General features: G+C 39.3%; 2 protein-coding genes across 3 annotated transcripts; one reads left to right on the top strand and one right to left on the bottom strand.

Moving 5' to 3' along the window:
- The first annotated feature begins 17,861 nt into the window (after positions 1 to 17,861).
- LOC149821569 (ALG6, ALG8 glycosyltransferase family) lies at positions 17,862 to 37,666 on the top strand. Its single transcript, XM_089980747.1, has 4 exons — positions 17,862 to 18,674; positions 35,938 to 36,141; positions 36,217 to 36,454; positions 36,947 to 37,666. The coding sequence occupies exons 1-4, from the start codon at positions 17,946 to 17,948 to the stop codon at positions 37,315 to 37,317; spliced, it is 1,542 nt and encodes a 513-aa protein (XP_089836873.1). The 5' UTR covers positions 17,862 to 17,945; the 3' UTR covers positions 37,318 to 37,666.
- Positions 37,667 to 39,360: 1,694 nt separating this feature from the next.
- On the bottom strand, positions 39,361 to 50,467 carry LOC149821568 (histone acetyltransferase subunit NuA4-domain protein). Of its 2 annotated transcripts, XM_089980908.1 has the most exons (8): positions 50,392 to 50,467; positions 50,193 to 50,287; positions 49,745 to 49,873; positions 49,303 to 49,403; positions 42,367 to 42,436; positions 40,771 to 40,798; positions 40,616 to 40,670; positions 39,361 to 39,943 (listed from the first exon to the last, which is right to left on the bottom strand). In XM_089980908.1, the coding sequence occupies exons 1-8, from the start codon at positions 50,402 to 50,404 to the stop codon at positions 39,838 to 39,840; spliced, it is 597 nt and encodes a 198-aa protein (XP_089837034.1). In that variant the 5' UTR covers positions 50,405 to 50,467; the 3' UTR covers positions 39,361 to 39,837. The 2 variants fall into 2 exon arrangements, with proteins under 2 accessions (XP_089837034.1, XP_089837035.1); XM_089980909.1 differs by lacking the exon at positions 49,745 to 49,873.
- Positions 50,468 to 72,089: the final 21,622 nt, after the last annotated feature.

Raw genomic sequence — 72,089 nt, 5'->3', positions numbered from 1 at the left:
CCCAAAGAGGAAAAGAAAAAATCCCTTTCACCGGTGTTTTGAATCTGCCGTCGTTGACACAAGATTGTGATATAAAGCTCTCTCTCTCTCTCTCTCTCTCTCTCTCTCTCTCTATATATATATATATATATATATATATATATATATATATATATATATATATATATATATATAATACCCACTAAAAAATATGCTATTAGATTTTCATGAATTTCTTGTGTTTTTTTTAAATTATGACGGCCACACATGTGATCTACATGATAGTTTTTATAGGAATCACTTCCTGGAACATTTGATTCTGATGCATGGATAGGTTTTTATAAGATTTCAAAAATCAGCAGCATATAATTTTTTATAATTTTTTATAATTTTTTTTTAAGCTCCAAATACTATTTTTTCATTCCAAAATTCATCATCCAAGTGTTGATTTCTAGTAAATCAATAGTGTTGAACACATCTATTGGGTCAGAATTTCAAAAAAAAAGATCAAAAATCCACTATCATGTTTCATTTAGTAGCTTTTGTATTTTGTAAGTTTCTATTTCCCTATATAAAGAGAGAAAGTCTACCAAACCTACCCAATGTACGTTTTGTTGATTTTTTGGTGTTTTTTTTTCAAAAATTTTGACCGTACAGATGTGATCTATGTGCTTATTTTTATAGGAATCACTTGTTGGAGCACTTGATTCCGATGCATGGATGGGAGTTTATAAGTTTCCAAAATAAACGGCGTACAATTTTCATAAACTTTTGATGCTCTAAATATCGTTTTTTCTATCCAAAATTCATGATCTAAGTATCGATTACTATTAAACCAATCATGCTGAATACGTATTTACGTTCAGAATTTTGAAAAAAAATATCAAAAAAATTCCATTAAGTAGGTTTAGGACAGTTTTCATTATATATATATATATATATATATATATATATATATATACACACACACGAAGGCCCCCACCGAAGGAGTATCCTTGACAAGCAGACAAGTCAAAGATTGTGAGCTTGTCACCACACGCAGAAGAGGCAACAACTCTCCCCCTTGTGTCTCCCTCTCCCTATCAGTGTTTAGAGAATTAGCATGCAAGTACAGAGAAATTAGAACGCTACCAAGACACGTTTCTCACGAGAGAGAACCCAGAGTTTTAAGTTGACTGACGCCACCATCTTGGTTAAGCAAAACCCAAGCAAGTGGGCTCGCCTGTGACCGCACCTGCCCAGAAAAGGAGATCAAGAAAAGGAAGCGTTACACGACTCGATTGAATTTGAAGCCACCCCAGTGAACCACTTTTAAGTTACAGCTTGAACACCGGATCCAAGTCTGTCGCAATTCAATTGCGCCCAGGGTCTCTATTATCCCGAAAAGATATAAGGATAAGGTAAATAACTTGACCAAGATATCCCTATAATTGGACATCAAGTTGGTCGGCTCACAAATTCAAACACGATTCCTTCTTTAACTAGTTCATAGGCTAGGTTGGTCCAAATGGTCTGAGCCTCAACGGCTCTTGTCAAGTGAACGATCAACCAACCTTCTACGCTTGACACAAATACGAGCCATTCGGGAGATTCACCAGCCTTTCTCCACCTATCCTCCTAACTATAAATCATAAGCTTCTAACAAAAAGTTGAGGTACTCATCTTTTAAGGCAAGTTTGGAAGCCAGAAAGATGCAGGAAAAGTGATGCAAAATGAAAAATTCATACAGATTTTTCGACCTTCCAAATGAAAGATTTTTTTGCTGAGAGAGTTTTTTATAAAAATTACACTTTTTGATGGAGGAATGTTTCATATCAAAAGAAAATCTATTTTTATACTCTCCACCACCCATCTTACCACATCTCATAACCACAACCACCCACCACCATCTCACAACCACCCACCACCATCACTACCACCCTCTTCCTCTCTCTCACTAGCTATTTTACATTTTCCCACTCTGTTTTTCTCATGCTGTACAAATAAGCTAAAAACTTTCTTTAGAAAACTTCTCATGTCGTCCTCTTCCAAACGTGCTCTTAAAAAACTCACTTCAAAAGTAAGAATTCATGCATTTCTTTCACGTTTTCTAAGCTTTACGAGAAGCTTGCTTAGCTTTTTTATTTTGGGTTGGCAATGCACATTATGTGTTAGAAGAATATTTTTTAAAGTTATCTTTATCATAAAACTTACATATGATAATTATTTTTGAACAAATATGAAATGCTGTCATGTGATTGGCTATGTTACAATGTCGGGCACCAAACCAATTCAAGTGAATCGGCCGATACCGATTCTCAAGTGAATCATTCCGAAATCGGTTTAAAATAATTTTAAAAATATTTTTAATCAATCAGAACAAAGCACGTGTTAAAATTATTAAAATAATAATAAAAATTAATTTTAAATATTTTTTTTATATTTATTAAAAAATAGCGTATTTAAGTTAGTATCGATAGGATACGTATAAGCCGATTCTGGCTCATACTGACAACATTAATGCTCCCAAACCATATGTGTACAACTTTAGGCCAAGCAACCTGTTCGATGAATTAATGGGTTTAGTCCAAAGACGCGGTCAAAACGACTCGAGTTTCGATTAATACATGGACCCGGGGAAGGTCCCATTAATACATGGACCCGGGTATAGTTTGTGAAATGTTATACCAGACTCGGGCCCGACTCGAGTTTCGATTAAGACTTGCAATTTTTCAATATAAAAAATGATTAAAAAAAATATTGTTTTACCAGGTACGATTCGGGTCTGGTTCTTGTAGTTATTATCGGTTCCGAGTATGGTTTTTCTTATGGTAGATTCAGTTAAACTCGGGTCCAGACCCGATATCATACGCAAAAATCATGGTCAGATCGATCGGGCTCCACCTGGGTCCGAACCAAACCCAACCCTTTGACACCCCTAGGTACACTGGCAACCGGACCCTAATCTTGATCAAGTGGATTCAAACAGGTTGGACCACTTAATTTAGAAAAATTTACTAAAACATCTTCAACTTTTGGCCAATTTATAAACACATTTAGAGAGAGTATAATGGGTAGGTGCTAAACCCATTTAGTGCTAAATCGCGTGCTAAATAGGGTTTTTAGGCTTTTTTCATTTTATTTTAAAATTTTGACTGTCCAGATGTGATCTATATACTTGATTTTATAAGGATCAGCTCTTGAAGCGTTTGATTCCAACACATGGTGAGTTTTTATAAAGTTCAAAAAATCAACGGTCCAAAATCTTTATAAATTTCTGAGGCTCTAAACATCATTTTTTTTTCTCGAAAATACATGATCCAAGTGTGGATTCTCAGTAAATCGATCATGCCCAACACATTTATGTAGCCGGAACTGGATAAAAAGCACGGGAGAAGCTGAAAACCCCATTTAGCATGCGGTTTAGCACCAAATGGGTTTATTAAAGACCCATTTTAGTATATATTAGAGAGAGAGAGAGAGAGAGTCTGTGAGTGAGTGGTAGCTGCTTAATCCATAGGTGCCATGGCGTCATTCATGCTTATTAAATGTTTGTTTCTTGTACTTTATTCAACCAAGGAATTAGCAAGCCATCCTTGTCAGTGAACGTCTTACATCTTACATCTTACGTGCAGTGCGCTCGCTGCAAATGACGACAAATCTTCTAACATTAGCCTGGTCTTGTTTGGCTTCTTGAATATCCTTTATTTTATTCTCCGGGTGATATCACATGAGGTCATGACTACCTTATTTAACAAAATGCAAGAGAATCAGCGAACAGGTTCCTGTTCTTCCAAACAGGAACCCCATGGATGCACTTCCTATATGTTTTTCAATTTGCTCTTCTTGCTTTGTTGAGAGAGAGAGAGAGAGAGAGAGACGATTGGCGATAGTGTTTGTGTATTTTTTTAATTGAAATAATGTTTGTTACCCATATGGGCCCTACCCCATTATCCTTTTCTCACACATCTGACCCTTTAAACATGATCTACATGTTTGGTTTAGTAAATGCTGGCTTTAGATCATTCATCTAAAAATATTGATTTTGGCATGACCACAAGGGAGAGTTTCGTTGTTCGACCTAAAAATCATCAATTTTAATAATTTAAAATTACAAAAGGGTAATTTACTGTTTGAAAATATAAAGAGAAAATATTAAAAAGAGACTAAAAGTAGGTGCAGGAAGGAAGAGAGAATCCTTTAGCGGGCGTTTGCGTGCCCAGAAAGAGGGCTCTGTGGCACATCTTCCGCGGAGTCACCTTCCACTGAAAAGGAATTGGACCCCACCCCCACGGGAAACCTTTCGGATGAAAGGGGGTCCGCCATTGATTTTGGGCTTCCTTTCGTCACATAACCTGACATTTGTGTTGTCACTGTGGGCTCCGCAAAAATGCATGGACGGACATGTTTTTTCCGCGAAAAGCTTGGCGCACAAATGGACCCTTAGAAGAAAAGGCCAAAAAGATTTTTTTTTTTTTTTGTCTTTCTTCTATAAAGAAAAGAAAATATTTTAAAGTTTAAAAACATGAACAACTGGCTCAAGGCCAAAGCCTACCTCAGAAAGGGAGTAAAGTAAAACATGAAAGCTAATTTCCTTCCTTCGACGCACTCAACAGTGAACACTACCCAAATGAAAACCTCATGCAAAATATATAGTAAGCATTTCAACTTCCTTCCTTCGAGGTCTTGCACCTTCAAAGATTGACTTACTTGGTGAGAGTGAAGATGTTTCGTTGAGAGAAATCTTGGTGGAGGAGCAAGCAGCCTTTTGAGCCTTTACCGCTGGTATGTTATAATTTTTACACTTGCAAGTAATTTTACACGGCAGTTTTTTTAACCAAAAACAAGAATTACATACATACATAGGCTACCATTATTAATACCTCTAAATAGTTACTTATTTCAGTTGTTCTTTTTAATTTATATCCACAAATCAGTGATTTTTTTGTTTGCCAAATGTACCCTTAACCATGCATTCAATTTTTCTTCGATTCTGCTCACAGAACATGATTATGATCTCTCTAGTGCCTTTTTTTAAATATTTATCGAGAGGAAACCCCAGGTCATGAGATAGATGGTAGGGGCGGGAGAGATTGAAACTCTGCAGTATGGCTCACCCTCAAATGACTAAAACCCCTTTGGCTGCACCAACTAGGGAGCCTACTGGATGCACACTCAGAATATCGAACTCGCGACTTCCTTCAACTAGAATGCCTTAAGCCAATCGACCTAACTAAATGTGTTGTGGAAGCAGAAACCCACTCTTCCAAAATGGGACAAATACAAGATCCTAGAAGATAAACATCCCAAGTGCTTTTCCAAAAACTACTGAAACTAAAAGTAGCATGGCCATTCAATCACTTGTGTATGATCTACTTTTTAAATGGACTATGAATGATGCATTGGTCCACTGACATCGGTGGGGTGGTTATTATAAAATAGATTCAAGCAAAGACACTGCTAGAAAAGATCCTAAGATCTTGCTTTCTTGAATTAAATCATCAAAGACCCAATGGACTATTCTAATTTCTAACCACTTGATCACTCCCTCGATCAAAGATGAGATTATGAGAAAACTTTTGAAATCAAAGCGAATCTTTTTTAGTCCAAATATGACATCTACCTATAAGCAATGCTTAAAGCATGTGAAAGCATGCACCTTGTGGCGGCTTAGTCCTGCAACATGTCATCATCTTTTTCCTTACTTGGTTGTAGTTTAAAACTGTGAACAAGTGTAAGTAGTTGATTGATGCTTATCAGAATTTTAAATAAGTATTTGAAATCCCTAAATAATAACGCATATCATTCGTTATGGTTATCCTTTCCTTTCTGATAACGCATATAGTTCGTTATTCATGTAATCGACGATAAGACCATAACGCATATTGTTCGTTATTCATGTAACCGACGATATCTTATATCATATCCTTTCCTTTCTGTTGTTTGTAAACTATAAAATTCTCTCGTTGAAGGGTTAATATGATTTAATGAATTTTGGTTTTGTTCATCGAGTTTCTCAAACTTTCTCTTTCCCCGTAGCATACGGAGCAATACCAGGATGCCACCATCTATTGAGTCTTTCATTGCTGATTTTGCCTTTGGCAGTGCTGCAGTGGTTACTGGTATCTGCAGACTTTCTCTTTTCTCACTGAAGGTGTAGCATCATTCTAAAAATCCAAAATTTGCCAAGGTTAAAAATATAGAGAGAAGATCAGGTCAGAGGCGCTATGCAACCCAAACAACATGATGTTTGAATATTTTACCTCTCAAATGTGCCACACGAAAATTTTTAGTTATTCATTTTGTAGATGAATTAATGTCATCTAAGTACAAAAAACGAATGGCTGAAAAACAAGGAAAAATGGTGGTGTTTGGGCTGTCGTTCATCTCATGGATGAACGGCATCCAAGGCTCCTCTGATGATATATTATCGTCACAGGTGCCTCTGACCTGATACGGGCTTTGATTGGTGAAATGAATTTAACATTATCCAAGTTACGTCACAAAGGTACGGATACAACCCAACACAATGCGAGTTTGATTAAAAAATGTGATTGTTTTTTTAGAAATATAGGACATAAGGACCCAATTTTTTATTTTAATAAGAAAAACTATTTTTTGATATTTTAACATATAAAATAGATTTTGATTGAAATATTATTAAAAAATTAAAACTATTAAAGTATTGCAATAAAATTTGTACATGTCATTGTCCGTGTCAGTGTGTCGGGTCATGTCACGAGGGACATGCTTGGTGAAAAGTGTGTTCATGTGACATAGGGACAAATAGGGAGGGCAGTGGACCGAGGGGAAGCGGGGGCTCACCCCACCTTGCCCCATTTGGACCAAGGATGGAGGACATGAAATGGGGATGGAGGCGGGCATGAAGGTTAAAATCAAAACCCGTGCAGGGATGGACTTGCACTTTCCCTGGCCCCATCCCCATCCCGATTTTTGCCTAGCCTCGGCCCCAATCCTTCTAAAGGATGGCAACGGGCCGAGGGAAAACGGGGCCCTGCCCCGCCTTGCCCCATTTGGACCGAAGATAGAAGACATGAAACGGGGGTGGAGGTGAGGATCGAGGTTAAAATCCATACCCGTGCGAGAATGGAGGTCCAGATTTTGAGACGGGGCAGGGGTGGAGACCTTGTCCCCTGCCCCTGCCCCAGTCCCCTGCCATCCATAGGGACAAAACATTCATATATGAATGCCCCCGTCGTGGTCCACTGTCATCCCTAGGGCAAAGAGAATATCAATTGTTCAAGATGGCACCAATCTCGCTAATTTTTATCATCACTATCAGAAAATGTTAAAAAGAGTGTGTTGCCATTTCTATACACTTGAGTGCACATACATTACAAGAAAAATGTCAATTAGCGACGGAAATTTGTGACCAAAATAATCCATCGTAATTTTGTGACGGATTAGCGAGAGAAAATGAGTCGTCCCTAAAATTTGATTTACTTGCGGGATTTGCGATGAAACAATTCCCGCGCCAAATTCGTCGCTAATTAGCGACGGATTAGCGACAAAATTACATCTATCACAAACTATGTCACAACTTAGTCATGGCTTTTTTCCGCCACTACTCCATCGCTAATTAGCGACGGTGTTTGCGATGAAATGTTTCTGTCGTGAATTCGTCGCTAAGTAGTGTCGGTGTTGGCGATGGAGTTGTTCCATCATGAATTCATCACTAATTTTCGATATAAAACGCCCATCTAAGGCACAAAATTAACTCTGCTCTCTCTCTCTCTCTCACCCGCGCAGCTCGCCCCAGTCACTTACCACTCTTCGGCGATCGCCTCGGCCACCTCCTCCTCCATGTGTCTGGCAGACACCCCGACGACCCTGAGAACCCCACCTCTTCGTTTCTCCTCTCGTTTCCTCAGCGGCCACAGGTGACTAGAGTCACCCATGACTGCGTCGACGATCTCCCCATCGTCGTCCCTCTCTGACTTCGCTCTCCAGGAGCCTCCCTCGTCCGACGACCTCTTTTCTCCGGTGACACCTCCCTCAAACCCTTCTGGTTGCCATCGACATAACCCCGAGCCCCATCCGACTGCCAACTGTCGCCACCGTTGCTTCTGCAAGCATCACCACGCCTCTCATTTTGTTCCTCTCCTTAGGTAAACCCTTCCGTCCTTTTTCTTTGGCCTTCTTCTCCTTCGTCTTCTTCGACCTTCTTCCTCCGGCAGGTGGCAGGGTTGCCACTTGCGTTGGGTCAAATGGCCAGTAGGGGCCAATCCCCTGTTGCCCCCTCTCTTTTTCGTTGGCAAGGGCCTCAGCCCCTGCCTCCATTTTCTTAGTTCGGCTTGGGGAAGGGCTCCCGAGGGGGCCTTGTGTTTTTGTTGGCAGGGTGGCAGTGCTCCCTGCCTGCCTCTGGTTAGTAGGTCGGTGGGGGCAAAGCCCTTGCCACCTCCCCTTCTTTTTCTCGACATGTGGGTAGGGGTCAAGCCCTGTCACCCCCTGTCTCCTTTTGTTTTTCCCAGCAGAGGACGAGCCCCCCTGCATTCGGTTTTGTCTTTCGGTAGGGGGCTTTGTCCCCTACCTTCGTGTGTCTTCCGACAGGGGGCGGAGCTCCCCCTGCTCCTTTCATTTTTTCTGGTAGGGGGCAAACCCCTGCCTCCTTTGGTTTCCTAGCAGGGGGGAAAGCCCTCCTGCTTTCCTATTTCTGTTCATAAATCTTGCCTTGGAGACTCGAAGTCTACTTCAATGCGGGTGCAGTTATTTTTATATTACTCTGGGTTATTTTATGTTACCTGCTTAGAAACTGAAATATGGCATCTCTACTTTGATGCATGACTTTGTTTTCATGTACAAATCCACATTTAAATGCATGTCTGGTTCTCTGGTTTCATTTCATGTTATTTAATTTCTTGGATGCAACACTTTTTTGTTCACACACTCACTTAGTTGTGGATATCTAGGACTGCTTTGATGGAGTTTGGAGATCATGCTGAGCATGATTTTAATGTATGAAAATAGAAGGGTTCTTATTTTTGGAGTTCGGATTCCATGCTAGGCATGGTAGTAGTTAGCGAGATATTGAAGTGTGTTTGTTGTAGGTACATGTTTGACATTGTTTTGATATGAATGATTTGAATGTATTGCAATGTTTGATGTGTCTGTATTCATGCTTGCATGAAGTTATTTTCCATTTGATTATGCCTTTCATGTGAAATTATATCATGAAAACATGCTTAAAATGAATGTATCATTTTATAGAATGTGATTTCATATTTCTAAATATTCTCGTGATGTGTATAAATATGATTTGATGGTGTTACACACGAAAATATTAAATTATCAATGCATGCATAATAGTTTATGGTATTGCATTTTATGTTAAGCATGTTTGTGTGTGTCAACGATGAATAGTGACGTGTGTGTCTAGGGTAGCAGTTACGGTGAAAATGAACTTGACTACTACGGTGTTATAGAAGAAATAATGGAGTTCACTTACTTAGGCATAAATAACAGGTTAACTTTATTCAAGTGTCATTGGTTTGATCCCACAACAACAAGAGTCGACAAAGCCTCATGCATTGTGGAGGTGAATCATAAATCAAGGTTTGAAACATATGAATCATTCATATTAGCATCGCAAGCTCAACAAGTTTACTATACTTTATATCTGAATACAAGAAAGTCAGATAGAAATGAATGACGGGTGGTTTGCAAGGTAAAGTCTAAACTATACCCCGAGTATGATCGGTTACAAGAAGACAAGATTGTTGAAAAGGTTGAATACTATCAATCAGATGATATGTATGACTTCTCTTATGGTTATGATGTCACACGTGGTCTGCATGACACATCTCCATTGTTCGATGGCACATGTTACAATAAGACATATATGCATGATGGACTCACTATAAATTTTGTTGACACCTTTAGAACACATATATGCATGATTGAGTCACTATACAATTTTTATGACACCCTTATAACACATATACGCATGATTGAATCACTATGAAAGTTTTTTTACAACCTTACAACACATATATGCATGATTTCGTCACTATACAATTTTCTTAGCGCATTATAACACATATACGCATGATTGAATCACTATGAAAGTTTTTTTACAACCTTACAACACATATATGCATGATTTCGTCACTATAAATTTTTCTTAGCGCATTATAACACATATATGCATGATTGAATCACTATGAAAGTTTTTTGATAACCTTAGAACACATTCAAGCATGCTTTCATCACTATGACAACCTTAGAACAAATATGAGTCTGATATTAGCATATATGAATGTTTGTTAATGCCTTATAAAACATATATGCATGATTGAATCACTATAAAAAAATTTGACTGCCTTAGAACATGATATGCATGATTGAATCACATATAAAGTTTTTTGACTGCCTTAGAACACATATGAGCATGATTGAATCATTGTGAAAGTTTTTTTATTGCCTTATAACACATATGAGCATGATATTAGCATATATGAAAGTTTTTTGTCTGCCTTATAACACATATATGCATGATTGAATCAATATAAAAGTTTTTTGACAATTTTAGAACACATATATGCATGATTGAATCAATATAAAAGTTTTTTGACAACCTTAGAATACATATATGTATGATTAAATCACTATGAAAGTTTTTTGAAAACCTTAGAACACATACAAGCATGCTTTCATCACTATGAAATTGTTTTACTGCCTTAGAACACACATATGCATAATTGAATTACTATATAAATTTTCTTAGAACACATATATGCATGATTGAATCAATACGAAAGTTTTTTGCCTGCCTTAGAACACATATGAGCATGATTGAATCACTATGAACGTTTTTTACAACCTTAGAACACATATTAGCATGATTTCATCACTATAAAACTTTTTTTACTGCCTTGTAACACATATATGCATGATTGTGATACATAACACATTTATTTGACAACCTTATAAACAATATATGCATGCGTGAATCACTGTGACATTCTTTGACAACCTTAGAACACATATATGCATGATTGAATCACTATAAAAAAAAATTCCAATCTTACAACAATATCTAAATTTTATTAATGTCCTTCAGTTTATTGCTAGTCTATGTCATTCAGCCATTTACTTTGTCAAATAAAGATTAGGTGCATTGCATATAATTTATTTCATTATATTTTGTTTATAAATACTAACATTTTGGTTCTCTTGTAGGATGCTGGAGATGATCAGTATAGAGGAGCTGATGGAGGCATGGAGGGAGGGACAGTTCCAGAAAATGAAGAGGATGATGCCATGAATCTTGGCGAGAATTAGATTCATGTGTTTAATTTGTTTGACATACTTCTAACTAATTATAACTTGGCAAGGACTGTATTTAGTTGTTAAAGTTGTTTAACTTAGAACTTGTGTTAAATTTATTTCACTTGTATATGTATTTTTTATGTGTACTTTGCTTTTTATAAGCAGTTTATATGAATTATATAACGAGAAATTTTTCTCGAGTTACATATTTCAAAAAAAAAATTAATTAGCGACGGATTAACAACGAATATTATCCGTCGCTAATTCATCTTTAATTTAAATCAGTCGATGGTTTACGACGGATATGTATCCCTCGTCACAGCTTAGTGATGGATTAAATGTTGTCGCATAACCAAATCAATTTCTATTTAGCGACGGATTAGTGACAGACATGATCTGCCACTAATCCATCACTAATTAGCGATGGATTGGCAACAGATAAATTCTATCGCAGTTTAGCGACTAGGATTATGCGACGGATGCTATCCGTCGCTATGTTGTCGCTAAACACATTAGCGGCGAATTTTGTGATGGATTAGCGACGGATAGTGTTCGTTGCTAATACACATTTTTCTTATAGTGATATTTTCGTGTTGCTCCCTATGCACGTGCACACATGCATGCCAGGTTAGTGCAAATATGTGCCATGCATGCATGGAGAGGGGATTGGTGCGACCCTTTTCCAGGCGTAAGGTGACGGATACATTTCTTATGCGGGTTTTGCAAAGTAGTAAATTCTAAGGCAGCGGACAAGTGGCCGAGTTCATTTTTCGGTATTAATACGTCAAGAACGCACGCAAATAAAGATCAAAGGTTGAGCTGGGATTTTGTCTAGCGCACAGTTAGGTTACAAGGTTGTTTACACGGGTGCGCAGGCCCGAATTACAAGCTCTTAAGAGCCACCTGAAAGCACACGCAAGTGCCCACTCAAAGAAAGCATGAATACTTGCCAAGGGGCGGCTGGGAGGAAGGGAGTTTGCAGTTGCTGGATTGCAGTTGGTTGTAGCCAATGCAATATGCAAGGTGCAGAGCACAACTGCCTTGCTGCAGAGGCCAAGAGGGCAGCGTTGTTGCAGGTGCAACACAGCAAGGTGCAGAAAAGAAAGAGAAAAAGTTAAGAAAAGCTCTTTGACAAAAGAATCAACTGTGTGTGAAAAGAAAATAACATTATGTTCCTCTGAGAGATCATTCTATACATTTTTTAAAGGGAGAACATTATGAGAATCTTCATATGTGCATTCATATCATTCTGAAGGTTCTTTAGAGAAGTGTTGTAACTTTCTGTTATCTTCTGTATCCCTTCTTTGTTGAGAGAAGTAGACCTCTGTGAAATAGGGTATTTCCCTTCTCTGTTAAGAGAAGTAGACCTCTGTGAAATAGGGTGTTTCCCTTCTCTTTTGAGAGAAGTAGACCTCTGGGAAAGAGGGTGTTTCTCTTCTCTGTTGAGAGAAGTAGACCTCTGAGGAAGAGGGTGTTGTACTATTTATCCGATAACACAGATTTTATAGTGAAAGGCTCAAGTGTTTTACTTGGGGACTGGATGTAGGTCAGTAACTCGACCGAACCAGTATAAATTCTGTGTTTACTGTGTTGTGTTTTATTGCCTTTAATTTTTATTTTATCGATCTATATCGTATTTCACTATTCACCCACTCCCCCCCCCCCTCTTTAGTGGAATTTCAAATTTTGGTTCGGGGTTTAGGACAAACTTTTAGATCCAATCAAAAGATGAGTCTCTTTAAAACTCAATGCACTTATACCCGAATCCATTTATACCCAAATTCATTAACTCATACGGCTCTAGAGCTTCACTCATATCCAAACCCAAAACTGAACCTGAATCCAAGTGGTTTGGGTTTGAGTCGAAATTTTACCCATTTGAAAAACAAATCTGACCATACCCGACCGGAACTGGCCAGATGACGCAATGCCATAAAGTCAAAAGCTAACCGATCTTGATTGTGCATAGGGCTGCCAATGGGTCGGACCTACACCAAACCTAATGGTGCAGATCCGGGTCAGACACTGAGGTTTTGGAGACGAGTCTGACCACATCTAACATAGACGGAACTATACTAGAGCCAAGATATCTATAGATAATACAAACCAGACTTACTGCCGTTTGATTTTTTTTCCTATTGTTTTACATTAACAATAATGGATCTTGATTGGAACTTGGGTCAGACTGTACGTGGCAATGAAATTTCACAAACCATATTGCGTCCATATACTATTCGGATCCTATAAATGTAACCCGTATAGCTAATCGAACCTATTGTGTTATGCTCTAACCCTAGCCCTATCAGATCTGACTTGTACCCCAACCCTTTGACGGGCCTAATTGTTCCATGAGTCCAATTGTGGCAAGCAATTTGCTATAACTATGCATGATTTATTTGTATAAAAGTAACGATTAAAATATACCGGTTTGGTAAAATAGCAAATATTTGTTAATTCCTGCCTACTTAAATAAGAAGCTTTTTTACTTATTTCTAGTAAAATAACTTGGGTCGACCCAAATGCCCAAAACTCAACCTTCTGGCTCAACCTGGAACGAGCTCAAGGCCCAGTGAGAGCCGACTCTAGCCTGATTGGGTTGTATCTTGTATGTGGCCTTAGTTTTCTAAAACCCTATTAGTTTTAACTAGGCGTGTCAATGGGTCAGGTTTACCCAGATCCAACCCGACCTGAACCAAACCCTATAGGGTCTCGGTATGGTGATAAATAAGACGACCCTGGTCTGGGCCTGAAGGTCCGATTAATACATGGACCCAGGTATAGTTTGTGAAATCTTATACCAGCGGGCCCAATCCGAGTTCCGATTAAGACCAGCAATTTTTTAATGTAAAAATGATCAAAATTTGGTTTATCGAGTATGATCAGGGTCTGGTTTATGTAGTTCTTATCGGGTCCAGGTATGGTTTCTCTTATGATGGGTGCGATTAGACTCGGGTCCAGACCTGATACCATACCCAAAAATTGGGACCAGGTCTGGTTCCACCTGGGTCCGAACCAAACCCAACCCCTTGACACCCCTAGTTTTAACCCAACCACGCTCATTGGGAGCATAGTCACAAAAGTTTTAAACGGCAAAATCTTGGGAGTCAAAAACTCGGGAGATTTTTGAAATTTTTCATAAATCTCACATTTTTTTTGGCAAAGTCTCAGCAATAAAAAATAAATTAAAAAATATAAAAAAATAATTTTTATAAGAAAATATAAATAAAACATATTTAAAAATAAAAATCTCACAATAAATATCTTCTAAAACCGTAAATATCATGATATTTGTCACGGTTTGAAAATTTCGCAAGAAATTGCCGTTTTAAACTTTCAGGCAATTTCTCGCTATATTTGTTACAGGGAGAGGTGGCTCTTAGTTGGCGTTAGACCTGATTTTCTTTTAGTTTTACCATATGAGTTCCTTTTGTTTTTTCCTTTGCCGCTTTGCTTTCTTATGCTCCTTCTGCCAATTGGACTGTGATGTTCCTTAATATGTGTATGTTCATGTCTGTTAGTGTGATGTTGTGGATTTAGGTAGCCTTTTGTTGGGAGGTGATTGATCTTTATCTTGGACCTGGAGCTTTTTTTATCAGATCTTCATGGATCTGGACCCTTCGGATCTGGTTCTCTAACACCAACTAAGAGTCTAGTCCATTTGATTTTATGCTAAAACAACCTAAGGACATATTGGCACACCATATCCAAGTGACTTATTAGCCAACTAAGTTAGGTAGTGTCTACCAAGCAACAGTAAACGAGCTAAGTAGGGGTGTCAACGGGTCGGGTTTACCCGGACCAAACTCTATATAGTCCGGGTATGGTGACAAATAAGAAGACCCGATTAAGACCCAGGTCCGGACCTGAAGGACCGATTAATACATGGACCAAGTATAGTTTGTGAAATTTTATACCAGACCCAAGCCCGACCCAAGTTCCAATTAAGACCCGCAAATTTCAATGTAAAAATGATAAAAAAAAAATATTATTTTATCAGGTATGGTCCAGGTCTGGTTCATGTAGTTTTTATTGGGTCTGGGTATAGTTTCTCTTATAGTAGACCCGATTAAACCGAGGTCCGGACCCAATACCATACCCAAAATTCTGCTCCAAGTCTGGTTCCATCTGAGTCCAAACCAAACCCGACCCGTTGACACCCCTAGAGCTAAGCTTAACAAAGCCCAATCGTTTAGTTCGGAGCAATTAACTGGTTATTGGAGCTGTTGGGCATTGACATTCTTATCAATTTGTCAGTCAGTCTATGCGTTTCTGTATGTAGTCTCTAACATTTCTATATGTATGGGACATACTGGATATTGGATCTGTTGACATCCTTATTCAATCTATCAACTACTCAGCCTATACCTCTCTAAACGTATGTCCTATGAATAGAACCTATACACTTCATGTTAAGAATAGACAAGATTGACTCGGTGCTTTGATAGGATTTCCAGGATCGAATCTGATTGGACTTGGAAGGTGTTTTTAATTGCTCAGATCTCAAATCCCAAGAACTTTTTTTAGCAGTGGGACTCGCATTAACATACCTGGTAATCAAATATTCAATCTTAGATCCGTAAAAAAGGTTATCTGACATTCATATTTGTAGTTGCAGTGTGTTTGTTTCACTCCCTTTCCTAAGAAAGAGACCCTGTTTCATAAGAAATTTGAACTTTGAATTAAAATTTGAACTTTCAAAACTTACTTTAATACAGGTCCTGATCCAAAGTTCAAGGTTGCATTTCAACTTGAATTTGAGTTTGTTAAAGATTGGTACTTAAAATTTGAAAATTGATTTTCAATTTGAGTTTACATGTTAAATTCAACTCTAGATTTCAGCTTTTAATTTAGTTTCAAATCTGAAATTTTAATTCAATTTTAGTTTCGAAATTGAATTTTAAATTCTAATTTGATTTGAAATATCCAAGTTATATTTTAGTAAGTTAAATTTCAATTCAAACGTGCAAATTGAAATTTGTTTTTTTTTTTTTATCTTGAATTCAACTCCTTCCCACAATAGGGTGAAACAAATGACATTGTGGGATATATGAGCATGACTCCCCATATTTCATTATAAATCCATGCTTTCTTATGAAAACAGGGCCACTCCTCTCCTCATGGGAAAATAGTTTCCCACATGATTCACAAGAAAGTTGCTTGTCATGGGTGGGTGAGTAACAAACCTCAACACACACACCTTCATCCCCCACACTATTACAACATCGGTCGTTCCCTATTCATGGCATTTGCTTTAAACATGCTTGAGTGAGTTTAGAATCCAAACCCAACTTCCATCTAGGGATGCACACGGAACCGAGCTGGCTTGCTGAGCTTGAACCGGTGTATGAAGCATGGGCGAGCTATCGAGCCGAGCTGGAATGACCTTACGAGCCCTATAAGGCTAGGTTCATTGCAACCCTATATATATAATATCTTTGCAAAAAAATTCAGAACTGCAGTGTTACTGTAATGGGTAGGGTGTTGTCTTTATTAAAAACATGTTGGGTTCAAATTCGGCCTTTGCTGAGAATTTTTAGTATGTATAAAAGTTTTTCCTTAATAATAATCAAAAGTCAAAAGACATGTTTTGGCTTAATGGTAAGTCCTTGGCTAACATTAAGGAGGTCCCCCTTATGCAATTTTTTTTTTTAAATATATCTTGTTTAAACTCGACTCGGTTCGAGCTCGAAACCGAACTGAGTTCGGACAATGCCTTACAAGCTCGAGCCAAGCTTGAACAAAGTGATTTTGAACTGAGCCAAGTTCGAACAGCCCAAGCTCGGCTCAAACTCGTGTAGTGTGCATCCCTGTTTCCATCATCCACAAACAGGTTGGCTCCAAACCCAGATAATTATAGTCTCATATAAAATGCTAATGGTACCCGTTAGGGCTGGTGAACATGCCGAACGAACTGAGCAGAGGTTTTTTGAGCTCAGCTCCTTTTTGTGGCAAGCTGAACAAGTTCATGACAAGAACGACTTAAGCAAGCCGAGTTAGAGCTGGATCGTTTCTGAAAAAGAAAAAATACAAATTTTAAATTTGAAAATAATAAAAATTGACTTTTAAACCTACTGACACAAGCTCAAATTAGCTTATTTATAAAATAAAAATATTGTTTCAATGTTGTAAACAATAAGATTTTAACTCCAAATCTATTGCTTGCTTCTTCAACCCTATCTCCTCCATGGTGTAAAATGCGCTAATATATATTTGTAACTTGTTAGCGAGCTTATATTATACGACTCGAGGGAGCAGAGCACGGGTATTTCAAAATTTTTTTTTTTTACAGGCAAACTGGGGTTAGGCAGACCCCTACCAGTTATCCAACTATACCATTGGGTTTTGAACCTGCAACGTCCCAGCACAAGACAAGCTCTTTACAAGCCGAACAATGAATGGCTCGGTCTCATTTCGCAGCCCCTAGTGCGGTTTGTCATGGACACTAGATACAATTGGATCCTAGGTGGGTTCTACTTCTACTCATAAACCATTCGATTTGATAAATCGGTCATGTTTGGTTTCCTTTTCAAACCCAAATTTATCGAGAAAATCGCAATAATTTCCCGTCTTTAACCTTTTTTTATACGGATATCTTTCCTAAAGTTTTAATTTCCAGGAAGAGGTTTTCCCACCCTTCAGCTTTCTTCCTTCCTCCTCTCTCCATGGCGGCCCTATGAGAGATTCCGGCATCTTCTCCGATGGGTATTGCCAAAGAAGCAGGTTGGTACTTCGCCATTGCCACCTGCATCAAGTTCCTCCTCATTCCCGCCTACCGCAGCACGGATTTTGAGGTCCACCGCCACTGGCTGGCCCTCACCCACTCCCTCCCTCTTCCCCTCTGGTACTCCGACGAGAGCAGCCAGTGGACCCTCGATTACCCTCCCTTCTTCGCCTACTTCGAGCGCTTCCTCTCCTCCTTCGCCGCCATCGTCGACCCCACCATCGTCGACCTCACCCTCGGCCTCGACTACTCCGCCCCCTCCGTCGTCTACTTTCAGCGCCTCACCGTGATCCTGTCCGATCTCCTCCTCCTCTTCGGCGTCGCGAGGATCTCCCGCAGCGTCTTCCCTTCCCGAAGGCGCGCGCTCATCCTGATCTCCGTCCTCTGGTCTCCCTCTCTCTTGATCGTCGACCATGTGCATTTCCAGTATAACGGGTTCCTCTTGGGGATTCTGATGCTTTCCCTCTCGTTTCTTGAGGATGGTGATCGGGATTTGGTGGGGGGGCTCGTTTTCGCTGCGTTGGTCTGCTTCAAGCATCTCTTCGTCGTCGCCGGGCCGGTTTACTTCGTGTATCTGTTGAGGCATTACTGTTGGGGGATGGGCGGTGGGCGCCTTGGAGTTTTTTTGAGGAGGCTTTTTACTATGGGGGCGATTGTGGGTGCAGTGTTTTTTGTGGCGTTTGGGCCTTTCTTGTATCATGGTCAGGTATGAACGGTTACCCAATTTGGCCTCTTTTTCATTTCCATCGTTCTGGTTCGTGTTCTTAAGATGGTTGTGTGTGCTTCTGTTTGTTTTTCCAAGTGATTGGTTTTACTTGGCACACTTTAGATGAATGGATCTTATTTGAGTTCTTCTCCATGTGTGTCGTTTCGAGGTGAGAAGCATTGTTAACCATTAGCCTCATCATGACATGAATGCAATGGGTGGGCGAAAAAAATTAGGAAAGATGTCCATATAAACAAGTTATGGATGTAATTGATGGAGCCGAGTTCTGATCAGGCTTACGATGCATTTACATATTTGTCGTTTACAAAGCAAGGGTTTCTTCTAGTTGTTTAAAAAAAAACAATTTGATGCTAATATGTCAATAGTGCTGATCTTTCTTTCAGTTAGGATGCATAATTTATATGAACGAAAGAATTATGTTTGTAGCTCTACAAGTAAATGCATTTCTAGATGATTGGAACAAAAAAATGCTCTAACTTCCTTATGATGTATCAACAGTTTAAATAAGAATGTATGTGATTCACATGTAAAATGCTTGCTGCATCAAATTCTTTCGTGGACTTTTGATATAGTTTCTAAATGCGTTCCCCAGACAATGAAAAAGAAAAGACTGTATGCCTGAGCACTACAAATGCATATATGAAGGTTGAGCACCATCTGCCTTAAAAGATCAACAGTGTCCAGGGTGGTATTCATAGTACTGACTCTTAGCTGGTATGTGTTTGGGGCACAACTTATCTGAGCAGACAGATTCGATGAGCATCAAATGGCTACCAGTGAAGTAGATGTATGCAGCAAGAGAGAAGATGTGCAGGAGAAAAGAAAGCTGAAGCACAATGTAACGTGGTTCAGCTCTGATGAGAGCTTACATCCACGATGAATGACCTCAATGGTAAGAGGTCAGAGAGCATTAGAATGCACCTTCCTCTTCTGTACAATAGAATATATAGACAAAAATATCTTGCCATCTAGGAGAGAAATCATACAAGGCAAGGTGATAACCCAGCTAACCAAGATCTCTGGTGGGTTATCCAAATTGATGCCTAACTTTCGGGGATAGATACAATTTGTGAGACTGCATTTGATCTCAGCAGGATTACGTTTTATCTCTTCATTTTGCAACCTCTGATCTTTACTAGAATTCTGCACGGGTTTTGGGTCATGTGTGATGTTAGATTTTGGATTTTGACCTTGTGTGCTAACACCCCCCCTCAAGCGAAAAGGTCCTGCATGGGCATTGAGCTTGCTGCGAAGAAGGTTGCATCATGGTGCTGAGAGTGGCTTAGTTAAGATATCTGCCACTATCAGCTCACAAGGAAGGTGACAAACTCAAAGAATGTGCTTGGCAATCTTTTCCCTGACGAAGTGAACATCAACTTCGTTACGCTTGCTACGTTCATGGTGTTAAGATTAATATATCATTTTGTATGTATGTGTATATATGTATATTGTTATTTGTGCATATACATGTGTATGCATATATCTTTATATACATACTGTAGAAGATGCACCCAACCCTAGATATATATATATATATATATATATATATATATATAGAGAGAGAGAGAGAGAGAGAGAGAGACGGCTACACAGGAAGAGAGAACTCGATAATCATTATTAGGGCCTCTCTCTATGTTAAATAGAGAGAGGCTTAAAAGCATAATTACAACCAAGCCCCATTATAAAAGCAAAATTACAAATAGCATCTAATATAAAAGGACTTCACTTAAAACCACCTATTCTCAACACTCCCCTCAAGCTGTCATACTCAGCTTGTCACAACATTTTGAGAAATTTGGTCTAGCAAGAGGTTTTGTAAACATATCTGCAACTTGGTCTTCCGACTTTAGATATTTGGTAATGATATGACCAGCTTGAACCATATCCCTTAGATAGTGGCAATCAACCTCAATGTGCTTTGTTCTCTCATGAAATACATGATTGTTCGCTATATATGTTGCAGCTTTGTTATCGCACATCATGGTCATGGGAGAGGAAACCTTCACCTGAAGATCATGAAGAACAGTACGAACCCACATCAATTCAGCAGTTGTTTGGGCCATAGCCCGATATTCTGATTCTGCACTCGACCTAGAAACCACATTTTGTTTCTTACTTCTCCAAGAGATCAAGTTGTCTCCCAGGAACACACAGAATCCTGTGGTAGATTTTGTATCCACTACAAATCCTGCATAGTCAGCATCAGAATAGGCCACTATCTCCAGAGTTCCACCTTTCCTGAACAATAACCCCTTTCCAGGAGAAGATTTTAGACATCTGAGAATCATAATAGCTGCATTCCAGTGTACCTCAGTTGGTTTGTTTTGCTTACTGCTAAAGCAATATTCGGCCTGGTCACAGTTACATACAGTAGCTTCCCTACTAGGGAGCGATAGCTTTTGCTATCAGTCAGTTTTGACCTTTCTTCAGACAACTGAACTTTATGGTCCATGGGAATATTTGTTGGTTTAGCTCCCAACATTCCCGTTTCCTTTAATAAGTCAAGAACATACTTCCGTTGAGACAAAACCATCCCTTCACGGCTCCTGGCAACTTCTATACCCAAAAAATACCTGAGTGAACCAAGGTCTTTTGTAACAAAGTGTTTTTGAAGATGAGCCTTTGTGGCTTCAATAGCTTTCACATCATCTCCTGAAAGAATGATGTCATCCACATATACCACCGTAACAACTATGCCAGAGCTAGTTTTCTTTATAAATAGTGTATGATCTGCTGCTGACCTATTAAAGCCAAAGTGTGACATCACTTCAAACAACTTTTGAAACCATGCACGAGGACTTTGTTTCAAGCCATAAATCGCCTTTTTCAATCTACACACCTTCTGACACTCCCCCTCAACCTCGAATCCTGGAGGTTGTTGCATGTAAACGGTCTCAGATAAGTCCCCATATAGAAATGCATTTTTTCACATCTAATTGGTACAAGCTCCAACCATGTTGAACAGCTACTGAGAGAACAAGACGAATGGTACCCATCCATGCAACAGGAGAAAAAGTTTCAAAGAAATCAATACCATATGTTTGAGTATACCCTTTTGCTACTAATCTGGCCTTGTATCTTTCAATAGAACCATCAGATTTGTACTTTATGGTATATACACATTTACATCCAACAATGTCAGCATCTGCTGGGAAATCAACTAGATCCCATGTATGCTGCGATATTAAAGCATCCATTTCTTCTTGCATAGCCAGCTTCCAGCGAATATCAAGCTCTGCCTGCTGATAGTTCAGTGGAATAGTTTCAGCAGATAAGGCTGAAATAAAAGATTTCATCTGATTTCCAATTCTGGCATCAGAGACAAAATGAGATATGGGATATAAGGTACATTGTTGTGTCCCCTTTCGTAGAGCAATAGGCCTATTATCATCATCATGAAGATCACTATTGTCAGTAGAACTTACCTCAGGGGAAGAAGAAGATGAAGGCACTGGAGGTGGATCTCTACGCACATATACCAATGGAGGATTATGAAATCTGGAAGAGGATGAAGTTTGTTTCGGGAATGAGGGCACGGATTCCAAAGGAAAAGGAGTTATAGGTAATGGACAAGACTCAGCTGGATCAACCTACAGCGGGGAACCGGTACTAGAGTAATATGGAGTGGATTCCAAGAAAGATACATCCGCACTGACATACTCTCGAGGAAAAGTAGGATCATAACATCGATATCCCTTTTGATTTTTGGGATAACCTATAAATATGCATTTTGTAGCTTGAGCAGCTAATTTATCACGATCAGGGCCAAGTTTGTGTACAAAACAAACACATCCAAATACTTTGGGCGAGAGAGAGAAGAGGGGGTATTGGGTTTTAGGATATGAATTGGAATTTGATCACCCACAGAAGATGAAGGCATGCGGTTGATCAGATAGCAACCAGTTGTAATCGCATCACCCCAGTATAACGCAAGAACATTTGATTGAATCATAATGGTCCTGGCAACATCAAGCAGGTGACGATGTTTTCGCTCAGTCACCCCCATTTTGTTGAGATGAATAGGCACAGGAAGTTTGGGGTTGGATGCCATTATCTTGGTAAAATTGTAACAGACCTTTTGATTTAAACTCGAGAGCATTATCAATGCGAACAATCTTGACAATAGATTCAAACTGAGTTTTTATTTCAAGAATTAAAGATTTGATAATACTTGGAACGTCAGATCGTTCCTTTATTAAAAACACCCATGACAACTTAGAGAAATCATCAACAATAACTAGATAGTATTGACACTGAGTCCTAGTAGGAATCTTACTAGGACCCCATACATCTGCATGAAGAAGTTCAAAGACTTTATTACTAGACTGACTCTAACTCGAAGGGAACGAACTTCGATGATGCTTGCCCAACTGACATGCTTCACACTGAAATGATGTGGTGGAAGGAATCTGAGGAAAGACCGAACGGAGCTTTGATAATGAAGGATGACAAAGACGACGATGCCACTGAACAGGACTGAATGAATGTTCCACTGCAGCATGAACAGTACCCATTGGATGATGTAGGTAGTAAATTCCATTTTCTTCATAGCCTCCACCAATCTTCTTCCCTGTCAGCAAATCCTGAAAATGACAACCCATTGGATCAAATATTACTCTACAGTTTTGTTCTTTTATAAGACAACTAACAGAGAGTAAACTTTGAGGAAATTTTGGAGCATGAAGAGCATTTTTCAACTGTAATGAGGAGGATATAGAAATATTTCCCTGACCAACAACCGAGGAGGAGCTCCCATCGGCTAATGAGACTCCAAGCTGAGCCTTAATATCCTTTAGATCTGAAAAAACAAGTGAATTTCCACACAAATGTCTGGAGGCACCAGAGTCAATAATCCACTTACTGTCAGTCGGATGAAGATGATTTCCGGTTGAATAGGCAACACCAACTACAGGAGGGTGATACTACTGTCACTTGCAAAGATATTTTCCTGTGCCTTTGTTGCCTCGAGAGTAGTAACATTTGCTTTAGGAGCATATGACTTTGATGAAGAGGAGGTTGGCCGGCCATGCTTATCCCAGCAATGATCTTCTAAATGTCCAGATTTTTTACAGAATGTACATTGAAGCTTTCCTCTGCCTCCCACACCTCGTCCGCGACCTCGTCCTCTGATGTTCTGAAGATTTTCACGCCCATAACCAGATGAGACAACTAAAGCAGATGACTGAGTCACAGGCTGAGAATGTGGTGGTTGAGCGAAAACATCGTCACCTGCTTGATGTTGCCAGGACCATTATGATTCAATCCAATGTTCATGCGTTATACTGGGGTGATGCGATTACAACTGCTTGCTATTCTCAACACATACTATATCTATCTATCTATATATATATATATACATAGGGGACTAAGTCAAACAAGTTGAGTTAGTCCCAACGTTTAGAATTCTACCAGTTGGGAGGTCTCTCCCTTAGGTTATTTGAGAGGGTTTCTTCTCTTCCTTCACTTCTTCCTCTCCTCCTCTATAAAAAGGGATGTGTGTATGTGTAAGGGTGTGAGAGTGATGGATAGTATTAGGGTTGTATATTGTTTTTCTTTGAGTATATTGTAGTGAGGCTTACATGTAATTTTCGTTTATATTTTTTATGTCCATTATGAATAAAATTATTTATTTACATCTTCATGTGTATCTTTTAATCCTTAAGTTTGTGTTCAAATGTATAATATTTTGAATCTTGAAGTTCATCATGGAGTGCATTGGAATCCACACCATTTTGTGACAAGGTATCAGAGCAAGCTATCAGGGTCTTTAGGAAATGATTTGTATTAATGGATTCAAGGGTTTTGCATTCCGATATGTATCTTTGGCTTCTCGATTTTTATATGTATGGTAAGTTTTAAAAGGAGTTAGTTAGGTTTAAAATGAATATTTTTTGAAGTATGTTGTGTTTTGTCTTAGATTATGGATGTGTAGTGAAAAACTATATTTTGCAAAGAGATATATGCTTGTGCACACTCATTTCATTTGAATAAAATCATAATTTTATATTGTGCCTTATTATGCATCCTCTTTGTGGGATGTGATTGTGTTCTTTTAGAACATCTCTTTTTTATTCCCTTTATGGGTATTGTAAGTATGTTCCTTAGAGATCACCTTTGTAGTTATCTACTCAAGTTGAATATGTGGCTTCTTAAAATATTATGTGTTTTGCAAAATACTAAAATTTATATTTGAACGTTTCTTAACGTATGTATGGACTATCTTTGAAATTTTTAATATTATGATGTCATCAAGCATAAGCTTTTATCGTGATCTATTTCTAATGTGGCCTTTTAAATATGTTATTTCATGTATATTTGTAGACACCAAAATTTTACGATGCCTGATTGCTAACATGCTTTTCAAAATAAGTGCGCAGGTACAAGAATCAGGCCCCCTCTCACTGGATGGCAGAACAGGATCGTCGTCCATTACTGGACGACAGAACGTCGTCCGTTGTTGGACGACAGAACAAGGAGTGTTGTCCGCTAGGGGATGGCACAGTCAGTCCACCGTCCGTTGTACCGAACGTGCGTGGATAAGCCCGAGCTTATCCCTATTGGATTCCAACCGCCTGGTACGTCTCCCAGGGTGGAAGGTAGGGGTGGCAATCGGGTTGGGTTGGCGGGTCGGGTTGGCGGGTTGGAGTGTCAGCATACCTCAACCCGAACCCGACCCGTTTATTAAACGGGTCGGCTGTGGCAAACACGAACCCGACCCGTTTAATAAACGGGTAACCCGACACGACCCGCCAACCCATTTAATAAATGGGTTGGGTCGGGTAAACGGGTTTTCAGGTTCGCGGGTTGACGGATCGGGTAGGCGGGTCGGGTTGATGGGTCGGGTTGGCGGGTTGGCAGACGGGTTGACCCACCCGCCTAACCCGTTTATTAAACGGGTCAGCCGGGTTGGCGGGTTGGCATACCCCCAACCCGAACCCGACCTGTTTAATAAACGGGTTACCCGGGTCGACCCGTTTATTAAAGGGGTTGGCTTAAGCCCAACCCGAACCCGCCTAAGAGGCGGGTTGGCGGGTCGTGTCAAAAATTGCCACCCCTAGTGGAAGGACTCTTCTTTGGACGAGTTTTCGTACAAGAAACTCTTTCGGATGAGTGTGCTGAAGTCTATAAATAGGAACTCACCCCTATACCTTGGAGCATTTGGAAATCTCATACCTACGTGTTGGCCCTGCCAGAACACGTCTATTCAACCTTGCCAACACGTTGTCCAAACACCATCGACAAACGCTCTTATCTACACGAAGGTGCTAACGGACAGAAAAACGAGCTTGAACGATAGAACAGACCCCCTGAGTTTGAAAAGATATTTTCCAAATCCCTAATATATTTCTTTCAATCTTATTTCTCATTTTGATTAGGTACTTATCCACGTTTATATCTTTTGATTTGAATATTGGAATCCGCGGCTGCACGATTCGAGCTACGAAGATTAAGAAAACCCGCCGTCTTTACCTTCCCATCAGGCGAAGGACGGTCCAAGCTTGCAATGGCGCCCATACAATTTTAATAGACGATTTTAGCGAATCCAAGTAAGTCTCATCTTCCCAACATTCAAATTTATTCATCAACAGTTTTTTGGTATCTGTGATGGGAGGCCATACTTTTTCTTAATCTTTTTATAGCTAGAATTGCATTAAGGAGAAATCTTAAAATTTTTGTTTTTCGGGTTTCTTGTCTCCGTCGGACATCAATCCCTGTTTGGTCGTCCTCCAAACTTTGTACGTTCGTTGACAATGTCGTTCGCTAATCACTGTTCGCAGACCCGCATGTTTGCAAAGTCTCAGTTTTGTCGACCGCTGATTGCCGACCACCAGTTGGTCATCCACTGACTATTGTTCGGATTTTGGTGTCCGACAATGTTTGCCGGTAGGTTTGCCAGACAGTGTCGTCCGATAACCTTTGGCCATTTGCAGACCCCATGTTTGGCCGCCTTCTGCCAGACAACATCGTTCGATTACGTTTGGATGTCTGCAGACCCTCACATCTGCAGGTTTTGCCATTTGTAGACCCTTGTGGCTGCAATCTTCTTTTGCTTCTTTTATGGTTAGTTTAATTTTCTTCATCTTACAAATAGGTTGTTCTGGATTAGTTGCATGCATCAACATTAGGTTTTAGGCTATGTTATATTTTAAAATTCCTTGCAGGAGTTTTGCATGATCACATAGAAGATAGGAAAACATAATTTCCTGCAAATTAGGGCTTTGTGTGGGATATTGTTTGATTCCATTGTATGCTCCTCATTTTTATCTTCTCTCTTAGGAAAAGATCTTTTTTTATTGCGAATTTTGAAAATCTCTTGTCCTATCATTTGGATCCTCGGATCCTCCCACTATTACCTTTCATTTGTTAGCTGGGATTTGTCGGTGGCAGTACCTTTGGAGTTGGATTCTCCAAGCTAGTACCCTTCAGTTGTTAGTTGAGGTATATCGGTGTAAATCCGGAAGAGAGCCCTAAAACCCTAGAACCTGAAGAGACCTCGCGGATCAGTGGATACAACTTTCTAAGGTACCCAATTGTTTTTAAAATCTCCTGATTATTTGTTTAGGCTTGTTTGAATCAATTGCTTGGGGTATAATGTGTACTTGATCTAAAGCCCGTAAATTCAAGATCCAATCCATCCCAAAGGAACCACCTCTTGAGAATCCTACGTACGGGATTCCACTCATATAATGCAAAACATCATACTCGATGAGGATCCTGAAGAGAGGACCGATACAAACATTCCTGGTGAGTCTATGGACGACTGAAAAAGAAAAAGGCCCCAATGCTTCCTGAGTTCAGCTCACATCAGTGCCATCATCGGTCTTATAAAGTCCCTCATGCGAATTACGAGACGGGTAATTCTAGCACAAATGAGTCTATCAAAAGACGAGTCCCCAAGACCTCACATTTCAAAGCTTGGTTTGAAGAACGACAACCCCATTAGTCTCGTAAGCTTCTTCACTCGGGTTACGAGACGAACAACTCTAGCACAGGTGAGTCCACTAAGAGATGAACCCCTAGGACCTCACATTTCAAAGCCCGGTCCAAGAAAGAAGATGTGCTAGCACAACCAGAAGGAATATGAAAATGATAGAGGATAAAATGATAGAAACCCAAGAATAGTTGGGACGGGAACAAGCAAGAGCTGAAAGAAGAACTCGAAGAGCCCACGAGTTAGAATGTGAGAGGGCACGGTCTGACAGAGTGAGAAGAACCAGACAAACTCTAAAGACACAAGAAGAGTACCGTCAGTGGGGAGAGTCCCAAGTGTTCCCAAGTGTTCAATCTGGAAAGGAGAATCTATAGATCTCGGCTCACCCGACCAATCCAGACCTGACAAAAAGAGCAAATTATTAGAAGATAGGGTCCAAACCTAACATCGAGAATGAGATATATGGATATGGATCGGAGGGAATACTCCATGTACGACTTCTTGCCCGAGGGATATAACGATGATGATGATATACCCCCCAAGTTCTTGAATTTCAGTGGGAAAGGGGACTGAAGGATTCACTTGTCCTTGTTTATGGGAAGTATGGTCAAATATCGAAACAACGATAGGAAGGCTAATTAATTGGTTCCTCAAAAGACTAAAGGGAGAGGCATTAGAATAGTTTACCACACTAAACCTCCAAAATATCAAAGAATTCAAGTAGATCATAAATATGTTCATGGAGATGTTCAGATTCAATCTAGAGGCCCTTTCCACCATCAACCAATTATACGATTTGAAGCAAAATAAAGAGGAAGGTGCCCATGAATTCATAAACCGATGTCAGTCTATGGTTAGTAGGATGAAGGAGCCAATCTCAGACTCTCGTTCACTAGTCATCTTAATGGACAACTTCTCTCATGGCTCAGGTGAAAACGTATGCTAAACTCATCAAGATGGCTACAACTTTTCAGGTAAGCTTTAAAAGAGGAGTATATGATGGGTTCTTGAAGAACAATAAAAAACACGTCTACATGAAGTCAAACCTGTCTAAGGGCCAGGTTAGCACTTTAAGAACATCATAATAGAACTCCAGAAAGAACAACAATCAGGGACAGAAGGTAGACAATCAGAATGGCTCTCCAAAGAAAAAAAATGAGAACGGATATGAGAGCAATCTTAAGTGGACTAGCGATCGAACATTCACCAAGTTCGAGCAGCCTTTGTCACAGGTCATGGATTTACTGTTACAGGACTTTGGTCAATACCCATCAAATTCATGCTATTCGATCACACACTTTGTGCATAGATCGTACTTGCCATACTTGCAAGATTTAAAATATAAATCACAGTTTCAGTTTATAAAACAAATATTTGGGTCAATACTCAATATGAAGCATGTCTTTCGAGTATGCATCACATTTATAACCTACCATTTGCCACATTCACAAATGTCAAATCTGCATCACAAGGTTTCATATTTGAAACCATCGTGAGGGAGTCGATGCCCATTACATATTTAAAATTTAAACCATTACGTACTTGAAATTCCAAAACAATCACATATATATCATCCACCCATGTATCTATGACCTACCCTAAGCAGATACCTTTTAATGCGTGCAATCAATCATATACAATTAATTTCTAATGCATGCATACATATATTTCGTCTCATTTCATACATCATCCCACGCATTGATATAATCATAAATATACATCGCATTTATTCGTACACATGTCAGTGCCATAGACACACATCACATTACATAAGCATTTGTATGTATATCTCATCTGCATACACACATATCACTACACAACAACATTCATACATATGCATCAACTGCATACGCACAAATCACGTCAGATCACATCAACCATCGTGTGTATGTTTCAACTGTATATATACGTATCACATCACAATGGTATTTGATATTTGCAAACCACCCCAATCACATGTACCTCATGAATATCCCCATCCACTCAATTTTTTTCGACAATGTGAGTCTTATACATGGCAATACACCTACGAAACTAAGCACTAGGGAGCCCACCTAAGTGCAAGTGTATATTAGCCTACTAGGATATAGTTCGCGAAGAGAGCGAGCTATAACAAGAGCTTGACTTCAAAAAATGAGTGCAACGGATATGTACACCTCGGGCACACGCACACAAACAAGCATACCCATATGCATGTCGTAGCCATGGTTACCAGTCGAGGAAGCGGGAGAGGGAAGCGATACGGGAAGCGGAAGCGTGGGACTTTCAAAATTTTAGAAAGCAAGAAGCGTGGGATGACTTAAATGCGAATCAGGAATCGTCTCGGAAGCGAACCGGAAGCGACCTAGGAAGCGAGGGAGAAGCGAAAAAAGAGAAAATAAAATAAAAATAAAAATACAAAAAAAATGAAAAAGGGAGGAAGCGAGGAGGAAGCGCGCTTCCCATAAATGGGAAGTGTGTTTCCCATAAAAGGGAAACGTGCTTCCCAGCGTGTTTCGGAAGCGCGGCATTTTGCGCTTCCCCAATAGGCTAGGCGCTTTCGGTAACTCTGGTCGTAACCACATACATATCAATTCACATCACATTCAATGCATATGCCTTGATGGCATACACTTGCATGACACATAATTAAGGTTCACCATTACCTGCAACTGATTAACAATTAAATATTGATTTTTATCTTTTAATGTTTAAGGTATAACCTTCCCAACAACGCACTTCTAATACCAATTCTCCAATTATACAACCTGTCTTCCAAACCCAACTCTATTTAGTTCAATAAAATATTCTAGAACTATATGAACTCAAAAGGGACCATTTTTGAGTTCTAAAAGCATTGACATGTATCTATTTATGCATCCCTTGCGTAATTAGGAACCCGGTAAGCGTAGGGGAATCATACCCCGAGCCCCGGTAAGGATGTGAGAATTATACCTCTAGAAACGTGTCCTTCATTCAGGGATTTTCTGAACTTCTCATATACGGCATGTACTTTGATGGTGAATTGACAATGCGAGGGGGCGCAACAACGAAGGTAACTGCGGTGCAGACCACGAGGCAACACGTACATAGGGCTGCAATAGCACAGTTTTCGAGGCATTGCACATGGATTTTGAGGTAGCATGCACAAGTCACGAGGTAGCGGCAATGCGACAGTGGTAATGGCTGCAGCGGTACGATAGCACCAGCAAGTTTGTTGTTCGGTGTTAGCGGGGCCCACCCAGCCCGACGGTGGCGGCGGCGGTGGCGCACCTGGATGAAAAAACATAAAGAGAGAGGATGAGATGAGAGGTCGGAGGGGAGGGGTCACGACTCCCCTTCCCTTTTCTTCTCTTCCTCTCTTCTTTCCTTTCCTTTTTCTTTTCCCTCTTCTTCTTTTCTTTTTCCTTCTTCCTTCTCCCTTTCTCCTCTTTTCCTTCCTTTTTCCCTCTTTGTCCTCTCTTTTCCTCTTCCACCTTCACAACATAACAAGGGAGAGGAGCAAAAGAGAGAGAGGCTACAATTAGAGGGAGAGAGGGCCGAAGTAAGGTGGCCGGAGGGGAGGTGGTTGTGCGATGGTGGAGATCCGACAATGATGGCGTCATGCAAAGGAAAATCGAGAGGGGGGAGGATGGTGGCAGCAGGGGAGGTGGCTGGCTTCGGCGATGGGGTGGTGGTGTCAGCAAGAAGAAATCGAGAGGAACGAGAGGGTTCGAGAGAGTGAGAGAGTACCATGATAGTGAGTGGGTTTTCGTGAAAGGTTGAGAGTGAGTGAGATATGAAAGAAATAAGGGAGAGAGGGAGAGTTAGAGTCGGTGAGAGGAGAGAAAGAGAGGGGAACTTTGTGGAAAGGGGTGGTGGGGAAGAGAGAGAGGAAGGGGCTGTCACGTGGCAACTCCCCATTGGCTAGGGTTCTTCTCCATGGGGAATTACCCCCATGCCCCTCTTTCTCCTTTTTCTTTCCTTCTTAAATTTATTTTTTTGAAATGCCCCTATCCTCTTTCATTCCTTCGTAAATGCTCCTCTAGGCTCGAGTCGTTTAAATCTCAATCCAAACTCCGATACGTACCCAACCTGCTTCTGATCAAACAAGTTTTTTGGATCCCCGGTCTATCTAAATATCGTACATATCGATCCTCTGGAGTCTGCACCACTCTATCTCCGGTTAGACCGGATATCTCAGGTCTGGTTCTTTCCAACCCTCATCTAACCCAAAATCGACGGGTTTGGGTTGCTCCCAGATTCGAACTTACATAAAAAATTTGAATTTATATTAAAAATTCTCGGGTATTACAGTAACTGTAACGCATAGATTTTTGTGCCCTTTAGTATGGAATTTATTAATTAAATATGAGCCTTTGCATTGTGATTCACGTTTAATATTGATGAATGATGGGTTCTCATTGAAATCGGATCTTAAAATGGTTGAAATTGGGTTTGGATCGGAGCTATTCGGATCCATTTGGATTTGAGGCCATAGTCGTTATTTTTAGATGGTGGGCATTTTGGGCAAAGGACGTGCCCAAAATTTTTGATATAGAATAAGGACATTTTTGGCATGAGGATTTAAAAGGAATTTATTTGAAAGAGGTTGGTTTTTAAAAGGGAATGGTAATCTTGTTATTTAGGTTACAACTAAGGGCAAAATAATTGTAAAAAAGGATATGTATGGGATTTTCTTTTGTTACAGGGGCATTACTGTCTTTTGAATATGACAGTTGTTGCAAGTGAGGCCAGGTGGCCTCCACCCTTTCTCACTCTTGAACACGTTAATCCCCCCTTTTCATTCATACACGCTCTCTTCTCTCTCTCCTCACTCTTTCTCTCATCTCCCTCACTTCCCTACACACACTCTCTACTCTCCCATCTCTCCAACCCCCCCAACTGCAACTTCTCTCTCCTGCGTTCTTTCTCCTCTTGCTCTCCCTCACACCTCACCCCTCTCGTTTTAGAGGCGTATCAGATAGTGGGGTGTGGAGCTGATTTTTGGTGGAGTAGCCGATTTGGGAGTGCGATTTTTGGACGTAGGATCGTGTCTAGGTGCCGGTTTTAGGGAGGTCTTCATATTTTTATCTTGGATTTCTTGCGTAAAGAGGTATGATCCCATTGACCCCTTATTTCTAGGAATCCATGCCTGTACGAAGGTAGCTTGAGCATGAATTACGTAAAGTTTTGATCGGATGTGGAGTTTCAAAAAGAAAGATTTTTGTGAAAAGTTAGTGATTCGCGTGCTTTACAAATCCTGTTGCAAGTATCAAGCATGCTACTGTTATTTTGATTCTTTAGACTGAAAAGTGTTCAATCTTCTGTACAAGAACTCTGTTAGCTTTGTGTTTACATGTCTACTGAATTTGCCTATATATTTTAGAAGCTTAGAACTTGAATTTTTGCCCCTGAAAATAGTTATTTTATATTGTCCCAGTTTTGAGGTGTTTACGTTTGATTTGGGGTGTATTATTTGTGTTTTCATCTAAGGATTTGGGGAAATTCCCTGTTGGATGTTGTAGTACCCTCAAGGTGTTTTGGAGGGATGTTTCGTTGTGGGTTGGGTGCGGGGCAACCCCAAGTTCTTTTGAGTTTTTGACCCCAGGACTGCGGTCATGTGTCAAGGGTCGACTCCTGCAGTGCAGGGGTCGACTTTCTGCTTTCTGGGTTCATTTTTTAGAACCCGAGAGTCAAACCTTGAGATCTGGGTTCAACTCTCCTTAGGCTGCGGGTCGACTCCTATAGATTAGGGGTTGACTACTCTGTGTAGAGGGTCGACTCTTGCAAATCAGGGGTTGACTACTCTGTGTAGAGGGTCGACTCTTGCAAATCACCTCTATGTTGAGGGTAGATTCCTGGAGATCAAGGATTGACTCCTGGAGATGCAAAACTTGGTTTTCTTGTGATGGGACTTGGGTTTTTAGTTGTTTTATCTATGATTTTAGTATATTTCAGTTGGGGCTTTGTGTTGTGCTTGGTCTAATGGGCCAGTTTGTGCCATTGAGCACGTATTCATGGCAAGTGTGCTATGATGCATGGAAGGTTGTTATGGTGGTCTGAGAGATCAGTTTGTGCATAAGAGCACAATATGCTTGTTGTGTGGCTTGTGGTATGTTTGGCTTGATGCATGTAATGCATGCTGGATGTAAACAATAAATCTGTGTGTCCTTGTTGTGTTTGGTTTGATCGTTCTTGTTTATTGTTTCCTTCAGTTGTTTCTTGCTCGCGGTTTTCGTAACATTTGTTTCATACCACGGTTGCTTAGAGAACACTAGACTTCGATACTCGAGGCAAAGGTGGAGCTGCTGCACTATGCCTAGTAGTGCACTATGTTGACCACAGAGAGAGTGACGAGGTGTCCGGAACTTTGGGTCCTAGGGAGAGGCATGGCCTTAACGAAGGATCCCGGACTCCAGTGCAAGTGTCCTGGTGTCTTTGAACGGTTAAAAGACACAAAGAAATGAATGAATGAACATATTTTGTGCTAAAACCATGTGTATGAAATGAAAATGTTTTGGGTATTGATTCGGTGCCGAAATGGTACATTAGGATTGGCTTAAGGTCGGTGCTGAAATGGTACGTATGAACATAATAATGTTGGCCTATAGCTGGTGCCGTAATTGTATGTAAAGAAAATGATGATTTTGCAAGGATGTGCAAAGTATTTAAATAGTTGAGGTCCTGGTTTGAAACCCGTGTTTAAAAAAAGGGTTTTAGAAAGCAAAAAGCCTTCTGTTGTGCTTGCTTTCTAAAAAGAAAAAAAATTTGGGCGTCTCAGTAACAGTTGGTCCTGACGATACCAGGTGATGCACTCAGGATTGACAGTTTGATTTTCAACGAGAAATTTCTTGGGAGATTGTATAGAGCCATCAATAAAGCCATGTAGATAGTAGGAAGTCAGGAGTGGAATGAATTGTGACTCCCACAATATGCAGTTGTTTGATGACAACTTTATGGTTAAGAAATGTTGCAGTGTCTATGGAGCAGGAAGTAAGGGAAGAGATGGAGAACTTATCTCTTGAGCAGGAGATGAAATAGATGACGATGATGTAGCCATATTCTGCCCAGGTGCAAAGCTCTGATGCCATCAAATGGCTACCAGTGAGGTAGATGTATGCAGCAAAAGAGAAGATGTGCAGGAGAAAAGAAAGCTTAAGCACAATGTAACATGGTTCTGCTCTGATGAGAGATTACATCCACGATGAATGACCTCAATGGTAAGAGGTCAGAGAGCATTAGAATTCACCTTCCTCTTCTGTACAATAGAATATATAGACAGAAAGATATCTTGCCATCTAGGAGAGAAATCCTGCAAGGCAAGGTGATAACCCAGCCAACCAAGATCTACTGTAGGTTATTCAAATTGATGCCTAACTTTAGGGGATAGATACAATTTGTGAGATTGCATTTGATCTCAGCAGGATTATGTTTTATCTCTTCATTTCGCAACCTCTGATCTTTACTTGAATTCTGCAGGGGTTTTGAGTCATGTGTGACACTGGATTTTGGAACTTGACCTTGTGTGCTAACAGAACAGTCCTATCATGGGACAAAAGATCCGATGTGCCTGCCATGTGCATCTGTTCACGTTCCTGGACATTTATGTGGCCTTTAGTTTGTTTCAGTTATTTATGTAGTTTAACAACAAGAAACTTGATAACTTTTTCATGCGTGTATGTCCTACTTCCTCAGATATACAGTTGTAGTCACGTACATCGAGGATGGGTTATGCTTAACCTAATCTAAATTACATGCACATACTGTAAAATCCAATCCTGATCCAGGCAAGAATTTAATTTAGTGCACCAAATAGAATAGAACTCTCTCTCTCTCTCTCTCTCTCTCTCTCTCTCTCTCTCTCTCTCTCTCTCTCTCTCTCTCTCTCCATATGCACACACAACATAGACAGGCGCAGATGCACACACACTGATCATACACGTAATCATACTCCCATGACCTTGCCAGTTCAGATCAGATTCATTTTGTATCTGATATGTTGGCAGGCTTATTTGAATCTTGGATAGATCACTTTCTATTGTTCGCCATATTTCTGCTTTCTTTATTGTTTGCCAACTTGTGTGTGATTAGCTCCAATTCTGAACACACATGGTTTTGCTTGATTTCACTAAAGATGATCATCGTGACTTTATTACATGCATCATATTGGCAGGCTACATGGATACCCCATTTTACTGCCATACTTTATCCCCTTATCTACTATTTGCAATGGACAACACCAAAATGGCCATGTCCCTGTACCTGTAGCTGTACCCATGTGACACAGTTGGCAGGCAACTGCACCCTTATTGTGCAACCATTGTACATGATGCTAGACTTTTCTTGCAGATGCAACAAGTCCTTCGTCGATTATTCCCCTTTGGCAGAGGCTTGTGCCATGCATACTGGGCTCCTAATTTTTGGGTATTTTACATTATTGCTGATAAGGGCATCTCATTTATGCTGAGGAAGCTTGGGTTCAACATTCAGTCACCAGGAGCTTCATTCACAGGCGGGCTTGTTGGAGACTCTCCTTTTTCTGTCCTTCCTCAGGTATTCATGTTTATGTGCTTTCTTTGATAAGATTTAATTAACCAAACTAAATGTTAGTTTCTATGGCAATGTCAGGTCACTCCATTGGTCACCTTCTGTTTGGTAATGCTTGCAATATTTCCTTGCCTTATCAAGGCATGGAAATGTCCTCAACCAAAGCACATTACTCGTTGGGTTGCATACGCATACACCTGCAGCTTTATGTTCGGATGGCATGTTCATGAGAAAGCATCACTTCATTTTGTTATTCCACTTGCCATTGTTGCTACAAGCAGTTTAGAGGATGCCAGCCATTACTTCTTATTGTCTACAGGTTTGTCTTCAATTCTTGGAAGATTTATTTGTCATTTTGCTTTATTGCATTGGATTGGAAGGGCTTGCTATTAGTTGCTGATAAACTGAGATCACTGTAGAGTTGTAGAATTTCATGGTTCTATTTGTTGAAACAAATTAGGATTAGGATTTGGTGGAAGTTCCTCTTTTTTTTCAAACGTGCCAAAAAATTCTTGAAAAATTCATGCTGGGATTTTTCTTCCCCTTGTTGGAACCCATGGGAATAAGTTTTCCCACACATAAAAGTATTTCTTAGGTTCGTACCCATTGGTGTTATCCCAAACGTGTTAATGTTGGCACTAGTTCTTGTGAAGCCAAGAACATCCTTCTGATTCTCTCTAGTATATGTAATGTGATATGAAAACATGATCTTCGATATATTTTCATAAGTATAATTTTGTTATCCCAAGTCCCTGGAAGATCGAATCTTGAGGTCCTCCTAATGTTTTTCCTTTATTTTTTGTTGTTGCAGTTTCATGCTATTCACTGTTTCCTCTCCTACATGAAGCCAGAGAATACCCTGTGAAAGTATTGTTGCTTGTCATTCATTCTGCCATGTGGTCAAGCCTTTCCCAACATTTCAGTATGATCGGTGCATGTGAACAGAGCAAAGACAAAATCAAGTCAAGTGCTTCTATGCAAAGAACCAGATTGCTTGGATGGCCTACTAAGATCTATCTTTTAGGCTTATTGGCCGTTGAGATTTGGGGTCAGCTCTTGCACCCATATATTTTAGGAGACAAAATGCCATTCTTACCTCTTATGTTAATATCTATATACTGTGCTATTGGAATGCTATATTCTTGGGCCTTCCAATTAAATAGGATCATCAGATGCTTATGATGAAATTTTTATTGGGACTGGACTTCATCTGCATTCATGAACTTATTCATGGTTAACTCGTACTCTTTACAGTTCTACTACCATCAACAAGCATCCTACATGCACAATATGGTTCAGTGTTATATGCCTGTGCATAGTTTGAATTATAACTTGAAAGCTGTGATGCAAGCAAGAGTACAATTACATGTGAAGTGTTTAGTGCCAAAGTTTGCGTCATATCCAGCTTTTGTGCATTTCCAGCAACTGTTGAATCATCTTGGCTTGCTTTCTTCAGCAGTTGATGTATGCTTCAACTTGTGAATAGTTGATCAAGTCTCTATATACAAAAACTATGAAGCATTACAGTTTTGATGCTCTGCAACCTTCCCCTTTTTTACGTCTAATAAAATTTTCAGAGAGGCATTACTCTCCCAAATGGACAGCATAATCCAAATTTCTAGAGCCAAATTCACACTAACAACGTACTATGAGGCTTTCTTTGTTTATATTGTATTGAAGATTAAAGAATTGTCTGTATGTGATAGGGATGACTTTTTATGATGGTGATGAAGATGATTTTTAGTTTGACGAATTGAAATGCTTTAGATATTGGATTTTGTGATAGTGTATCCGATGGATTGAATTACACTGCTCAAACAAGTCCCTGTTGTCATATAGGTTGGTTCAATAACCCAACCAGATAGAGTTACCATATCTTACATTAACATATGTACATACTTGAGTGCCGTAGCTAGTTCAAATTTGCATCAGTCAATACTCGAAGATTCCTATAAGGAAGAAAAAGGATGCATCTGAAGTGACTGAATCTTTTAGAAATGATATGCTAGTTGCAGAAATCATCACACAGATTGACCTTGCTACTCCGCTTGTATTCGGGGTTTTTTTTGGGCTTTTAATTTGGTTTTTGTTTTCAGGATTATTTTCTGCATTGTCTCGTGTGAATGCATAAGCCATAAGGGTGCGTTTTGATTATCTTGGGTCTCAAATCCAAGGTGATCTCAGACCCTAGGGATCACATATCTCCCGACTTCAAACTTGTTCAAAGATCAACTATTTGACGTGTGATGATGATAGTAGAGAGAGAAAGAGAAAGAGGGAAACATGAATCTGACAAGCTTCAGGCCAGAGATTCACGAATTTCATTCTACAGTCTCAGATAATATGAACTGAGACCCCACACCATGAATCTGGCATGGGTCTCACGTCTGATTCAATAAGCCCACATAATACAGTTCTTTCCATCTTGCTAGCACCCAAGGTTCTTTGATAATCTTGCTAGCACCCAAGGTTCACAGAGCGCTTGCAGGGTGTGGCACGACCTTGATCTTTAATTTATTGTTCCTAGGCTCTGATACCATTTGTAACACCTCATCGTAAATGTGCCTATTCCAACCAGTTTTATACAGTTGAACCATTGACCTTTATGGGAGTGTCATTGATCTCTCCAAGTTGTCATTTTTCTTTTCTTTTTTCTTCAAACCCGTCATTTTTTTTAGGGTCAACGTATCAGTTGCTGTCCATGAAATATTATTGACTTAGTCGGCTCTTCTTTCTTGTGTTGTACACCTGAGGTCCACACTAAACCCTGATGGAGTTGGTGGGGAGGTCATGGATTCTCCATGAACCCCTTCCTCTAGTACCAGAACACTTTGATGGGTTCTTAAAGTAAAGATGCAGCCATCTCCATGAACCCTGTTACCAATATAAGAAAAACCATACACGCATATTATACTTATTCTATGTGACCTTTCCAAAAACTTTACGGTAAAAGAGAGGCTGATTGGTTGACAGCAGAACCGGCCATATTGTACATAACAGATCATCAGTTATATTCAACCCTTAACGCACTTCACTTTGGAACTTGAGATTGGCGCCCACGTATGTCCAAAGTAAGATGCACAGTGGGGATTGAACATTACCAATGAATCGGTTATATACAATATGATCTAATCTGCCCTCCCTAACAATCACCTACATCGAGGGCCGAATGTTAAGACCCAATAACCACAAAAATCCTCACACTAAACACCAAAGCCCTTTACATTGTTCTGTCACACCAGAAGAATCATCACATTCAACACGCCAGAGTTGTTTACATGTTTGGCAACATGCAGGAAGCATGGCAAAAGAAAAGCAAGAGAAAACCTTAAATTTGTAATCAATAACAAACTAGTAGTATGCTGCACAGCATAAAACCCATAACCTTAGGCAGAGGCACATGCTGGAAAAGACCATCTAGAAGCAAAAATAAAATGGAAAGTAACCAACGTCTTAACCTAAAAAAGCAAATTACAGATCAGTACCTATACACCAACACTAGGATATATGCTTCATGTATAGACATTGCCTCAGCCATGAGAGTAAAGTAACTGCAGCTTATCAGAGCTTCTTTTTTTAAACAGACAGGCTTGGAGCAGCCGGAGCTAAATAGTACAATCACAATGACCTAGGTATCAAAATGCCACCAGTAAAACAAATTATGGCCTTACAGACCACAATCCAAATGAACCTGGCGAGCAATTATCTCAAACTCAAGTCAGGATCATCTTCATCATCGATTTCCTGTTCACTTGGTCTAATTCTCTTTCCATCCCTTGGAGCAGATCTTCCCTTCTTTGGCTTTCCTCTGAAGAAATTTTAAAATAAAAAATAAAATTAAAGAATAATTGAACTAAATGACCATCTAGGTTGCTTTGCATGCAGCCGTTCTAATAGAAGGTTTCGTATATGGAGTAGAGCTTGAAGTTATTGCAAAAATTTCATCAGAAATAGCTAACTAGCAAAAATGTCACAAATCCTTTTCTCCTTAACATCGCCAGAACGACAAATATGATAAGTTGGAAATTTTATTTTCTGAACAAGGTAATTCTGTTAATGAGAGAGAGAGAATCTTTTTTGAAGTTACTAACACTGAAGGAAGCTCTACAAATAACCTTCATAAGAGAAAATTTTCAGTTAATGACTTTAAATTGCCATAAGCAAACAGGTTAGTTAAATATTCTAGAAAACAATCTGTATAGAACTCCAGTTTTCTGAAGTGACAGTTGTTGATGATACAATTCTACAACTTGTTCAAGGATGCAGTAACCACAGCAGCCAATCTAATGTTCAGATATTTTGACTCTGGGATGCATACTAATGGTTTTGTTGTCCTTTTCTTAGAAATTGTATACCTAACAAATTTCTTACATGAGCATGTCAAATATTAGCATCTCAGTGAGTATGAATTTTCTACACTCCAACTTATTTCAAAAAAGACCATTTTTGCTATAAAGCAAGTAATGAAAAGAATGCTTACTGTCCATTAGCAGGTGTCCCACCACCCTTACCCCGACCAAATTCAGACCTTCCATCTGTCATTGAAGACAAAAAGTGAATCATATTAATATGTGCTCAAAGCTATTACAGCATATTTAAGATAAAAGTAACTCAGTCATAGGCTTGATTTGTCACCTTCACGTCCAGTTCCATGATCAACTACCTGAAACAAACAGAACCAAAGGAAAAGGTATAAGATGGTCGATGATAAAGGTGCTGCTAAAGAAATCCCAGAGACAGTGCTACATGCATATTTTTGGTACCCAAACTTTCATTTTAACAGTAACACAAGCTGAAAATTGTTCACATACTGAAGTTTTGCAAAGTTGACTAGATTACCGTATTTAGAATTAATTTCAACTCTATCTGATCAGTTGTGTACTCAAATCAACACGAATCATGCCATCATAGCATGAAATTGGACATTCACAAAGACTACATCCCATAAAGGTTTTTTTCTTCATATTTGGAATCTATCACTCAATACTTTTAATCTTTCTGATCTTTGCGAAGCTGAATGATATCAGGACCAGAAACTTTTGAAAGTTAGGAAACATCAAACTAACTTCCAATTTTGAGAAGATTAGAGAGTAAATGCTTGGCTCCTACTTTAATCTAAAAAGATGTCATTGCGCTATTCATAACATTCTTGTTCTCTCCAGCACAAATACACATAGAAAAGCAAAACAAGCAAGAATTTCATGCACACACAGACAAGCATCCCAGTATATTAAAGGTATTTCATCTTTATCACAACATTATCTCAACTGTTACAAATTTTCAATAAATCAAAACTAATCACACGAGCGTAATATTGTCAGCTACTCATGGAATCATTTTTATGTCTTGACATGCAATGATATATGGAAATTTGATAAAAATTTGTTCACAACTTTAACTAGAAATGGGACCCAGAATGAGAAGGGCACACAACAGGCATACTCCTCCACACACACACACACAACACAGAAGAATGAGAGAACTTGTAATTCTTTTTATTTCTCACATTGTTCTATGTTTCATATACTTTCCCAAGATAAACAAACGCTTCAAGAGAACTCCAGAAAATTTTTGCCCTTTTGCTAAGGTAAGTTTCGAAGGAACCTGAGACCCCTAGCCAAGGCTAGCACAACTACCAATTCAACATCACATCGGACACAAGAAATTCCAATATGGTTAGGTGGTGTAGACTACTGTTTTCTAGCAACATCCAGTAGCAGATAAGCCAGAGGCCTACGGGGACAACACCATCCATTATGGATAGTGCTACCCATCCAGTTTCACGCCCAGATGGTCTCAGAGTTCTACCAGCTAAAGAGGCAATTTTAATGAGTTAAAATTGAGATATCCCAGCAAAGCAAAGCACACATCAATGCTGTGTAAACATGATTACTTTATGCTTCTCACAATCATTTTAGAAGCTTGACATAAAATATCCCCCATGCACACTCCTGGTCATAATGATGGCCTATCTGTTAACCAAGCATGCAAAAGACCCAAGGTTCAAGTGGTTCCATCTCACAGTTCACTAATCACATAAACCGTTGCATGGTAGTAACCATTGACAAATACAGCTATCAATAAGCGGTGAATACTAAATAAAATCTTAAATCCTTCACTCTTCGTATTGCTTTAATACATAGCCATGGAGAAAAAAAATGCAATCACCATGTAAAATACCTGAACAATAGGGAACTTTTCTACCGAAAAGACAAGAATGGGATACATTACCACTGGTGAAGTCACTGATGACAATGAAAAGAGTCTATCTTCAGGCTGCAACTTCCTAGGACGCTTCAAACTATATTTGAAAAACAAAAGGACCCGTCATCATGTGCTGACTAGAAAATCTGATATCATGCTATTCGAAACCATCATAATGCACTATTATGTAGAATAGAGTAACAAAATCATCATCATCACCAACATCAGAAAGGCCTTAAAATCTATATTCAATCAACATGAAATCATATAAAAATAATAATTAGATATTTTTATTCATTCATCCAATAAAGCAAAATGTGCAAAAATAATGTGCAGTCGATAGGATACAACCCAAAAATTAGAAAGAAAATAATTTCTTCAAGAATTCTTGCTAGATAAACTTCAATACCTTCAAACCAATGTTGTGAAAAAGCATGCCTCGCTGCATGGCGAGGGCCCTTGAGCCTTGAGGTGCATTGAAAAGGCATAAATAGCCTAAGGCGTGCACCTCATAGACTATGAGGCATATGCCTTATGGCGAGGCACGTCTCACAATGTTTGGGTCAAATGGAGGTCAAAGCCCCCATTTACCCAAATTAGGGGAGGCCCGACTGTTTAGGGCACTCCCCTCATCTCCCGCTCTCCTCTTTCTCTCTCGTCTCTCCCTCTCCCTCCGCCTCTCATTGTCTCTCGCTCTCCTCTCTCTGTCTCTCTCTCTCGCTGCGTTGTCTTTCTCGCCTCTTATCTCTTGCTCTCCCTCTGTCTATCCCTCTCGCTGCCTCTCTCGTCTCTCGTTGTCTCTCTCTCTCTGCCGAAAGGAAGAAGAAGGTACGTTGTGTTGTTTCTCTCTCTAGTCCACAAACCGGTTTCAGGTTTTATATTAACACTATGCACATCTGGATGGATATCTTATTACGAGATGTAACTTCTAGAGTTTGAATTCTGTTTTCAATATTTGTGTTAGTTTAAGGTAATGCATGTTTAGATTAGCTACATTTCAAAAGATCAACATGTAGAACACCATTAATTAATCCAAGCATATGCTCTAGGATGCGTTACTTGAACCCCAAAAAGCTGAAACAGGGACGTCAACTGCTCGGATTTATTCAACATCTGATCCAAATCCAAATCCAAATCCAATTAGTTAGATTCGGTTAAGAAAACTAAATCTGATTATAATCAGATTTGGATTTGGTTTAGGATTTCAAAACTGAATCCAACAGATATCTGATTATGATTACATATATTTATTCGGATCCAATATTACCCTTTCCCCAACTGAATCTGAATCCAAGTCTATTTGAAGAATATCAAATTAATCCGATTTGGTATTTGCCATATCCAACTCGAACTTGAACCTTTACATCCCTACACTGAAACGAGCTCCTGTGGGAAATAGTGGGTGGGACTCGAGTTTTTCAAACACAACTTAGGGTTTCATACGAAAACAGGGTCCCTACTCTTTTATTGTTATAGTTGATTTTTGTTTTCCTTCCCTGTTAAAGATGTATCTATCCAATAAATTGCTAGTCTTTGGTATGATCATAGTTATGAATGGCCTTGCTGTTTTTGTGATGAAGGTATCTTCATGAAGTTTGTCAACCACCTGTGGTGCATCCGAATTTCAAATATGGAGTTAGCTTGCTCTTCTTAAATGTATTAGAAATTGGAATTTGGTTTGTGAATGTTAAAAAAGTGTGAAACAACATAGGTTTTCTTTTCTTTTAAAGGAATTTTCAGATGTCTTTAATACTTCAAAAGGAGCATGTGATCTGAAGGAGGTAATTAGTTTTGTACAGATGTGATTTGATCACTTGCCGGTGTAATATGTTGGTATTGAGTATGAATCTGAATTCATTAGATTATATAAAGCATTGACTCAAGTTTTTTTTTTGGCCATATTATCCAGTAAGAATGGCTGCTTGAGGATTTAGTAATTCATTGATTTGTTTATCTACCTCCTTATTTGTGCTTTATATGTAATTGTAATTGATTGTTTGTTTTTATAACTCTTTATTTATGTTTTATATGTAAATTGTAATCGATTCTTTGTTTTTAGAACTCTTTGAATTTTTATAGTCTTTTGTTATGAGTTATGATAACTATATATAATTTTCATTTGCATCATTGCAGTTGAACAATGGGAAGAGATGTAGAATGGGATCATGAAACTAAAGTTTCAAACCCCAGTAAGGATAAGAAATTCATAGGGCATGTAACATGCAACTACTGGCAGAGAGACTACATGTGGCATTTCAAGGTTGAAACATCATTTAGCAGGCACAATAAATAGTGTAATTCCATGTGATAGGGTTCCACCGGGTGTGCAAAGATCTTTAGAATTATCTAAGGAACCATATGGAAAGGAAACAAGAGGAGCAAAGTTAAAAATTGGTAGGTGTGTTTATTTTGGTTCAACACCAGCAGCCGATAATGTGAATGCTAGTGGATTAAGTAGTACAGCAAAAACAAGCACAATTGGTCTCATGGACCAATTTGTGCATAAAGAAGCACGACAAACCACAATTAATAATGCATTGAAAAGGGATGAGAGAAAAGATGTATGCCATGACATTGGAAGGTTTTTTCAAGTCAATGCCCTTTCATTAATCTTTGTAACATTTCATATTTTGGTCCAATGCTAAATTTTTTTGCAAATTATGAGTGGAGATCAAACCACCTTCTTACCACGAGATCAAAACGTGGATTTTGAAGGATGAAGTAGAGTCAACTCAAGAAATGCTAAAAAAGTTCAAAAAAGAATGACTCAAAGTTTGTTAAAGCATTATGATAGATGGTTGGACAGATGGCAAGAGAAGAAATTTAATTAATTTTCTTGTGAATAGTTCATCAAGGGCAATATTTTTGAAGTCTATTAACATGAGTGATATGAAAAAAACTACGAAAATTTTGTGCAAGTTGTTAAAAAACTTCATGAAGAGAATGTAGTGCAATTACAAATAATGCACCAAATTATGTGTCAGTTGAGAATATGTTAACAACAGGTAAAATATTTTTTTGGACACCATGTGTGGTGTATTGCTTAGATTTGATGTTTGGAAAGATATCAATTTTTAAAGATACAATAGAAAAGGCAAAAAAAAATCACAAGATACATCTATAATCATGCATGGATATTAAATTTGATGAGAAAGTTCACAAAAAAGAGAGAACTTATACGTCTATCCGTGACTCGTTTTGCTACATCATATCTCACACTTCATAGTATCAAATGCTACAACAAAGACTTGAAGTCAATGTTCTTCTCTTCAAATTTTAGATCATCCAATTACTACAAGAAGCCCGAACCTAAGAATATTGCTTTTATTGTTATTAATTGTCATAATTTTTAGGTTGTCATATCATATGCAATTAAAGTTACGTTGTCTCTCGTAAAAGTGTTGCGATTAGTGGATGCAGATGAGCCTGCTAAGAAATTTTTGTATAAGGCAATAGATAAAACAAAGGAGGAAATCACTTCGAGTCTTGGTAATGTTGAAAGTTATGTCACATGGACTCGCCTAGTAGGCCACCGCATCGACGCGACGCGGGTGCGAGTGTCGCACTCGATGCGCTCAATGTGACCTTGGGTGCGATCAACCTGCACCTAGGGTTATCTTTATCCAAAATAGACTCAATCAGCTTTGACTAAGTCCATTTTGGTCCATTAAAAATATGGATAGGGCTCAAGAATGGGGTACCTCAAGCCCTCCCTCCCACCCTATTAAAAAAAAGGGGTACCTCAAGCCCCCCTTCCCCTCATTAAAAAATGAATGCGTACCCATTAAAAAAATAAGGGGTACTGTGAGAAGGGGTAAAACTTTATATATATATACCCTCTCACACCCAAGTTTTTTTAAAGTGTTGCATCACTGCACCTGCACTCGTACCCGCACCTATGTGACATAGGTTGAAAGATAATATAAACCTATTTGAAAAATCATTGACAAACGATGAGACTTGCAACTCTATAAGCCTTTGCATGCAATTGCCTATTATTTAAATCCTCAATTTCATTATGTTGAAAACTTCAGCACAGATTGAGAAGTTATTCATGATTTTTATGATTGTATTAAAAAAATGGTTTTCGATACAAATGTTTGATTGCAAATTACAACACAAATCGATATTAACAAAGGCAAAGGGGTTGTTTGGTAGAGAGAGGCAACTGTTATAACAAGAAAACTAAAAGGTCATGATAAATTTGTAATTATGTTGTTATTTGTTAATAAATATAATATTATTTTTAAGTTTTAATTTTTTGTTATTTGTTAATAATATAATATTATTTTTTCATTGTTTTATTTGAATGTAATTGATTGGTGGAGTTCATTTGGGCATGAAAATCCTAAACTAGTGTATTTTACAATTCGAATTCTAAGTTTGATATGTAGTGCATCGGGTTGTGAGTGAAATTGGAGTAATTTATCATTGGTATATGACTTTGTATTTTGTTTTTGAAATACATTTCTATAAGTTTAATTATTTTATAATTGATTATCAATGATTTGAAATTATAGGTGCATTCAAAATGAATGAATAAACTTGAATAAGAGAAGATGAATGCATTGGTGTTTGTCATATACAATATGAAGTTAAGGGAGAGAAATATGAGGAAAAGGCTACTAAAGACCCAATATGTCTAGATCACATAGACTCGGATGATGAGTGCATTGTTAAGGAAGATCTAGTATTTCCTAGCAATCCTAATTGGTTGAAAGATTTATGGTTGAACCCGAACTTCAACATAAACGTCATTCATCATATACCTATTGAAGAAGTGAGTTCACATCATGGTTCACAAAGTGGTTATAGGCAAGACAATATTGCAAGGTCATAAAGAGCTCTAGGTAAAGTTATATTCATTTTACCTTGATATGAATATAAATGTATTTTTTAAATTATATGCAGATTATGGGCATTGAAGGCTTGGATATTGATGATGGCAAGACACAAGAAGAGCCTAGGTCATAATTCATATCATAGGATTATAGGCATTTATATGTTTTGGGTCCTTTATTTGCATTTGTGAATATTGTAACTTGTGTCACATAGGTGCGGGTGCGGATACGGGTGCAGAAACTTGGGTGCGGTATTATATATATATATATATATATATATATATATATATATATATATATATATATATATATATATATATATATATATATATATATATATATATATATATATACTTTTTAACAGTTTTAAGTTAACACTACGTGTATGTGTGTGCATTTATGTATTTATATATATAATATAAATAAAACTGGACTTGGTTAGGATTAACTTAATCTACTTTTAGACAAAAATGGACCTCAGTGTGGTTGACTTCACCTGACACAAAAGAAGTTGTGTCCAAGTGTCGCACTCGCATGGGTGCGGGTGTGGTGTCGTGTTAGAAGAGTCCATGTTACATAGATTGTAACACTCTCATTTTTTAGAGTTTTAGATAAATACATTAACATTTGGTTGTTAATGCTAATATTCATTATATGTTGATGATATGATGTTGAGAAATTTGATTGTTAGTGATTTTTTACTTAATTTTTTATTGAATGCTCATATTTTATTTGTTAGATACTTACATAGATCAAATTGTTGCATTAATGTTACTTTTACATATTAATCTCATATTTTTCGGTATTTATTTGAGATTTTCTATTTCTCATTGGTCGTCGTTTCATAAACAAAGCATTTCTTTTATTTATTTGTATTTTTAGATATTGTTCTAAAGTTTTTTTTAAGTTTCAAAATTATATTTTTGAGGCTTACACTTTACGCCTCGCTTCATTTTTGGTGAAGCGCTTCGCTACGCCTCAATGCTTTTCACAACATTGCTTCAGGCAGTAAAGTGCCCAAAGTGGATTAATAACTACACCTATAGTAGACAAACATGGGCCACATCAACAAGTTAATTTAATAATTAAACTAAGTATATCTCTGAAACAAGATAATGCTCTCTCTACCAATAGCTACCAAGATGAAGGAGATGACATTTTTCTGATGTTGGGTTGATTAGTAAATGCATGAACGGAGAAGCACCATTCCAGTTTATAGTAAGAATTATAGGCTGCTGAATAGGAGAAAATAGATGGATTTGGTGCAAATATAACAAAAAATTTGTATTTCCTTTCAAACAAAATAATTGTTCCCTTTGCATACAGAAGAATGAGATGGAAGTGTGTGATTTAATTCAATTAAAGCTAATGACAACTACTGCTGGTCTATTTCAGGTACAATGGTCACTGATGAATCTGGAACAATTATCAAAACCAACCACAAAGGTGTCGACTTGAGTAACCACCCATGCAAGCGTGTATGGAGTAAGCAAGAACTTCCAAAGAAGAGGGTTTCTTCAAAAAAAAAAGTTCTAAAAGATAAAGAAAGAAATAACTAATACCTCAAAGCCGATCATGAATTAGAAATTGCATTATAATTCTAAAAATAGTTTTTTTATGTGTCTAATAGAACCAAAGTCTCATGCTTTATTTTGCTAGGTTCTGTGCACATAAATGACCAACAAGTCCAACTAAAGGATCGGTTTTTTCAATTATATGCATTAGCCATCAAAATATAGGTGAACTAGTAAATGAAGCTGTTTAAGTCAACTAGCTATCAGTAATGCAACAACCTAGATCTGCTTTAAACATGCCTGGAGCTATGGCCCTGATTTTTTGTCTAGTAAATGAAACTTGTTAACTGTTACAATTACTCAACTGACTGGAGAACTCGATGAGCAAGCCTAGGTTACAGATAAGGATAGACATGTGAAAAGTGCTTCAACAAAGTAATCAATTAAAGCAATCCCCTCCCCACACAAGGTTCTCAATGAGCACATTGGCGAAGCCTAGTATTGAGCTACTAGTTTTCTCGGCAGATTCATAAAACTACACTTCCTAACATTTAAATAGGTGCAAGCACAAGGAACAGACAACCACAAAAGAGAACAAAAAGACTTACTTGGTTGTGCTCTTCGATGATGATAAGAATCCCTCAAACCCTTTCAGTACATTTCCGCATTGGGCAGAGTCGTGCAAGTAATTCCCCTCTAACTCATACAACTATTGAAAACATAAAACAAGTTAATGAAACAAAACGAACAATTCTCGTAACTTTATGTCATGGCCAATGTTAGCAAACTCACACACGACGCTACATCCATCACTAACACGACCAACAAGAATTAGCCCATCTATCCTAAACAAACATCCCATTCAATCTAACAACACAGGGGTTCCGAAGGATGATGTAGTCCCAGTGAAACTTAAAGCATAACTTGAATTTAAAGATTCAGGTCCTGAGCAGGACACACATCGAATGAAATCAACGGTTTTGCTAAATGCAACTGCGTCAGCAATTTGAAATTCTAGTTGCATCGTAATGCAAAAATAAGCAGCGAAACCTCTAAAATCCCAATAGGAAGCTTGAATCCACAAATTTTCCCACGAGTCCCAAAGGGACAACAGAAATCAAAATTACAGCACGGAATCAGATTTTCTTCAGTGAATTCTTCTTTCGGAATCAAAATTAACTGCAAAAGAAAAGGCAACAATTGAAATTCAATTCCGGGATTAGAAGACCAGCAATAGAACGCCTACGGATACAAAAAATGCGAACCCTAATATGCATAAAACGAAAAACCACAAAAGGGCACGAGACAACGACAACAACCCAAAAGAAAAAAAACTTAACAGGGTTCGATAACTAAGTGCCTCGATTGGCAAACCCTAGAATTGATCGACCCCGACTCTTGCGCTAATGAATCAAACAATCCCAAAAGAAAGAAAGAAAGATAAAACTCACAAACAAGAGAGAGAGAGAGAGAGAGAGAGAGAGAGAGAGAGAGAGACCTGGTCCTCGAGTTTGCGGAGTTCATCTTGGAGCTTCCCCCTCTTGCTCACCAGAGCCGCGAGCATAGCCGCTGGATTGGAGGCGGGCCGTTGCACTACCAACGAAGATCCGTCCATCAAATCGGATTTAATCAATTAATAATTAGTCAATAAATTCCAACAAGAACAAGAGAGAGAAAGAGAGAGAGAGAGGGTTAACCATCGGCGTCCATTTTCCCGCGAATTTTCGAACGAGCGACTTCCTCTCTCTCTCTCTCTCTCTCTCTCAATTCTGAGGACACGAATTCTTTTCCAAAGAAGTTCGTTTTATACCAACCACAACGGGGCGGGATTCGGATGTCGATTGATAGAGTCCATGATCTAAGATCCATCTTATGGTCCTAACCATGAATTGGATCTTGCGGAAAAACATTATTTTTTGTTGGTAATTGGTATTACCTGATCTAATTTATTGGACCCAGTTATATTTGAACCGTTTCGATCCATTTTTTGGAGTCCCGATGTAGTGCAGAGGGGACCACAGCGAGCAGGTGAGAATAGGGTTAGGCCCCAGAAACTACTTGACCAACAATGCTTGAGTTGCCCTAAGGGGGCGGGGCCTTGGCTGCTAGACAGACTGTCAAGTAGGGGTGACAATTGGGTTGGGTCGGCAGGTTGGCGGGTCAGGTTGGCAGGTCAGAATACCTCAATACGAACATGACCCGTTTATTAAATGGGTTGGATGTGGCAAACACGAACACGACCCATTTATTAAACGGGTAACCCGACACGGTTAACCCGTTTAATAAACGGATCGGGTCGACACGACACAATTACACGACATGGCAACCTGTTTATTAAACGGGTCGACCTGATAACATAGACACGATAACCGCAGAGGTGCACACCACCACGGGAGAGGAGAGGTCTCGGGTTCTCCGCTGCGGCTGGGTAAGAAGGAGTTAGGTGAGTGACTAAAGTGTAAAGTTAAGAGTTAGGGTTAGATAAGTTAATATATATATATATATAAATGGGTTGCGGGTTGATGGGTTCGTGTAAATGGATTGACCCGCCCTCCTAACCCGTTTATTAAATGGGTCAAACAGGTTGGCGGATTGGCATACCCCTAACACAAACAAGACCCGTTTAATAAATGGGTTAGGCGGGTCGACCCGTTTACGACATGAACCCATTTAAGCTAAACCCTAACCCGGCTAAAAAGCGGGTTGGTGGGTCGGGTCAGATTTTTCCACCCCTACTGTCAAGGTTCGATTCTCATGTGTGTCGCCCTTCTGCGCGAGACAACGCATAGCATAGGCCCTTAGGGTAAGGGTCCTAGCCTTGAAGTTTTAAGATGTTGGCACGATAACTGCAGGCTGAATCAGCACAACCAGGTCTTTGTACTGGGTGCGGTTTCTTTGGGTTGTAAATTAAAAAAAAAACAAATGTTTAAGTTGTACGAATCTCAAACTGGATCGGCATGACACGATGTGCCCTAGTCCTAAAGTCCAACCATGAATTGAATCCAAAACATTGTTTTCGGATATGGATTTTTCAAAATGGAATTCGAATGTGCTTTAATATCGTACTGGGACTTTTATGGACCTGATCCTTTTTGGATTTGACATTTTTGGTCGGATTTATATTCAAATTCAGATTTAATCCAATCAATTTGTGCATTTGTTTGTCCAACCAATCGGTGGCTTGCAAATATTTCAATTCATTGGATTTTGTGGGGAGCCATGTGCTGGAAACAAGTATATCAGTTAGGGTTGAAAACGGTTTGGATTTCGATCAGAAAACACTCTGAGAAGTCTGTTCGGTTTGGATCCATGACAGACAAAATTTGCAAAACCAGCATCTCATATCCGAACCATTTGCAGCTTTAATATCAGCTTAATCACAGGGGCAACTCAACATGTTTGGAATTTTCTTCATTTATTTCAAAGGAGAACATGATTGAAATTTTACAAACTGGTCTAGAGATTTTCTTTCATTAAAATAATCAAATAAGGCTTCTAATTGGTGCCCTTATTTCTAGATTCTAAAAAGTTGTGTTTGAACTCATAAATTGGTTCATCAAGGTGAATTAGGAGATACGAACAGATAGGCTCGTATATAGGGATGGCAGTGGACCAAGGGAAAGCGGAGCCTCGCCCCATTTGGACCGGGGATGAAGGGCATGAAACGGGGATGAAGGCAGGGGAAGAAGGTTAAAATCCATCCCCGTGCAGGGATGGAGGCAGGGATAGACTTATGTTTTTCCCTGCCCTGCCCCGCCCGTCCCATCCCCAATCCTTCTAAGGGATGACATTAAACCGATGAGAAATGGGCCCCGCCCCGCCTGCCTCGCCCCCATTTGGACCAGAGATGGAGGACATAAAACGGGAATGGAGGTTAAAATCCATCCGTGGGAATGGAGGCAGGGATGGAGGTTCGGATTTTGAGACCGAACGGGGGTGGAGAACTTGTCCCCTGCCCCCTGCCCCCGCCCCAGTCCATTGCCATCCCTACTCGTATAGGCTGGTTAAATAAAGCAAAATAGTCCCCACCTTTTTTGGTAATTTGCAAAATGGACCCAACTTATGAGATTTTACATATCGGTTCCAACCTTTTAAGGGTGTCAACGGTCCGTACCAATCCCACGGTCCGTACCAATCCCTATAGGATCCGGGTTTGGTGATAAATAAGAAGACCTGGGTCTGGTCCCGAAGGCCCAATTAATGCATGGATCCACGTATATGTGATTTTATACCAGACCTGGATTCAACCTGAGTTTGGATTAAGACCCTCAATTTTCAATGTAAAAATGATAAAAAAATATTGTTTTACTGGGTATGACCTGGGTCTGGTTTATGTAGTTTTTATCGGTCCAGGTATGATTTCTCTTATGGTGAGTTCAGTTAGACCCGGGTTTGGCCCCGATACCATACCTGAAAATCGGGGCCAGATCTAGTTCCACCTGGATCTGAATCAAACCCGACCCATTGAAACCCTTACTCTCTTTTGCACCACTATTACAAAATAGTCCTTTTGTTTGGGTTGGCGTCAAGCTAACCATAGTTAAGCATTGACCATGGTTACATAATAACAAAAATAACTATTATACCCTTTAAAGTCTGTTCTTCCTTGTAGCAAATCAGTCCCTGATTTATTTTTATTTTTATTTTTATTCGTTTTTGCAAAATGGTCCTCAATGAAGAGGAAACATTTTTACTCTCTTTTTGCAAATTAGGCCCCGTCTTATTCGGTTTTTTCAAACCCTCCAGTGACGGCAGAACCATCAATTAGCCTGCCTTTAACGGCTTCTGTCAGAGACGAGAGAAACGGCTGTTAACGTTAGGGATCAATTTGCAAGGGTTAATGAAAAGGAGAGGACCAATTTACAAAATCTCATAAGTGAAGGACTATTTTGCAAAAAAACTCTTTATATAATTTAGTATGGAATAAGTGGTCGAAGGCTTGAAGCATTTGGCTTGCAAGCAATAAGTTCAGAAATAAAATTTTGTTGCTTTTAAACTGTGAAAAAATATACTATTTCGTAAAGGAGCCAACTTATACTACAAATATTACTTTCAGCTTTTAAACAATTTATTGTTTTAGTAAACGCCAACTATATCCGGTTCATTATGAGCTAAAGTTTGGCTCACGAGAACAAGTAACAGTTGAACACCTCAAGCTTCCCCTGATTCAGTTCATACAATTATCAGCCTTATTTACCAACGGGGACTCGGGTTGTCTGGTAGGAGCATTGACTGCACGTCACCTTGTGTTGGGACGTTGCAAGTTCGAATCCCAATGGTATGGTTGTATAACTGGTGGGCATCTGCCAAACCCCTGCTTGCCTATTAAAAAAAAAATTATCAGCCTTATTTGCAGCCTCTGTCTTGTTTTTACCTCATGGTCCATGAATGAATACCTCGGAAAACCTTCTTACTAGGAATGTAAACTGTTAGGATTGGAGGCAAGCCAAATACATGGGGATTCAGATTGCATTTTAGATGTTTGGATTTGGATCTGGGTCTAAGATCCAATTCTATTATGTTGGCCGGAACATGGGACCTTGCAAGTGTTGGCTCATATATTACAACATAATAATCTTAAACGAGTAAAACCTTACATATTTTCTATAAATTTCACATTTTGGACATTTAAATTTGGATCTGAATCTAAGATCCAAATCCATTATGTGGGCCCAAACATGTGACCGTGCTTCACCCAAGTGTTGGTTCATATATTACGGCTTAATAATGTTAAAAGAGCAAAACCTTACATATTTTCTATGAATTTCACATTTTGGACATTTGGATTTGGATTTAAATCTAAGATCCAAATTCATTACATCAACCCGAATGTGGGACCATGCTTCACTCGAGTGTTGGCTTATATATTACCTGAACAAGTCATTTGGAGTTGGATATATTTGAATCCAAAATTATTAAGTGGTGCTTAGGACTAAATTCTAACTTTTTTCATTTTGGCAAAATCAAACACATGATAAGCTAGCCCACAGGGGCTCCGCCCATCTGGCAGGGGCGACTTGTGAATGTCACCAAATAGATGGGATGTCACAAGTTTGAAACCTACTGGTGGCATCCCTTATCGCAAGGTCGAAACTGAGTGTACTCCACGGTGGCCAGGGGGACCTTAAGGGTTCTACCAACCAGAGGTCAGCCAAGGTGCGGTTGGTGATGGGGTTTTCCCTTGGATTATCCAAAAAAAATCAAACTCATGATAAATTTTTTTATATTTTTTTTTCTCATCATCATCAAACACAGGATAAATTCTTCCTGTGACAAAAGCTTGAGGAAGTTTTTATCTCCATGGGAGAAATTCCCCCCAGTAATCAAACACACCCTAAGGCTATGTTTGGCATCATAAGGGCAGACAGTGTTAACAAAATCTGACCTGTGATGCAAAATAGCTGCAAATCCAATTAGCACGCACTTGGTAAGACCTTTGATGCAAAGAATAAATCTATAAAGCTGAGTTTGGTTCTTAAAGTTGTAGTGTTTGAATTTACCTCCTTCCTCACTTAAGTTGCAACTCCGCATTAGGGGTGGCTATCGGGTCGGGTCGGCGGGTTGGTGGGTTAGCATACCTCAACACGAACCCGACCCGTTTATTAAACGGGTTGGCTGTGTCAAACACGAACTCGACCCATTTATTAAACGGGTAACCCGACATGACACGGTTAACCCGTTTAATAAACGGGTTGGGTCGGGTGAACGGGTTGGCGGACGGGTTGGCGGGTCGGGTTCAGGTAAACGGGTTGGTGGGTCGGGTTCGGGTAAATGGGTTGACCCACCCGCCTAACCCGTGTATTAAACGGGTCAGCTGGGTTGGCGGGTTGGCATACCCCTAACACGAACCTGACCCGTTTAATAAACAGGTTAGGTGGGTCGACCCGTTTACGACACGAACCCCTTTAAGCCAAACCTGAACCCGGCTAAGAAGCGGGTTGGCGGGTCGTGTCAGATTTTGCCACCCCTACTCGTATACCAGTCTCTACCTTTTACACTTACTCTTAAGGGTAGACCTATGTCACAGTAACACACCATTGAGAGTACATGTTATGGGTGACACGAGCCTAGATATTATTTTTAATAAATTTTTAATAGTTTTTAACAAATTTTAATATTATTATAATAATATATGTATTTGCAAAGAAGAGACCTACCAAACCGGCAAGGGAAGCAGATCCAGTGTTCAGGGCCGAACACCTTTGTAACACACATTCAATCGAGTAATGCAAAATAGAGGATTGATATGAGCAATCTTTCCACTTATTAGAAGTAAAAAAACAAAATGGATTAATTTAGAAATATAAAGTTATTTTCCTAAGTTTAAGGGGGAGAAAAATTGGATGCTTCCATCCTTTTATTTCCCCTGCCACCAAGGAGTATACCAGCTTTGACATAACAGCAAGAGTTGCTTTACGTAGGGTTTTGGATCGTGGTTGTCCCATGTCAGGTGATAGGCCATGATTGCCCTTAACCAGGAAGTCATCGCACTCATAAGCTTAAATTGTTTTACTCTTATTATTAGGACAAGAACAATTTTCTCCCATCGTACTGATCTGATACCCTTGACAGTAAGGAGCCGGCTCGAGCTCAGCTCAAAGCTCGTCCATGCTTTAAATGAGCCGAGCTTTGATCATAAGACTCAGATACAAGTATATATATATATATATATATAATTTATTTACAATTTCATTCAACAAGTAACTCTTAATGTAATAGGTAGGCTGCTGGGTTTTTATCAAAAGTCGTGTAATTCTAATCCCGTTTTTGACTTTTTTTTCTCCTGGTAATGTAGGGTATTTTTAGTATGTATACATTGTTTTCGGTGTTACTTGGAAAACTTGAGAGAAGTTTGGGTTCAAAACCCACCTTGAACAATATTTTCAAAAAATAACTTTTTTGAAATAACTTGAAGCTCGGCTTGGCTTGTCCCGACAAAAACATTCAAGCTCGGCTCCGAGCTTGAACATATATATTTTGCACTGAGTCAAGTTTGAACAGACCAGGCTTAGCTCTAACTTAACTCATGTGCATCCCTACTTGACAATACAACTGAGTGGTTTCACCTGTTAGGAAGGGAGTAGGCCCACCTCTCTCTTCAACGGGTGAGACTTTCCGTAAAACATGACTACAAAGATAGTTTAAGTTTAATAACTCATTGAAAGACAAATCAGAACAGCCACCGCCCTTCATCATCAAAGAAGAAGAAAATGCACTTGTAATACAATCGCTACAGTTTTCATGAGAAAAAGATAGTTATACGGCCAACCCTCAACAGTTTCAAAGGGTTCCATAAGTAGGGTCGGTAGAGTGTGATATCCTATCTTTATACAGGATCTTATGGCGAAGCAGGTTATATGTCCCCCCCTCCCCCAAAGACGATCGTTAGCTACAGTGCATGTTCGGGGGTTCGAATAAGCGTCGTGTCGTATCCCCGTGTGTGTCAACATCACTTAGCATCGAAATTTGATGCAGTTGCAAAGACTTAAGTACCCTTTCCCGCTATTCTTGCCATGAAACAACGGTTCGAGATAAGGACAAAAATATCCTTCATCTAGAAAAGTGAAACGGCGCTTTGAGATCCTTCATTTAGAAAAGCAAAATGTCAGTTCGAGAATGATGTTAACTCTATAAAGTCCAAATGTTTCATTTTTGCCCCAAGCAGTAAACTTTTTGCACCATCTGCTGTAACAGGAGCTCCCTTTGCCATCGTTTGCTCCCACCTGACCCTCCTTTGTCGTTGTCTGCTGTCGTCGGAGCACCCTTTACTGTCGCATGCTGTCGTCGAAGCACCCTTTGCCTTCGTCTGCTGTCGTTAGAGCATCCTTTATCATCGTCTGCGCAGTGACAACATCGTTGCCGGCTGCATCTACCTTCTAGGTGTTTCTCCTCCACTGTCGAATTACCAAGGTTTTGTTATGAAAACAAATCGATTTGTAAATCTGAATGCTAAATCTTACAACTGGGTGGTCGTCTTCATATTAAATAACACCTATTTTCATACTTAAACAAATCGATTTGTACATATCCACCTTCTGGGCGTCGAAAAACAGTTAGCACGATTTGTTCTTATAAAGGCCAAACATTTCAACGATATGTACTTATGAAGGCTAAATTTCTACAATGATTTATAAATTTGAAGCATGAACGATTTATACATTTAAATCAGTAGCGATTTGTGTGTTTGATGCAACAACGATTTATACGTTTGAAGCAATAACGATTTAATGAAACTACCACAATTTGTACTTAAGTTTGATAAATCGTACAACAATGTTTACATATGAAGCCCAAACGTTACAATGATATGTACTTATGAAGGTTGTGATTTATATAACGATTTGTAAATTTGAAGTAACAACGATTTATACATTTAAAGCAGTAGCGATCTGTATTTATGAAGTTACCTCGATTTGTACTTAAGTTTGCTAAATCTTACAATGATATTTACTTATGAAGCCAAATATTACGATGATTTGTAATGTTGGTGATTGTTTAACGAATGAGATAATTTTTATTATTATATACTTGGGGAGGCGGTTGTAACATATAATGATGCGGTTAAATTTATGTGTTGTGCAGGTTAGTAATGTTTAAAGCTTGCCAAACAAGAAATCCTCTGTCGTTCTTTGGGATGACTATTAGAGAAGTTATCTGTCAGTCCCATCTATATGAGCGTTATGAAAGGTACCAAAATATAATGAAGATTAAGAATGATAAAGACAGAGACAAAGTGTTGGAATTGTATTATGCGGAGGAATATCCATCAGATATTAAGGATGAAGAGCAAAGGAAGAATAAGGAAGAACTAAAGATAAAGAAGAAGAAGGAGAATGATTGCGAAGAGAAGGAAAAGCAAAGGAAGAAGGAGAAGGAAAATGAAAAGCAAAGGCAAATGAAGGAGGAGGAGGAGGAGAGGGAAAGGCAAAGGAATAAGGTGGAGGAGGGAAAATTGCAAAGGAAGAAGGAGGAGAAGAATGAAAAGCAAATGAAGAAAAGGCAAATGAAGAAGGAGGAGGAAGAGAAGGAAAGACAAAAAAAAAGGAGGAGGAGAGGGAAAGGAAATTGAAGAAGAAGAAGTTGGAGAGGGAAATGCAAATGATGAAGCAAGAATATTTTAAAAAGCAAAAAAAGAAAAGGCAAATGAAGAAGGAGGCGGATGAGAGGGGAAAACAAAAAAAGAATAAAAAGGAGGAGAGGGAGAGACAATTGAAGAAGAAGGAGGAGGAAGAAGAGAAGGAAAGGCAAATGATGAAGATGGAAGAGGAAAGGCAACAGAAGAGGCATCAGGATGAAGAAGAGAAGAAAAGGCAAAGAAAGGAGAAAGAGGACGGGAAAGAGAAGCAAAGGCAAAGGAAGAAGAAGGAGGACGATGAAGATAAGAAAAGAGAATGGAAGAAGCAGGAGGAGGAAGAGAAAGAATGAAAAAGGAAAAAGCAGAAGGAGGAAGAGAAGTAAAGAGAAAGGAAGAAGCAGGAGGAGGAAGAAAAGGAAAGGGAAAGGAAAAAGCAGGAGGAGGAAGACAAGAAAATGGAAAGAAAGAAAGAAATTGAAAAGCAGAGGGAGGCGACAGAGCAACAAGAAATGCAAATGATGGAGGGAGGAGATGAAGAGGAGAAAAGTGTAACTAAGGTATGTAAATCGATCATGTCTTTCACGATTTACTGTGATAGGTATTATTGTAATAACGATTACTATGTATAACGATTAATGTGATAGCGATTATTGTAAATGATTTACTGTGATAGATATTATTATGTATAGTGATTACTATGATAGCGATTACTATGTATAACGATTTACTGTTATAGGTAAGATTCTGTATAGCGATTACTGTGATAGAAGTAGAAACAAGACTAATTTATAATTGATACGAATAATATGTTATTTTGTGTCAGAAGAGAAGTAAAGCACCAGGTGAAAAACTCAGAGGGCGGTGTCAACGACCTGTAGTTCTGTCATGGTATTGACAGCTGAGTGAATATCAGAAAGATCAATTACGAAATATGCACTTCGGCAGCCTTCTGGACCAACATTATTTTGAAACGTGTTGGACCACCATGACCCACTTAGTAAATAAGTGAAATCATAAAATGAACACATTCCAGTTTGATTCTTTTGAGATCATCATAGTTCTAGAAGATGTGGCACAAATTACGGGTCTTAAGTGCCATGAAAGTGTTGTCCTATTACGAGATTCAAACTATAACGCAAGGGACAAGTGCACGACCCTTCTTGAAATGTCGATGGAGGACTGAGGTCAATGCTAAAGAAATTTATAAAAAGTTGCCCAACTTATCCACTATTTATAAAGAACCACCCAATATTTTAGTAACTACATTTAAGACTAATGCTTTATCGGAATGTATTTCAGATGACGGCTTGAGGTACAAAATGGTATTTTTGTCGTTTTCTAAGTAAATACCTCAATTTATTCTCTTTCAAATGACGAGGTCTTTTGTAAATGAGTTAGGTGATGCAAACATAATGATTTTAAGGCCAAACGAGTCTTTGAAACATAAATCAAAAGAAGAAGAAAAAGACAGCTAAATGTAGTAATCAAAATGTTGAGTAGCTTTACGTAAAAAGCTAGTATCTTGGGTTGCTTTTTGTAAACTGATCAAAGATTATGGCTGAAACTTGAAAGAAACATGTCACTTTTATTCATTCTTATAATTTTTTGCATCATTTTCAGAAGAATTATATTCCGACAGATGAATGATTCATTCCTGAAACCGTTCTCTGTTAAATACAATGCTTACAAATTAAGGACGTACCCCTCTCTTGCAAATACCAGCTCATATCTTATTTTATTACAGAACACTGCTTCTGATCTCATTGGCAGTCACTTCCTTCTTATCTTTTTCTTTTCATGAGTAAAAGGCTAAAACCCAACATGGGGTCTTTTCCATTCCCACTTGGATGCCAGGAACTCAAGCCCCAACCACCTTAAAAACAATTTTTGACTGGACAAGTCTTGGGGGTTGGTTGGTGACATCTGTTCTCTGAGTTAAATAGTTCAAGATGAACTAGTTGGCCCTTACATAAATCCAATATCAATTGAATTCCTTTCCTCAATAGTCTTCTGGTTTAAAAAAACAAACAGACAAACAAGTACTTTATTCATGCATCTAACTAAATTGTATCAATGACGTAAAAGCCGAGGCCTATCGAGTCATATATATTAGTTTGATTCACAAAAATAGGTGGTCAAGGTAAAGTAAAACTTTTAACTATTAATTGATTATCTATATATATATATATATATATATATATATATATATATATATATATATATATATATATATATATATATACTTGAAGCTTTGAAACCCATGCCCTGATCTCAATTGCAAAAACGTGGCAATCCCCATAAATACTATGCATATTTTTATACTAAGTCTGTACAATGGTTGGATTTAAAATTATTACATGATCTATATCAAGGAGTAAGTGCATCTAACTAAAAATGCTTCAAAATGTCATATTGGAGTGGCTTTTAAGGCACGAAAATAATGATTAGAATATGCTAAACGTGATCTAAAGATTATTTTTTTTCTTTTGGTAATTAGACCTATGTAAAATCAAGATGTACTTTCACAAACTTATCTTTTTAACCGGGGCTGTTTTCTCGGAACGGGCGTGCATTTTTGCGGGGCCCACAGTGACAACACAAACGATGAAAAGTGCCGTTTCTACGAAAAAACCTCGATGAATGTGGGTATTCCGTGGAAACGGTCCCCATGAGGGGTCCAATTCCATTTTCGCGGCAGATGAATCTACAGAAGGGGGGTGCATCCCATTCCGTGATATGCAAACGCTCCCTAAAGGCTGGTTTGTGTTCCAAAGAAAGGGCCTCCGCGCAGAGTCTCTCTCCACTCCGTCGAACCCGCTTCCGTTGAAACACAGGGGGGCTCTTTCTTCACTGAAAGTGAATCCTGTGTTTCAATGGGAGGTTGTATAGGGTCTCATGCATTTCCGACGCCACATTTTCTGTTTCATGGAACCGTTCTCTAAACGACATCTTCCTTCTATGCTTTTGGAATGAAAATTTTAATTTATTTAGATAGAAAAAGTTCTGTTGCACGAGGTGTGGTTCTGTGTTCCGGGCAGAACACTTTACGAAGAGGGGGGGGGGGGGGGGGGTGCAGTACATTGGTCCCCCACCCTCTTTAATAGGGGGCTCCCCCCCTCCCCTTTCTTATTAGGTTGGGGTGGGCAGGCTCTACGTGGCTCCCCCTAGTTGGGCTTCTTCCCCCACACTGGATCAGCTTCCATCTTGACACATGGCACATACGTAATCTTCATGCACAATGAAATGTTCAATTCGTGACTCATTGATGGTTGTGTTAAGCATAAGGATCCAGATCCAAATCTGTCTCTAGCTCGAGATAAGGCCAAGAGTTAAGTCTGAGAGAGGGAGTCCTGATGAAGAAAGGAGTTAACACGTCCAAGATTCAACAAAGGATCTCGTACCAGCCAGATGCATTGAACATTTGAGAGAGGTTTTGATTAAAATGATATTGGAATCTCTTCCTAAGAATATCAGCCAGATGCATTGCTCTGTAATTCTTTGAAACTCCGCTTAGCTCTCTTCTTTTGAATATTATAATATCAGAACTCTCACTCTCATGAGATGTGTGAGAGAGTTCACTGTGGACCAAGGCACTTACCTAATTCTTTGAAGGCAGGAAAACATTGTCAAAGGCAACTTGAATTGCAGTATGTTAAAATATATTGTGGAGCCCACGTCCAGGGTCCCCCCCTAGGGACCTGGCCCACAAGATGGCGATAGATCAAGAACACACCCTCGTCCAATCAAAACCTGCATATTGTCAGTTTCTCTCATCCTTTCAAGGGCCATGTTTCCTTGATGAGACGTGGGCCCCAAAGAAGAAATTTCTAGAATTTCTGAACTGCCGGCCGCCGTGACCAACTTGCTCCTTTGTTAATAAGTTGTTGAGAAAAAAAGATCAGAACAGCCGCTAGCCTCCATGATCAAAGACGAAGAAGAAAAGGGAAGAGTAACCAACTTGTTTAATAACTTGTTGAGAAAACCTATCAGAACTGTCAAGGAAGAGTGATATGGCCTACACTCTGCATCAGCTTACACTCCCGTAAGCTTCTTAAATTAAAAGAAAAAAAGTAGGGCGTGATAACTGAATGGTAGAGTTTAATAAAAACTCTGTTCTGGGGCACTTTCCAGCCACCCACAATTGCCGAAAAAAGACTGAGTTGGTCACATCCAACATAAACAGTTTCAAACTGGCCATTTTCCAGCCAGTGAGCGGCTGAAAAAATGGCCATTCTAATTTTTTTTTCAAGTTTTTTTGAAAGCCAAAAACCTAATTTTTCTTGTTTTGATCTTCCAAACAAATAAAAATCAGGCTTTTGGCGAACTGGGTTTGCCAAAAACCTGGTTTAAAACAAAACCTGAGTTTCAGAGTTCGCCCTGTCATCCATACGGAGCCTAATGCAACTTTTTTTTTTTTATAATCCCAGGGAGAACCCCCTCCCTCACCGACTGTACATTGGTTGGCCTCCAGTTGGTAAAACTCTTGATGTCCCCCCTGACAAATAGGAGGGTATGCCCAGTTTCAACCTTGCAGCAAGGGACGCCACACATGGGTTTCGAACTTGTGATGAATAGGGACGGCTAAAGGTCCATGCATATTTCATTGAAGGCCCATATTTTTTTCATTTGAGGCCCTAGGCCGCGGCCTCAAATCTCAAAGAAGCCAGCCAGCCCTGCTGATTATCAGTCAACTTGGTGACATTCACAGGTCATCCCTACCAGATGAGAGGAGCTCTTGTGGGCTTCCATTAGAAATGCACCTTGGTTTCTGTTTGGCACCGGACAGTGACCAAGTTTAGAGACCACAATGTTTCTACCTTAGCATCCATAGGCGGATTTGGTAACCTGGACACAATGATTTATGAGAACTCCATCTAGGACATATGGCATCCCGCTTTGTTTTAAGGGAGGCAAATGCTCCCTAGAATCTGCCATCGTCTTAGAATCATAAGGGACAAACTTTTGATCAAACCAAAAATGCTCAAGTTCATGAACTCTGGCATTTCATGGGTTCTACCATATGTTTCTAAGAGAGAGTTATTGGAGATCATGAACTTGTTCATGTTTCAATCACGGTTATAGGTACAGATGGTATGGTCCTTCCATCTTAGCTGAGATGACTGAGGTCTGGATCCCTTGTGATATCTTTAATCTTAGAGAGGGTGGTGTATGTTCGCCCCCTATGATTCATTGAATCCCATGTCTGTGTTCGGGGGATCGAATGAGCGCCACATATTCATGCACATGGGGCTCGTATTCCCGTGTATGTTGACATAACTTTGCATCGGAGTCTGGTGTTGTTGCAAAGACTGAATCACCCTTACTTGCTTTTCCTGCCCTGAAATGACGGTTCGAGGAAATGACAAAAATATCATCCATTCAAAAGTTGTGAAACGACGGGTCGATAAAAAGACAAAAAAGTCCTCCATCCAGAAAGTTTGATGTTAACCATGACGTTCCCTATTCATTAAACCCCTGCGCCATCTGATGTAACAGTTGCTCCCATTATCAACCAAAACTTTGCCTTCGTCTCCAGTCTAGCTTTCCGCCTTGTTTTTTATCCTGTTGTACAACACACTGTCGCCTTCTCGTGCCTGCCTTGCGTTACAAAACATTCCAGTGTCTTCTCTTCATTTTTGTTGTCGTTAAGCATCATGGTAGAAAGCAAAGATTCACAAACATTCCTTCCAGTGCCATTAAGGCAGCGTGAGTAGCTTTTCATCTCATTATGCGATCGATGAAGAAGGCATGTCGTCTTATGTGCCATTAAGGCATTGTCTGGTTATTACAGGTAGATCTTGTTCTTACGAAGGTTGGAAACTTATCGATATTTGTAAGACGCTGGGACCTATTGACAAGAATGCTTGTTTGCAGATGCTAGGAAGGGCCTCTACCCCATCAGGTATCCTACATTCATTCATCGTATGCATTGTATCTCAAACCGCTGTATTAGTAACAGACTCCCATTTTTGTGAGATACATTTTTGTTAGTTAATATCGATTTGTTTGCTATTATGCTCAAGTTCTTCCTTATCGATTTGTAATTTATTGTGCGATATATTTATCGACCTTTTAGATAGTATGGTTTTGTATCGTCGAGTTGTAAGTTATTATGCTGAACTGCCGCATCGATTTTCAATATCTTACAAATCGCTATACATACATATCGTTTGTGTAAGATATTATATTTCATGTAATATGTATTTGTAAGATATTTGTACACAAACTTTGAAAACATGTGGATGCAGAAACACATCGTTACACGAATGACGGGGCGATTTTCGCATGCATATCGCTGCTCTCTCAACGACTTCTATTGAACTCGCTTTAGAGCCTCGTGGATATTATGAGAGCGTTATCGTCAACACACATGTACGACATGTGTATTTTATTGGCATGGTAAGCGATAAGTCGATGCTCAGTATAAGCAAACATCAAACTGCACTTGATTTGATACTGTCATGCATTAAATTGTTGCTTTGACTTGCTTAACCCTAGTGGTATCCGTTGTTATATGCATCCTGATTAAATCGTAGTAAAGCTATGCCGCTTGCTAACCCAAATTGATATATTGCTTACAAAACATTTCACTGTCTTATTTTATTTGTCGTTGTTGTTAGGCATTATCGAAGAAAGCAATGATGCACAAACATTCCAACCAGTGCCATTAAGGCAGCGTGAGTAGCTTTTCATCTCATCATGCGATCGATGAAGAAGGCATGTCGTCTTGTGTGCCATTAAGGCATTGTTTGGTTATTGCAGGTAGATCTTGTTCTTACGAAGGTTGGAAACTTATCGATATTTGTAAGACGCTGGGACCTATTGACAAGAATGCTTGTTTGCAGATGCTAGGAAGGGCCTCTACCCCATCAGGTATCCTACATTCATTCATCGTATGCATTGTATCTCAAACCGTTGTATTAGTAACAGACTCCCATTTTGTTAGTTAATATCGATTTGTTTGCTATTTTGCTGCAAAACACAAATTGATATATTGCTTAAAACATTGTTGAGCTTATCATCAGGTTGTAATAAAGACGATGTAGCTGAATCCATCGAAAGATCTAGAGAATTGAATATCTATACTTATGACGCAACTGAAGTATTGAACATCTGCACTAACAATGCACATGAAAAGAAGGGTGCAGGCATTAGACCCACTCTTGACTTGAATGTTCCAGCGAAAGAAATGCAATTTAATGATGAGTTAGACTACCATGACAGTGCACATAATAAAAGTGTAGGCCCCGGGAATGTACACGGAAATACACTTGACTTGAATGTTCCAGGAGAAGAAATGTAATTCAATAATGAGGTAGATTTTGATGACAGTGCACGTAATAAAAGTGGAGGCCCCAGGAATATACACGGAAGTACACTTGACTTGAATGTTCCAGGAGAAGAAATGCAATTCAATAATGAGGTAGATTTTGATCCCGTCGTAACTGGGAATGTACATGGAATTACACGTGACTATGTTCCTGTAGAAGGAATGCAGTTTAATAACGAGGAAGATGCATATAAATTTTACAATGATTATGCCTTAAAAGTTGGCTTCAGTGTGAGAAAGTTTTCTTGGTCAAAAAATGCACAGGGTGTCTTGGTTAGAAAGACATATGTCTGTTCCAAGCAAGGTTGGAAGAAATCAATGGGAAATCCAACAAGGAGCATGCCAGAATCAAGTTGTGGATGTCAGGCGAGATTGGTTTTGAGAAGACATCTGAATGAGAAATTTGTCATGCGTACTTTAATCAGTGATCATAATCATGATTTATCTGCATCATTTATGACTGCTATGCTAAGGTCACATCGTAAAGTAACTGTAGCGCATGCTGCAATGGCTGAAATAGTCGATAGCGCCGGTATTGCACCAAGGAAGACATACAATTTGTTTACCCGCATAGATGGTGGTCGCGAAAATGTGCCATTCACTCCTTTGGATCTAAGAAATCACTTGAGAAGGAAGAGGACAGATAACATGAAGAACGGAGAAATATGTTGTTTGGTTCGCTACTTACAGAATAAATCAAGCAATGAACATGGTTTCTGTAGTGCAATGCAAGTGGACGAAGATGGATATGCTGTGAATATGTTTTGGGCAGATTCAAAGTCTAGAGTAGATTATGAATGCTTCAATGATGTGCTTGTGTTTGATACTACAGTAAAGATTAATACTGAACAGTGGCCATTTGCGTAGTTTGTGGGAGTGAACCATCACGCACAGAGTTGTATATTAGGCGGTGCTTTTGTGTATGACCAGACCAAGGAAAGCTTTGAGTGGTTGTTCAGAGTATTTACACAGGCAATGAACGGGAAGCATCCTGAAACTGTACTTACAGATGGTGATCACGCAATTGCAGCTGCAGTGCTTCATGTGTGGCCAGATGCACATCATCGCCTATGTTTGTGGCATATCTTTCAAAATGCAGCAAAGAACATAAGACACATATTTAATCAGAATACAGGGTTTGACAAAACGTTTACAAGGTGTGTACTTCATAGCGTAGACGAGGTCACTTTTAAGTCGGATTGGGACAAAATGATTAAGACATACGACCTTACTGACTGTCTGTGGTTACAAAATTTATATGCAGAAAAAGAGAAGTGGGCATTGACATATGGAAGACAATACTTTTGTGCAGGTATGATAAGCACACAAAGAGCCGAATCTATGCATGCCACCCTGAAGAAAACTCTGTATTCATGTTTAACAATGTTTCGTTTCATGGAACAATATGAATTATTTGTAGACGGGTGGGGGCTATTCCATATATTAATCAATGCGATTGGACCGAATTTTTCGATCTCAAATAAATCCAAAAGTACGTCCACACGCGTCCCAAAAAATCACCTTAGGCGTACTTTACCGTAGGTTCAGCAATATAGCGATTTCTGAGAACAAACCTTTCTTATTGATACGTTCACTGAATGCGATTTTTAGAAATATCTATCTCCGTACAGTATTTTTCATTACTGAAGAACAACCAACATTTGTTATGCGCATACGACACAAAACTATTTCTGATTACGATTTACATTTCGTAGAACACCCGTCACCGGAACGAGATGAACACCCGTCACCTGAACGGCGGCTGTGCTGAGACCTCCTCGCTAGGGAGAGAAAGACGACATGGTGGAGCTTCTGCTGGCCATCCTCAGCGCGACTGCACCGACTGGGTTGCTGTCGAGGAGGAGGGCGAGAACGGTGATGGCGGAGCTCCTAAGGTTGTACAGATAGAACAATCGATATGTTTCACTTCACATATTTTGTCTGACGTTCTTTTTAAACTCAATCAATTGTTCGCATATTTCATCGCGTATTTTCGGCATAATATCCTGCAACAAAACATGTAATGTGAAACGAATATATAACATGAATAAACAATAACATCGGATACAAAGCTCATACAACGTGGAAAGTAACATCTATTCCATTGTATATTGCTTCAATATGCTTCATTACGAATATGCCACAATCGTCCCATTACTTTGTAAAGGAGCATCGTCAGCACAGAGCAACATCCACTCGGCAATGTCCACACCCACAGCCTCGTTAAGGAATCCCGCTTGTGATAAAGGGATAATATATTACACTCCGGTCCACCTCGAATAGCTACGATTCACCTATGGCCATAATCTTACCAAATGCATAGCGTCGCGTTCTACGCCACTGTGGCAGTCCAATGAGTTGTAGCACCATAGTTGTTTTTCCAGAAAATTCATCTCGTATAGGACCCAATGGTCGAGATTTTGCCAGAGTGTAGGAAGTAAAATCTGCGAATCGAAAAAATAATTTCTCATTTCAGAGACATATTGTAATGGAGATATTACGACTAAACCTTGGAGAAGAGGTTTGTTCACTTACTTTTTCAAATTTCGAAATGTCTAGGCACTCATCACCGTTGTTCCAACAAGGTTCTGCATCTTTGAATCCAATGTTGTATGGCTTTCGCCGGACGTACATCTGTTGCACGAAATAGTAAGATTTAACCATCAAGAAACTTGAGTACGTAATAAAAACAAAGAAAACAACAGCGAAACAGTCATACCATGAAATAAGGGGTGATGATGCGTACTGTATTGCTCGTTGGCTTGCTCTGGATGTAATGGACAAAATCACACATTGTCTGGTTGCACAAATTTACGAACTTCAAAACATACAAACCGGAACGACCTAAAAATTGATAGTGGTTAAATACTTACAAAATTACTGATAGTGTTCCCAACTGCAAATTCTTCTTGCATCTGCTCGATGTCATCTACGCACTCGTCAGGGCGTTGCCGCCCAACCTTGCCTGTGGATGTTGAACTATGTGCACCATGAGCGTGGTATTCAGGATTCGACCTTGAAATTATTGTCTACAGTAAACAACAATAGTCCAAATACGACATGAAAAGGCAAATGTTGACTAAACCGCTCAGGCGTTTCAAAAAATATACGTCTTAAGCGCTAATGCTGGTACTGTGGATGCGGTTGTGTTGTTCTTCGGTGTCGTGTCTGGCCGTTTTGCTCCCATCGTCCTCTTCGTTGTCGTTGTGCCTGGTCATTTTGCTCTCATCGTCCTCTCCGTTAGCGTCGTGTCTGGTCGTTTTGCTCCCACCGTCCTCCCCGTTGCCCCCGTGCCCGGTCGTAGTGCTCCCATCATCTTTGGCGCCATGCCGGGTAGTATTGGCTCCGTAGTCATCTTCTTGGACGCCATGGATGGTCGTACTGCTCTGATTGCCCCCTTCTTCGGCGCCATGTCTGGACGGAGATATCGATGGCACCTTTGCAACGCAGATACGGAAAGTAAAGTCCTTTAACGTCCCGCCCTTTTTCGAAAACAGCCCGCTAATTAAATGCGTTTTAAATAAATAAAAATACGTCGTTTCGCATGCCGCCCTTTTTTCGATACCCGCCGCCAAATTAAATGATTGCTTTCGAAGTATTTAAAAATACCGATCTCCATAAACCGCCCTTTTTTCGATACAAATAATTAATAATACATCGTCTCACTTGACGGACATTTTCGGAAAACAGCCCGCTAATTAAATGATTTTATTTTAAATAAATAAAAATACGTCTGCCGCCCTATTTTTGATAGCCGCCGCCAAATTAAATGATTGCTTTCGAAAAATTTAAAAATACGTCTTTCCACAAACCGCCCTTTTTCGATAGAAATAATTAAAAATACGTCGTCTCACATGCCGGACTTTTTCGAAAACACCCCCGAAATTTAATTATTAACTTTTAAATAATAAAAACCCCGTCGTTTGTCGGTCGCATTATAATAAGCTTTTGGGTATGAATAATCTTTCACGATTATTCTATTGATTATCGTATATGGATACATCGATATATTCACGCAACGACAAACCCTTTTCTTATCGCTATTGACTGTTATTATTTACGCCGTCAGAACTCGTTAAATTATTGTTCAAGGCTTACATCACCAATCCTTATTGCGATATTCTTTCGAGACTGAGACAAATATAGCGATTGCTAAATAGAAATGATATATCTTAGCGATTCTAGAGAGGTTAGGCAATGCCACAATTTTTTAACAAACATCTACTTTCGATTGAAGTTTATTTATTTCAGAGATCCACAGACGAAAAGATGTAATAAAAAAGAATTAAACAATAAAAGAATGTCACCTTACTATAACTCATTATACAATTACAACAAAAACCTAGCGTGATAAAAATGAAAAACTATGATTTATTCCGAGGCACTTGACGAATCAGATGAAATATCATAGAATTGTCTCTCACTTTTTATTTGTGCACTGTCTATCCAGCGTGGCATCTTCGTTGCGAGACCTTTATTAAGAAAACTGGTCATCATCTCTACCACTGAGTTCAATTGAATCCCCATAGTGCTTACTTCTGCCCTTAATTTCTTATTCTCCCTCTCCACAACTTTGAACCTTGCGGCAGAGACAATGTTCTCTTTTAGTGCAAGTGTTCGCTCTTCCTCGCGATTTGTTACTGAGGGACCAGTCGTAGTAACCAGAGAGAGACGATGTTTTGGTTGTAGAGGCTGGGCTGCAACATGAGAAGGAGCAGTTGGGAGGCATGGGTTCACAATTTTTTCAATCTTTCGATTTCGCCGCATTGGTTCCCAATACCTTTCAAAATAGAAGGGATCAAATTGTCGTCCTTCATGTGGTTTCGAAATAGAAGGGATCAAACCACCTGAGTTCCAATTTAATAATCTGTCCCTGTAACGATCGGGCCAATTAACGTTCCTGCCACCACCACTATTCATCTTCCTTCTCACTTCCAAAGGCTTATTTGGGATAGACTACCCCAAGCCAGATTGTAGAAGAACTCGACTACCTTGCTGCAACTCGGCTTCAAAATTGCAGAATAACCACAAATCGCGGTAAGCCAATCTAGCAGCCACCGCAACAACGTCTTCATCATCGTCCTCCCCATCTCCATAAGGTTTCCACAAAACCTATACATTGGTAATTCTTTTTAATAAAGAATGACAAATATATTAACATTTATTTACGCATGATATGGCAACAACGATATGTACTACGGAAGACAATCCTGCAGCGATGGATACTTAAGAATGCTGAACATTACAACGATTTATAATACTCAATGGTAAATGTTGTCGCGATTGTAAACAATTTTAGAACGTTTACCTCGTTTAGTTGCAGCCCATCTAAAATGGACTTAGCATTATAAATTGCGACGTTTATTCTAGCCCAACGACCGATCTTTGGAAAACCACAAATCGGAGGGCCACAACGAGGACACAATGGGATAATATGTTCCAACGCCCAGGCCTAACAAAAACAATATTATTAGTAACACCACAACCTGCAATGAGATTGTTCTACAATTACTAAGTATGTAATCAACAAATACCTGAACAAATGGCCAAAATCCACCAACTGTTTTCGTACCGTTACTCGCACAGTGGAGTTGACTGTACAAGTGTGCGAGCATAGCGGCACCCAAGGCATAGTTGTCTACTTCGTCTAAGTCTGCCAGGTACTGCAGCCACATGGAACTTATTCTCGAACCAGAACAATCGGAAAATAATGTAAGACCAAAAAAATATAGAAGGAAGCTGTGCAACTCTTGGTCAGCTATTTCAGATGCACAAGTAGCGGAGTGACTTTCCCATTTATTACGAAAAAATGAGACCTTCATTGATATGGAATTTATTCCACCAGAAATACATTGACTCCATTCATCCATCGACATTCCTAACAGGGTCGTGCATGTCTCCCTTGCCTTATAGTTTGAATGTCGTAACAGGACAGCACTGCCATCGCACTTAAGGCCAGTGATCCTCGTCACATCTTCTAGAGTCATGGT

Source organism: Nuphar pumila, chromosome 11 (genome assembly GCF_984573655.1).
Source record: "Nuphar pumila chromosome 11, dmNupPumi1.hap1.1, whole genome shotgun sequence".
In the NCBI taxonomy this organism is placed as follows: Eukaryota; Viridiplantae; Streptophyta; class Magnoliopsida; order Nymphaeales; family Nymphaeaceae; genus Nuphar; species Nuphar pumila.
Note: the sequence above shows the minus strand (reverse complement) of the source record. Positions and strands in the feature narration are given on the sequence as shown.

Excerpts from the sequence above, each read along its gene's own strand:
- LOC149821569 (XM_089980747.1), top strand. The coding sequence starts at position 17,946 with ATGGGTATTGCCAAAGAAGCAGGTTGGTACTTCGCCATTGCCACCTGC. Across the intron at positions 18,675-35,937 it reads CTTTCTTGTATCATGGTCAG|ATGCAACAAGTCCTTCGTCG; the intron begins GTATGAACGGTT and ends CTTTTCTTGCAG. Across the intron at positions 36,455-36,946 it reads TTACTTCTTATTGTCTACAG|TTTCATGCTATTCACTGTTT; the intron begins GTTTGTCTTCAA and ends TTGTTGTTGCAG.
- LOC149821568 (XM_089980908.1), bottom strand. Across the intron at positions 49,874-50,192 it reads TCCGCAAACTCGAGGACCAG|TTAATTTTGATTCCGAAAGA; the intron begins GTCTCTCTCTCT and ends TTTCTTTTGCAG. Across the intron at positions 49,404-49,744 it reads TTCCTATTGGGATTTTAGAG|TTGTATGAGTTAGAGGGGAA; the intron begins GTTTCGCTGCTT and ends TGTTTTCAATAG.